At 48.5% G+C, this 60,948-nt stretch overlaps 1 protein-coding gene across 4 annotated transcripts; it reads right to left on the bottom strand.

Annotated features, from left to right (window-relative positions):
* Positions 1 to 1,755: 1,755 nt before the first annotated feature.
* Positions 1,756 to 39,858, bottom strand: CAMKK2 (calcium/calmodulin dependent protein kinase kinase 2; the record flags this gene model as incomplete). Of its 4 annotated transcripts, XM_079718210.1 has the most annotated exons (16): positions 1,756 to 2,101; positions 11,805 to 11,847; positions 12,386 to 12,486; positions 16,908 to 17,036; positions 18,169 to 18,256; positions 18,343 to 18,416; positions 20,666 to 20,719; positions 21,476 to 21,675; positions 22,745 to 22,833; positions 22,962 to 22,983; positions 28,884 to 28,920; positions 30,586 to 30,719; positions 33,485 to 33,536; positions 34,247 to 34,300; positions 34,945 to 34,992; positions 39,403 to 39,858. In XM_079718210.1, the coding sequence occupies 16 exons, from the start codon at positions 39,856 to 39,858 to the stop codon at positions 1,937 to 1,939; spliced, it is 1,746 nt and encodes a 581-aa protein (XP_079574336.1). In that variant the 3' UTR covers positions 1,756 to 1,936. The 4 variants fall into 4 exon arrangements, with proteins under 4 accessions (XP_079574336.1, XP_079574338.1, XP_079574337.1 ...); XM_079718212.1 differs by lacking the exon at positions 16,908 to 17,036; XM_079718211.1 differs by lacking the exon at positions 11,805 to 11,847 and having other exon boundaries at positions 1,971 to 2,101.
* Positions 39,859 to 60,948: the final 21,090 nt, after the last annotated feature.

Genomic DNA, 60,948 nt, shown 5'->3' with positions numbered 1-60,948 from the left:
GCTAGGACTAAGACTAAGGACCGGTTGACCTGAACCACTGCAAGGTGCTTACTGCAAACTAACCAGACCCTGTTTGCTCCCAGGAAGGCTGGAGCCTGTAAATTTAAACAAGCACAGGAGGTGAGAGGAAGTACCAGATTACAGAAAGAAAGCAAGCAGGCCAGAGGGCCCTCCAGCAGATGGGTGTCCTTTGCTCTTGGAAACCAGCATTCTCGAACTCGGTACTGCTTTTAAGGTAGCAAGAAAAGTCTGGCTAAACGACCGTCAAGAGCTTGTGAAGGCCGATGGAAGCCAAGAACACCCGGGCTCTGTGAACGCGCTGGACGGGGGGGAACAAGGCCTGCTTCTCTGTCTCTCTGCAAAAAGTCCTCGTACCAGCACTGATCAGCCAGAAACTACAGGAAGGCACGTCCTTCTGAGCCCAATTACTGACACTGTTTCCCCCAAGCCAGATTCCACAGAGCACTGGGAATTCCAAAGAAGGAAGGAAGACAAAGTCCTTCCAATTTTCCTCGCTCTTGAACTTCACACTCACCTATGTGTGGCTCTGGAAGAAGTCTGCTTGAACTGCAACCGAACTTCCCAAGATTGGTTGGAAGTCAAAAAGGTAAACTTTTTCTTTCTGGACTTCTGGCTACAAAAAGGAACTCCCTGTACCAAGCCCTGGTTCCCTTGGACCTGAGGACTGCTCTAGGTTTCAATAATCTTCTCTTAAAGGGTGCCCTAAAGTTATTGTATAGATCCAAACAGAGCATTGCCGGTAAGGATGATCGTTTGTGTCTCAGCTGAATGAAAGTATTTCTTAACTGGCCCTCCAGAAACTGGATAAGTGTTTCACTGACTACAACAATCAGCTTGTATTTAAGAAGAAAACAGAACCTTAGCAGCCTCTAGAATACACAGGTTATAAACAAGGTGAGCTGCTAATATACAGGCATAGATTTCATTGGCTCTAACTCCGATCACATCCCTGAAGCCATGGGAGAGATCCTGGAAGCTCGAAATGATTTCTGAACTGCTCTAGAGTTCAGACTGGTTAGAAAATTGAAAGTATTTTTTGTTGTTGTTTACTCTTAAGCCATGTAATGTACATGGAAGTGTAGGATTTCACCCTGAAGTTTTTGTAATTTAACAAGAGATTTACCAGAGCTCCCTCAACTACTGAAGAAAAGTTTCAGCTTTGAGCGGCTGTCATAAAGAAACACACTTGTTCAGTCCTTTAGGGGAGATGTCCCACCACAGCCACTGAATGCCCCTCTGAGGCTGGAAAATACCCCCTGTGAAGCTGTTAAGTGTCAAGCCCTTTCCGTTTTCCTGACTACAGCTCTACTCATAAAAAAAAATTTTAAGTCCTTCTCAGGAATAAGTTGCATCGAAGCTCCCTGCAGCTACTGAGGGCTAGCCCTGTCCTGACTCCTTGAGTCCACAGTTCTAGAAGGTGCCACGGTTCGGGGCTTGGGGTTTTGTGCGAAGTCACACCCACTCTTCCCCTCCCTTTCAAATGCAGCGAGTGTGGTCTCAGACCACACCACCAGAGTTTCCTGCCAGCTTTCCCCGATTTTCAAACTCCACACACGTTCACTTGGTATATCTGACATGATTCTGAGTTCACAAGGAAGGATTTTTGGCATAAAAACATTTTAAAAAGCAATTGTCCCCAAATGTATGTGGCTTTGGGTCTGCAACTCCTCACACCCTCCCATTCAGCCAGCCAGCGGCCAAGGTCGATGTCATGGAGTCGTCTTTTTTTTTTTGTCTCCTTTAAAACAATAAAGAAATCAAACAAACAAATGGGAAAAACAACAACAACAACAATAACCAGAGATGATGGTCATGGCTCTACACACGTGCTCGGTTTCCGTAGGACATGCTGCTATGGAAACGCAGGGCGCGGCCCGCGGAGGTGAGACGTGCATGCGAGGTCGAGGTCCGGCAGCTACTCCATCACCTCGTCCGGCCGCGGAGGATGCGTCCGCTTGCCGGAGCCGGGGGCCAGGGCCCCCCGACTCTCCACCCCTGGGCTGCCTTTCACAAGAGCGCTTCCTCCTCCCCTACGGGAGGCGGGTCGGGGCCCCGGAGGCTGTCTTCGCTGCCTTGCTTCCTGCTCACCAAACAGAAAACCCGTGTTAAGACCCAGCGCAATGCTGGCACGGCCCTGAACCAACGTTTCCCGCGGCCCTGCACCACCTGGGACGGACATTATTTACTGAACTTCTTTTAGATTCTCTCCCCCGTTTTTCTTGCTCACATGAAAGTTTCAAAGGAGACTTTGTATCCCCTCTGTAAATGGAAAACCAGCATCATGTGCAAAAATAGCAAGGAACTATAAAAATAGCTGTTAATCTAGGGGCCTAACGCCTAAAATCATGGCACATGTCACAAGTCATGTGTGGGCTCCACACTGGGGCCTGTTCACCGAGGGCTTTAGGCTCTAAGCCCTTGCAGGGTAGGAACCGTGACACTTGTCTTCAGCCCCCAGGTGCGTTTCCTGGGGGGCAACGAGCAGCATGCCTGACTTGGCCTGGCACATAGCCAGCCTTCAGGAAATGGTCGTCAACAGAACTGCCCTCACACACAGGCCCAGGGGACACCTCCAACGAAGAGAAGGGCCCTCAACTCGGCCATGTGTGATCAGAGCAGGAGACCAAGTTGGTGGGAAGAAGTGTCCTGGTGTCCCCAGTGAGAGCTGCCTGGGGTGACAGACATGGGCAGTGCGATGGGAAATGTGAGGGAAAGTCCCTAAGGAGAGGCCCAAACCCTTTGCCATCATCAAGCAAACAATGCCCCTCCTAAGGGGAGCTGTTGGGCTTGCTATGCAGGACTAATGTCTATTGTGTGCCCTAGGCCCGAGGGGCAACTGCCCTTGCACGAGGGAAGGGCAAGCGTTATGTCTGTACACTCCTAGGAAGAAACTCCTCTTTGTTTAAAACTCACGCTCACTGGCTTTTACGTTTCTGCCAAAGAATAGGGGGTCAAGTCTCCTGGGAGGAGAGTTGTAACTGGATAACCAATGAGGCCCTACAGCTGCCTGCTCACACCAGCTGGTCTCCCTGCAGACAGCTAGTGGGCCATGGGCCCAAGGCCTCTAATGACTGACTGAGCCCTAAGAGCTCCAGAGTGCTGGACCACTGGGACAACCAAAGCATCCCACCTGTGGGCTGAGGGCAAGGGCAGGTAATCCCCAGGTGCTGCTGGGACTGAGGTGAGGGAATAAAGAGGCAGTAAAGTCCTCTGGGCCAATATCAGTCTTTGGTGTCTTGCAACTTTGATCTCATTAAAAATAAAAGGTGAAATAAACAACAGACTTGCATGAAAAGGGAGGCAAACTCCAAAACTGAGGTTGAGAAGAGAAGGGCCCAGCAAAGGCCAGCCCATTAGGCTTCACCCTGTCACCCTGTGAGGCTCAAAGCATAGGCGGGGTCACCCCATTATCTGCTGCAGAGATGGCTGGGCACAATTTGGCAGGGACAAAGGCAGCCTTCGCAGGCTGTTGATGACCGGCTCTGATGGCTCACTGCCGATTTCCCTGCTCCTTTTTTAAGCATAAATGATCCCCAAATGGTCCTCCTATATTATCATATAAGCACCTGACTCATGGTGGCCAATAAATTTCATCTCAGAAGCCAACTCCTAACAAACAGAAACAGCTGCTGCTTCTACAAGAATGTTCACAGCAGCATTATTCATGCGTGATAGCCTCCAAAATGGAAACAATGTCCATCACCAGATGAATGGAGAAATAAAATGTGGGTATATCCATAAAATGGAATATGATCCAGCCATAAAAAGGAATGAAGTTGGGAGAGGAACCAAGATGGCAGAGTAGAAGGACGTGCTCTCACTCCCTCTTGCGAGAACACCAGAATCACAAATAGCTGCTGGACAATCATCGACAGGAAGACACTGGAACTCACCAAAAAAGATACCCCACATCCAAAGACAAAGGAGAAGCCACAATGAGACGGTAGGAGGGGCGCAATCACAGTAAAATTAAATCCCTTAACTGCTGGGTGGGTGACTCACAGACTGGAGAACACATATACCACAGAAGTCCACCCACTGGAGTGAAGGTTCTGAGCCCCACGTCAGGCTTCCCAACCTGGGGGTCCAGCAATGGGAGGAGGAATTCCTAGAGAATCAGACTTTGAAGCCTAGTGGGAATTGATTGCAGGACTTCAACAGGACTGGGGAAAACAGAGACTCCACTCTTGGAGGGCACACACAAAGTAGTGTGCGCATTGGGACCCAGGGAAAGGAGCAGTGACCCCAGGGGAGACTGAACCAGACCTACCTGCTAGTGTTGGAGGGTCTCCTGCGGAGGCAGGGGGTGGCTGTGGCTCACCGTGGGGTCAAGAACACTGGGAGCAGAAGTTCTGGGAAGTACTCCTTGGCATGAGCCCTCCCAGAGTCTGTCATTAGCCCCACCAAAGAGCCGGGGTAGGCTCCAGTGTTGGGTTGCCTCAGGCAAAACAACCAACAGGGAGGGAACCCAGCCCCACCCATCAATAGTCAAGCAGATTAAAGTTTTACTGAGCTCTACCCACCAGAGCAACAGTCAGCTCTACCCACCACCAGTCCCTCCCACTAGGAAACTTACACAAGCCTCTTAGATACCCTCAACCACCAGAGGGCAGACAGCAGAAGCAAGAAGAACTACAGTCCTGCAGCCTGTGGAACAAAAACCACATTCACAGAAAGAGAGACAAGATGAAAAGGAAGAGGGCTATGTACCAGATGAAGGAACAAGATAAAACCCCAGAAAAACAACTAAATGAAGTGGAGATAGGAAAACTTCCAGAAAAAGAATTCAGAATAATGATAGTGAAGATGATCCAGGACCTCGGAAAAAGAATGGAGGCAAAGATCGAGAAGATGCAAGAAATGCTTAAAAAAGACCTAGAAGAATTAAAGAACAAACAAACAGAGATGAACAATACAATAACCAAAATGAAAACTACACTAGAAGGAATCAATAGCAGAGTAACTGAGGCAGAAGAACGGATAAGTGACCTGGAAGACAGAATGGTGGAATTCACTGCTGTGGAACAGAATAAAGAGAAAAGAATGAAAAGAAATGAAGACAGCCTAAGAGACTTCTGGGACAACATTAAATGCAACAACATTCACATTATAGGGGTCCCAGAAGGAGAAGAAAGAGAGAAAGGACCAGAGAAAATATTTGAAGAGATTAGAGTCGAAAACTTCCCTAACATGGGAACGGAAATAGCCACCCAAGTCCGGGAAGCACAGAGTCCCATACAGGATAAACCCAAGGAGAAACACGCTGAGACACATAGTAATCAAATTGGCAAAAATTAATGACAAAGAATAATTATTGAAAGCAGCAAGGGAAAAATGACAAATAACATACAAGGGAACTCCCATAAGGTTAACAGCTGATTTCTCAGCAGAAACTCTACAAGCCAGAAGGGAGTGGCATGATATACTTAAAGTGATGAACGGGAAGGACCTACAACCAAGATTACTCTACCCGGCAAGGATCTCATTCAGATTCGATGGAGACATCAAAAGCTTTACAGACAAGCAAAAGCTAAGAGAATTCAGCACCACCAAACCAGCTCTACAACAAATGCTAAAGGAACTTCTCTAAGTGGGAAACACAAGACAAGAAAAGGACCTACAAAAACCCCAAAACAATTAAGAAAATGGTAATAAGAACATACATATTGGGGTTTCCCTGGTGGTGCAGTGGTTAAGAGTGTGCCTGCCAATGCAGGGGACACGAGTTCAATCCCTGTCCCGGGAGGATCCCATATGCCGCGGAGCAACTGAGCCCATGCGCCACAATGCTGAGCCTGAGCTCTGGAGCCCACAAGCCACAACTACTGAGCCCACGTGCCACAACTACAGAAGTCTGCGCGCCTAGAGCCTGTGCTCCACAACAAGAGACTCCACGACAATGAGAAGCCTTCACTCGCCACAACTAGAGAAGGCCCGCGCTCAGCAATGAAGACCCAACACAGCCATAAATAAATAAATAAATTTATTTATTTATTTTAAAAAATGAACATACATATCGATAACTACCTTAAACGTGACTGGATTAAATGCTCCAACCAAAAGACACAGGCTTGCTGAATGTACAAAAACAAGACCCATATATATGCTGTCTACAAGAGATCCACTTCAGACCTAGGGACACATACAGACTGAAAGTGAGGGAATGGAAAAACATATTCCATGCAAATGGAAATCAAAAGAAAGCTGGAGTAGCAATCCTCATATCAGATAAAATAGATTTTATTTTATTATTTTATTTTATTTTTTTTTTTTTTGCGGTACGCAGGCCTCTCACTGTTGTGGCCTCTCCCATTGTGGAGCACAGGCTCCGGATGCACAGGCTCAGCGGCCATGGCTCACGGGCCCAGCCGCTCTGCGGCATGTGGGATCTTCCCGGACCCGTGTCCCCTGCATCGGCAGGTGGACTCTCAACGACTGCGCCACCAGGGAAGCCCTAAAATAGACTTTAAAATAAAGGCTGTTACAAGAGACAAGGAAGGACACTACATAATGATAAAGGGATCAATCCAAGAGAAGATATAACAATTATAAATATAATATGCGCCCAACATAGGAGCACCTCAATACATAAGGCAACTGCTAACAGCTATAAAAGAGGAAATCGACAGTAACACAATAATAGTGGGGGACTTTAACACCTCACTTACACCAATGGAGAGATCATCCAAGCAGAAAATGAATAAGGAAGGACAAGTTTTAAATGACACAACAGACCAGATAGACTTAATTGATATTTATAGGACATTCCATCCAAAAACAGCAGATTACACTTTCTTCTCAAGTGCGCACGGAACATTCTCCAGGACAGATCACATCTTGGGTCACAAATCAAGCCTCAGTAAATTTAAGAAAACTGAAATCATATCAAGCATCTTTTCTTGACCACAACGCTATGAGATTAGAAATGAATTACAGGGGAAAAAATGTAAAAAACACAAACACATGGAGGCTAAACAATACGTTACTAAATAACCAAGAGATCACTGAAGAAATCAAAGAGAAAATTTAAAAATACCTAGAGACAAATGACAATGAAAACACAACCATCCAAAACCTATGAGATACAGCAAAAGCAGTTCTAAGAGAGAAGTTTATAGCTATACAAGCCTACCTCAAGAAACAAGAAAAATCTCAATCTAACCTTACACCTAAAGGAACTAGAGAAAGAAGAACAAACAAAACCCAAAGTTAGCAGAAGGAAAGAAATCATAAAGATCAGAGCAGAAATAAATGAAATAGAAACAAAGAAAACAATAGCAAAGATCAATAAAACTAAAAGCTGGTTCTTTGAGAAGATAAACAAAATTGATAAACCATTAGCCAGACTCATCAAGAAAAAGAGGGAGAGGACTCAAATCAATAAAATTAGAAATGAAAAAGGAGAAGTTACAACAGACACCACAGAAATACAAAACATCCTAAGAGACTACTACAAGCAACTCTATGCCAATAAAATGGGCAACCTGGAAGAAATGAGCAAATTCTTAGAAAGGGATAACCTTCCAAGACTGAACCAGGAAGAAATAGAAAATATGAACAGACCAGTCACAGGTAATGAAATTGAAACTGTGATTAAAAATCTTCCAACAAACAAAAGTCCAAGACCAGATGGCTTCACAGGTGAATTCTATCAAACATTTAGAGAAGAGCTAACATCCACCCTTCTCAAACTCTTCCAAAAAAATTGCAGAGGAAAGAACACTCCCAAACTCATTCTATGAGGCCACCATCACTCTGATACCAAAACCAGACAAAGATACTACAAAAAAAGAAAATTACACACCAATATCACTGATGAATATAGATGCAAAAATCCTCAACAAAATACTAGCAAACAGGGCTTCCCTGGTGGCGCAGTGGTTGAGAGTCCGCCTGCCGATGCAGGGGACGCGGGTTTGTGCCCCGGTCTGGGAGGATCCCACGTGCCGCGGAGCGGCTGGGCCCGTGAGCCATGGCAGCTGAGCCTGCGCGTCCGGAGCCTGTGCTCCGCAACGGGAGAGGCCACAACAGTGAGAGGCCCGCGTATCGCAAAAAAAAAAAAAAAAAAAAAAAAAAAAAAAAAAAATACTAGCAAACAGAATCCAACAACACATTAAAAGGATCATACACCATGATCAAGTGGGATTTATCCCAGGGATGCAAGGATTCTTCAATATACGCAAATCAATCCATGTGATACACCATATTAACAAATTGAAGAATAAAAACCATATGATCACCTCAATAGATGCAGAAAAAGCTTTTGACAAAATTCAACACCCATTTATGATAAAAACTCTCCAGAAAGTGGGCATAGAGGGAACCTACCTCAACATAATAAAGGCCATATATGACAAACCCACAGCAAACATCATTCTCAATGGTGAAAAACTGAAAGCATTTCCTCTAAGATCAGGAACAAGACAAGGATGTCCACTCTCACCACTATTATTCAACATAGTCTTGGAAGTCCTAGCCATGGCAATCAGAGACGAAAAAGAAATAAAAGGAATACAAACTGGAAAAGAAGAAGTAAAACTGTCACTGTTGGCAGATGACATGATACTATACATCCTAAAGATGCCACCAGAACACTACTAGAGCTAATCAATGAATTTGGTAAAGTTGCAGGATACAAAATTAATGCACAGAAATCTCTTGCATTCCTATACACTAATGATGAAAAATCTGAAAGAGAAATTAAGGAAACACTCCCATTTACCATTGCAACAAAAAGAATAAAATACCTAGGAATAAACCTACCTAGGGAGACAAAAGACCTGTATGCACAAAACTATAAGATACTGATGAAAGAAGTGAAAGATGATACCAATAGATGGAGAGATATACAATGTTCTTGGATTGAAAGAATCAATATTGTGAAAATGACTATACTACCCAAAGCAATCTACAGATTCAATGCAATCCCTATCAAATTACCAATGGCATTTTTTACAGAACTAGAACAAAAAATCTTAAAATTTGTATGGAGACACAAAAGACCCCGAATAGCCAAAGCAGTCTTGAAGGAAAAAAGCAGTCCTGGAGGAATCAGACTCCCTGACTTCAGACTATACTACAAAGCTACAGTAATCAAGACAATATGGTACTGGCACAAAAACAGAAATATAGATCAATGGAACAGGATAGAAAGCCCAGAGATAAACCCACGCACCTATGGTCAACTAAGCTATGACAAAGGAGGCAAGGACATACAATGGAGAAAAGACAGTCTCTTCAATAAGTGGTGCTGGGAAAACTGGACAGCTACATGTAAAAGAATGAAATTAGAACACTCCCTAACACCATACACAAAAATAAACTCAAAATGGATTCAAGACCTAAATGTTAAGACCGGACACTATAAAACTCTTAGAGGAAAACATAGGAAGAACACTCTTTGACATAAATCACAGCAAGATCTTTTTTGATCCACATCCTAGAGTAATGGAAATAAAAACAAAAATAAACAAATGGGACCTAATGAAACTTCAAAGCTTTTGCACAGCAAAGGAAACCATAAACAAGACGAAAAGACAACTCTCAGAATGGGAGAAAATATTTGCAAACGAATCAACCAACAAAGGATTAATCTCCAAAACATATAAACAGCTCATGCAGCTCAATATTAAAGAAACAAACAACCCAATCGAAAAATGGGCAGAAGACCTAAATAGACATTTCTCCAAAGAAGACATACAGATGGCCAAGAAGCACATGAAAAGCTGCTCAACATCACTCATTATTAGAGAAATGCAAATCAAAACTACAGTGAGGTGTCACCACACACCAGTTAGAATGGGCATCATCAGAAAATCTACAAACGACAAATGCTGGAGAGGGTGTGGAGAAAAGGGAACCCTCTTGCACTGTTGGTGGGAATGTAAATTGATACAGCCACTATGGAGAACAGTATGGAGGTTCTTTAAAAAACTAAAAATAGAATTACCACATGATCCAGCAATCCCACTACTGGGCATATACCCAGAGAAAACCATAATTCAAAAAGACACATGCATCCTAATGTTTATTGCAGCACTATTAACAATAGCCAGGTCATGGAAGCAACCTAAACGCCCATCGACAGATGAATGGATAAAGAAGTTGCGGTACATATATACAATGGAATATTACTCAGCCATAAACAGGAACGAAATTGAGTCATTTGTTGAGATGTGGATGGATCTAGAGACTGTCATAAAGAGTGAAGTCAGAAAGAGAAAAACAAATATCGTATATTAACGTATGTATGTGGAACCCAGAAAAATGGTATAGATGAACCGGTTTGCAGGGCAGAAGTTGAGACACAGATGTAGAGAACAAACGTATGGACACCAAGGGGGGAAAACCCCGGGGTGGGTGGGGATGGTGGTGTGCTGAATTGGGCGATTGGGATTGACATGTATACACTGATGTGTATAAAACTGATGACTAATAAGAACCTGCTCTATAAAAAATAATAATTAAAAAAAAAAGGAATGAAGTTCTGACACATGCTACATCATAGATGAACCTTGAAAACATTACGCTGAGTGAAAGAAGCCAGACACAAAGACCACATACTATATGATTCCATTTATATGAAATGTCCAGAATATGCAAATCTATAGAAACTGACAGTAGATTCGTGCTGGCTGGGGAACGGGGGAGCTGGGTGGTGAGAGCTAAGGGTACAGGGTTTCTTCTTGGGCTAATGGAAATGTTCTAAAACTGATTGTGGGGGGCTTCCCTGGTGGTGCAGTGGTTGAGAGTCCACCTGCCGATGCAGGGGACACAGGTTCATGCCCCGGTCCGGGAGGATCCCACATGCTGTAGAGCGGCTGGGCCCACGAGCCATGGCCGCTGAGCCTGCGCGTCCGGAGCCTGTGCTCCACGATGGGAGAGGCCACAACAGTGACAGGCCCGCGTACAGAAAAAATAAATAAATAAAACTGATTGTGGTGATGGTCGCACAACTTTGTGAATATATTAAAAACTATTGAATTATACACTCTAAATGGGTATGTGATTTATAGCTCAATAAAGCTGCTTTGAAAACTTAAAAATGGCTGCCTGGAGCTCCCAGCTGATAACGAGGTGGTGAGCTGGGCTCCGTGCACAGAGTACTGGGCCTGCTGTCCTGCCACAGGCACGGGGTGGGGGGCAAGTGGCAGCAGGGGTGCAAGTATTTGTCACCTCAGTCTTGCGGGGACAAAAATTCTCATCTGTCCTGGGAGGTGCTGGGAGTACTGAGGTGGGTATGTGTTTGGAAGAGGCTGGCTGACTGGTGAAAAGGTCCGGATGCTCCCCAGAGGAAGGGGACTCTCACACTCATTTGCAACAGGTTGGAAGGGGACTGATTTTCTAGGTCTTAACCCATCAGAGAAGAAAGGGTGGATGCTGGAGAGCCCCAGGGGGGAGCCCCCGAGCACAGCATGCCCGACCTAGGCTCTGACCGCTGACCCAGAGCAGGGGCTGCCTCAGCCGTGACACAGCTTCAATGCCATTGACGTGCACTGAGCACATGTGGGTGCCCGACTAGGTCTAAGACCTGGGTGAGTTCACAGGCATTCCAGGTGGAGCGCCATGCACCCGCAGCCCCAGCCCACATGCACAACCCACCGTCGGGTCCAAGCCCCTGGATGCCCCTCGTTTTCTTCCTGGGTCCGGAGGCCCAAGGCGAGCCTGGGCACAGCAGCCTGGGCTGGAAGGAACGTCCGCCTGGGTGGGAATGCCCCGTGCTCTGCAGCTGCCCCCGCCCCCAGGCCCTGGCAGAGGCTAAGGCGCAGGCAGGCAGGCGTTACCTTGGGCTCAGACAGGGGCTCACACTCCCTGGTTGGTTTTTTGCTGGAATCGCCAGAGGGGAGGGAAAAGGGAAGTGAGAAGGGACACTTGGGATCCATGGGATTCCTGTCCCCCACCCCAGAGACACTCAGACCCCGAACACCAGCTTCACGGAGCTGTTGCCAGGGCAGTTAGGAGCAGGTCACCTCTCCACCGTGAGACGTGGGGTCCTGTGAGCGAGACTGGCCTTGGTCACCCATCGCAGGGACAAAATCCCACCGTCAAGCATGCATGCTTTGGGGTCAAACAGCCTTTCTGATTGTCAACCACTCCCCCACGCTCGTTAAAGTGCAAGTCCCCCTGAGAAAGGTCAAACTTCCCTGTGGATTAGCTGTCAGCAAAGGAGGCGGGCTGAGTCCAGGGTGGGGCAAAACCAAAGCCAGCGGCTGCTCGGGTCTCCCCAGTGTGCCCAGTGGGGCTGGTCTGAGTCTTTCTGGACACGGCCGCTGCAGGGCTGGGCCCACACAGAGTTGGCTGGGCAGGGCTGCCCTGCGTTCAGCCTCCAGCTCCCCACCCCAGAGGAAGGCAGGTGGACACTCACAAGAGCAGGTTTCCAGGCGCTGACAGCGAGCGCTCCTCCCGCCGGCTGCCCTCAAACGGGTTCCCGAAGGAGCGTTTTCGTATCATGGTCTTCACCAGGATCTGGAGGAAAGAAGAGGAGGCTCAGCCACCTGGGGGAGATTCCAGGCAGCATCCTCCCTCGTGCCACTCCACCAGTCCCGTCTACCTCTTCCTTTCTCCCCACAGCCCACCCCCGCCGCCTGCCAGCTCCCAGGGCTTGTGGCTGATGGCAGGCCTTTGAGAGACACCCACCAGGGATCCAGCAGCCAAAGCCATCACCAAGTCTCACTGGCCTGCTCCTCAAATCTCCACGGCTCCCTGGCTGCCAACAAGATAAGGTCTAAACTCCTCAGTCTGACATTCAAGGCCTGGCATAAGCTAGTCTTGGCCTACTCAACTGCCAGGGGACCCTGTACTCCAGGAGAGCTGGCCTGTACTGTCCATCCAGTACCCCTGGTACCATCTGTCTCACCTGAGCCATCACTGGACATGCCCTCCTGGCCCATCAACCTGTCTCATCTTCAAGGCCAGGCCTTTATTTTTGGTGGAAGCCATCTACAACCAACCCAACAAGTAACCAACTATTGCTTCCCAGGTATAATCCTGGGAGGCGGATGGGAGTCACTGCACTTTTAACTGAAATGTAATTCACACAGCAAAAAATTCTCCATTTTAAAGTGTACAATTCAACGGTTTTTAGCATATTCACATCACCACTGTCTAATTTCAGAACATTTACATCACCCCGAAAAGAAACCCAGTACCCATTAGCAGTCAGTCCCCATCCCTCCTCCCCTCCAGCCCCTGGCAACCACCAATCCACTTTCTGTCTCTATGGGTTTGTCTATTCTCATTTCGTATAAATGGAATCATTCAGTACATGACCTTTGGGGTCTGGCTTCTTTCACTCGGAGTAATGTTTTCAAGGTCCATCCATGCTGCAGCACGAATCATTGCTTTATTCCTTTTTATGGCCTGGTAATAATGCTTTGTGTGTATATGCCACATTTTGTTTATTCATTCATCCTTTGGACTGTTTCCACTTCGGGGCTATTGTGACTAATGCTGCTATGAACAATTTGTGTACAAGTTTTTGTGTGGACACTTTCCACACAAAATGTTTTCGTTTCTCTTGGGTGTACACCTAGGAGTGGAATTCTTGGATCATTTGGTAACTCTATGTTTAACATTTTTAGGGGCTGCCAGACTGTTTTCTACAGTGGCTACACAGTTTTTAACAGTCCCACTAGCAATACAAAATGGTACCGGTTTCTCAGGGGGCTGCATTTTAGCTGCCAATGAGAAATATCTGTCCCAGTCTAAGGAACTGAGGAAACATCCCAGGACACTGAGGGTGGCCAGTCCACGGGCTGGTGTAGTGTGAGGGCAAGAGAGGTCAGAGGTCCCGAAAGTCCTTTTAAGTCTGAGAGGCACTGGGAGCTGGCATGTCCACTGTCGTGAGGGGGAACACTTTGGTGTCCCCCACCCCATCCACCCTAAGACAGACTGGGTCCGCAGCTTGGCTGGGGAACACCTGCCAGAGGAGGGGATCTTTGGGGAAAAGGTAATATCCCTCCATCACGTCCCTCAGCCACTGCTCAGCTTCCCTCCTTTGCCTTCCAGTCTTCCCTTCAGCCCATCCTTTCTGAAACCCAGATCTGATTCCCTTACTCCCTGACTTGGTATCTCTCACCCATACGAGTTTGGAACTTATCCTGTTACCAGCCAGGGAGTCATGGAAGGTTCATAGTGTTGCTTTTGGCTGCTGTATTTCATGAAGGAATTTTCAAGGAAGTGGCCTCAACACCCTGTAAGGGTCTGGCCTCCTTCCAAGCAGAGCATGATGCCTCAAGCTGTTTCATGTATTGACTGAGCCTGTGGATTTTATTTTTAAAGGGTTTGCTGCTAAAAGGGGAAAAAAAAGTGTTTAAAAAAACACTAAAAGGTGGAAACACCCAAATGTCCATCAGCTGATGAACGGATAAACAAAATGTGCTCTAGCCATACAATGGAATACTTTTCAGCCCTAAAAGGGAATGACTGGCTACAATGTGGATGAACCTTGAAAACATTATGCTGAGTGAAAGAAACCAAACACAAAAAATCACATACTGTATGACTCCATTTATATGAAATGTCCAGAACAGGCAAATCTATAGAGACAGAAAACAGACTAATGGATGCCAGGGGCTGGGGGGAGGGGAGAACAGAGAGTGAGTGCTAACAGGTACGGGGTTTCTTTCGGGATGATGAAAATGTTTCAGAACTACAGAGGTGATGGTTGCACAATATTGTAAATGTACTACATGCCACTGTATTGTTCACCTTAAGTGGTTAATTTTATGTTACATGAATTCTACCTCAATTTAAAAAAAAAAGAAAGAAAGAAAAGAGAAACGCTGAGCTAGAGAATGAAGGCTGTGCCCCTTGGCAAGCACTCAAGGTCCCTCCCTTGCCAAGGCCCGAGCTCTGTGGTTCCTGGAACACACGGGCCTGTTTCCTCTGAGCCTTTGCAGGCACCATCCCCCCGGTGAGACTGGCCTTCCCAGTCCTCAGGACCCAGCAAAATGGGCTCCTGCCCTGTGGCGCCTCCCACTCCTGCTCCTCTCCCCGCTGGCCTGTCACCGTGTGATGGCACAGGAGGGTGATTCTTTCTTTCCAGACCCATCTTCCTTATGAGGCCGGAAGCCCCATGAGAGCTGGCACTGTCCCTTGTTCACCTCTGTAACCCCGTGCCCAGCACACCCTGGGTGCCAGGAGGGGGCCTGGGCCTCCCCGCTCCAGCCCCTCCTTCTCAGACAGCTGCTGAAGCCCTCACTTCCTCCCTGCCCCCCACAGTCCATTCTCCACGTGGCACCTTCCCAAGGCCAAAGCTGATCGTGCGGCTCCCCTGAATCAAACCTCTTGGGACCAAGACTTAAACCTCTGCTGTGGCCTCAGGACTTGTGTGGTCTGGCCCCACCTCCCGTCCAGCTTCACGCCACCCTCCCTTCTTTGCCCCGCTTCAGCCACCCTGGCTTTCTTGAGGTTTCTCATGGACATGGTCCCACCAGAGGCTCACTGCGTTTGCTGTTCCCTGTTCCAGGAATGCCCTTGCCCTTCACCCTCTCTGGGCCTGATTAACACCCCGCCATCCTCTCAGCATGCATCTTCCAAGAGGCCTCCTCCAACCCATCACCTGGGCTGCATTCCCCTCTTAGGCGTCTCCCTCGCAGCCCCTCTGTTACTTGCATAATTTATTTGTTGGTTCTTTGCCCAGCGTCTGCAGGCGCCATGTTTGTTGTATTCATCTCTGTACCCCTGCTCCCAACACAGGCCTGGGGAAACCACTCAGTGTTCAAGAAGTGTTTCCTGAATAATCAATGCCTATTTCAGACCTCTAGGGTCAGACGCCTTCTCCCAAGAATACCCACAACCAGGAACAGAATAACCCAGGGCGGACGCTGGGAGCCCGACATCCGCTGCCTTCCCCACGGCAGGCTCGAGATGTGGGTGCAGCGAGTGGGTGGATGAGAAGGAGGGGGTGTGTGTGGGTGAGTGTTCAACAGCGAAGACCACGCAGAGGCCCCTGGCTGGGGAGGAGGAGGAAGATGTGAATGGATGCCCCACCCGGGGGCTCAGGTTTTGGAGGCAGAGAGAAAGTGTGTGGGGAAGCAGAGGGTGAGGTGCAAAGCTGGGAGCGAAGGAGCCGGCACTGGGGGCTCCTAAAGGGGTGGTCACTCGAGGCTGGACACGGCAGAGCCCCCGCTCCCAGAGCCCAGGGTCCTGCCTGCCTGCTGGGGCTGGCGCTGGCCAAACACACCCGGGACTCCCGAGGTGGCCACGGCGGGGCAGCCCACCGGACTCTGCCCCTAGGACTGCGGCCTGGGCCCCAGGGCCCTGAGGGTCCTGGTCTCCCTCCTGGAGCCACACACCCTCTGGGCAGAGGCTTAGCAAGTGGGTGATTCCCTGAGTCTTCGAGGTTAGGCCTGAGGACTCCAATTCTAGCTCCTTCTTCCTGGGTCAGGACCCTAACGTAAGGCCATAAACGGGGTCCCAGGCGTCGGGAAGAGCTTTCTGAGGCACGGGAAGTGGGGGCCCTGCCTCTAGCCCCGGCAGCTGCCCACAGGGCAGAGATGAGACGAGCTCAGTCGTCTGCTCTGGGGACTGAAGACCCAGCCAGTGGGGAGCCCGTCTTGGAGACCTCGGCTCCAGCTGCCACCCTGGGCACCTGCCCTGGTCCTTCCCCACCTGCTCCCCTGACACGCTCTGAAAGCAGGAGTTCCAGAGGGGGCAGTACAATCCTTAGAGAGGGGCTATGCCTGTCTACAGGGGCCACCTGGCCTGACGTGTGACCAAGGCCCAGAGGCTGGTCGCTGTAGGTGAGGGGCAGACCCAGCCGTCCCCTGACGTTCAGGCCCAACGTCTCCTTCTCAGTCGCCCGCCCACGTCCCAGCTCATCCTCGCCGGCCTGCCGCGGGCTCTCTGTCCCTGCTCTCAGGCAGTGGTTTGCCCCACCTTACCACGGTTGCCAGGCTGGGTATGTGTTTGACCGAATTCTCCACCTCCTCTTCTGTCACCTCGACCAGCGTGCAGTTCTCATCCTCCGACGGCAGCGGCTCCGCCCCGTGCCTCGTGACCCAGGGGTGCAGCTTCAACGAATGACAGGAGGGGTGAGGGGCGGGCACAACTGGCTCCCAGGAACCCTGCCTACGAGCGGAGCCGGGGAGGGGACGCGGGAGCGGAGAGGCAGTGGCCTGAGGTCAGGCATGCAAGAGAGCAGGCAAGCCAGGCAGAGGCTGGGCGGTGAGCGAGGTGGGAGGAAATGTGAAGCAGACAAAGGACAGAGAATGGGAGGAAGCTACGAGGCCAGAACGCGAGCCGGGCTGGATTCTCCATCTGGCCCCAGGCCTCGGCAGAAGTGCCTGCAATTCGCCGTCTGCGTCGCACGGCTGTCTGAGGAGCAGCCATCACTCCTCAGCAACTCTCCCTGATGCCTGGAAGGCTCAGCTCAGAGCAGGCAGAGTCCTCCCCATTTCACAGAAAGGGAAACAGAGGCATGGGGTGGCACAGGGAGGAGGATACAATCAGGAGAGGACCCAGGCAGAGGTCTGCCCCCCAACCACCTGCCCCTGGGGTCCAAGCCCTTATCTGTAACCTTCTGGGCTGCCCCCACTTCAACTGCTAGTTAGCTGAGGTGCCTAGGAGCTCCTGAAGCAAATCTCTAGATTTCTTAAAGATCCATGTGTGTGCACGTGGCATTGGCAGGGTTGTAGGGGGTGGATAGGGATCTCTTCTAACAGTGCTTTCTGCAACAGAGTGGAATTCAGCAGGCCGGGGTCAGAGGTGGGGGGTCAAATTGCTCACTAACTTCCTCCCACCCCAACTGTACTTTCTCAAAGGGACAGGCAGGGTCTAAGAAAAGACCCCAGGATTTCAGCAGCAGCCACACACTGGAGCACACAGAAACCTGGTCTGGTCCGGTCTAGGGAGGGTGGATGCCATCAGCCCAAGCCAGTTGGAGCCAGCGTCAGCTCCTCAGCTGGCAGCGGATCCCACTTCCACAAACACAGTGAACACGAGTCCCATATCCTCCCCCACAAGCCCCCAGCACCCTAGAGGCCCCAGGACATGGGAGGGCAGTGGTGCCAAGAAGGACGCAGTGCTGTAAACAGAGGCGCGTGGGGCCTGACTGAGGCAGGGTTGAGCCAGACAATTCGAAGCAGAGGACACAGACTGAGCCTCCAGCACACGCCCCAAGGGGCAGCAGCGGCCCCCAGGTACCTTGATCTCAGGTACCATGATCCTCGACTCAGGGTTCTTGTCCAACATGCGGGTGATCAGGTCCTTCAAGTCCTCGGCTATGTCAGGCCTGGGGATGGGAGATACATCAGGGGTGGAGGACGTCACCAAAGGCTCGGAGAGAAAGGCAACTTGGGGTAGACGGACAATACTCACTGATCTGGAAATTCCAGGGCCTGACTCTTGATCTTACTGTGTAAACACATGATCCGCTCATCCATGAATGGGCACTGCGAAGAAAGGTCAGGGACAGGGTGGCCATCAGTGGCTGGCACATCTGTCCTGCAAGGGCAGGCAGCATTCCACATGGGTTGCAGCAGAGAAAGAAACAGCCCAGTGGCCCAATCCAGGGACAAATCAGATCCCATTCCCCAAAGATCTAAAAGGACCGGGACTGTCTTTCCAGAAGGGCTGGAGCCTTCCTAACCACACTGGCTTTCCTCTGTAGCTGTGCTTTAACTTACCAACTTATACAAAAGCAAACACTCTTTTCACCCACCTGCCAGTTGAACAATAATAATAATACAAAGAACAATACAAAAGACAAAGCAGCAGCAGCTGTGATTTGTGAGGGCTTAGCCTGGACCAGGCCCTGTACTGAGGTTTCTCAGCACCAGCATTTCATTTGGCTGTTACCTCTGCCCGGAATGTTCTTCCCACCAACATCTGCGTGGCTTGTTTTCTCCCATCCTTCAGGTGTCTGATCAAAGCTCACCCGCTCAGGGGGGCCTTCCGGAGCTCCTGTCTAAAACAGACACCCCTTCCACCTCCATGTGATTTCTCATCATAGCACCTCCCCCTGACATTATATTACATATGTATTTGGGGACTTCCCTGGCGGTCCAGTGGTTAGGATTCTGCGCTTCCACTGCAGGGGACACAGGTTCAATCCCTGGTTGGGGAACTAAGATCCGCATATCACATGGTGCGGCCAAAAAAAAAGAAAGAGAGGGTGGGAGGGAGGGAGACGCAAGAAGAAAGAGATATGGGGATATAAGTATATGTATAGCTGACTCACTTTGTTATAAAGCAGAAACTAACACACCATTGTAAAGCAATTATACTCCAACAAAGATGTTAAAAAAAAAAAAAAAAGAAAAAGTATTTGTTCACTGTTTAACTCCTGCACTGGAACATCAGCTCCAGGAGAACAGAGATTTTTGTCTGTCTTGCTCACTGCAGACACCCAGTGCCCAGGAACATCCCTGGCACAAACTAGGGGCTTGATAAATACCTGCTGAATTAATGAATGCTTGTATTATTTCTGTTGATCCTCTCAGAAGCCATAAAAAATAGTAAATATTATTCTCATTTTACAGAAGAGAAAAAAACAGAAGCTCAGAGAGGTGCCGTGTCCTGGGAAGCACAAAGCCTAGACCGGGCTGACTTTGAAGCCTGTTCATGCACCACCCCGGGGTGACAAGTTGATGCTTTCACCTGGTGGAGGGCCTGACCCAGGAGGAGCTCAGGGATTGTGCTGGAAAAAGAAAGCTTTATGTGGGGTGCTCAGAAGGTTGGAAGAGGTCACAGAAAGTGACCCGGTCCACTCCTGTCCGAGGAAAATGATTTCATTAAGAGCAGTAACGAGATAAGGGTTTGGATTGCACAGGTGTATCAATTTGACAGAACATTAAATAGTACACTTAAGATCTGTATGTTCCATGATATGTAAATTTTACCCCCAAAGAAAAAAATGAAAACCACCAATAGTGAGCTCTAGCTAATGACTGCACTCTGAAGCATATGTAAGGAGGTACAATTCTTAACAACTTGGCTATATGATTGAAAATTTTCTCATCAAATGTTGGGTGGGGGGAGGAGATTATAAACTCCTTTACTTCCTCATGGGACTAGTGTCTTAAGCTTTCCTCAATAGGAGTACAAGCTCATGAAAAGGAATAATCCTCACTTTTATTGCTCACATAATCAATCTGAACTTCAGAGTTTAAAATAGAAGCCCCTAAATGTCAGTTATATAAAAACAACAAAAGAAAAACAACAGAAAGAAGACAAAACAGCACTCCCTAAATCAATAATGCCAAACGGGTTTTAACTTCCATTCCAATTCTATTCCTCCAACAACAGCTTCTAGGAACACTGTTGAGAACATCAAAGCAGTACCAGGCTCAGGAAGAAAGAGTGCAGTTATTGATTAGTGATGCCTATCTGCAGTTTAGGAGAGGGTAGAGGTGGCACATTTGCTGTCCTTGCCCTAAATTCATCAACTACTGTATTTACAACCTCTAGAGCCTCTGCCGATCCTTCTGTCTTAACAGCCCGTTTTTTTCACACATATCACTATCATATACAGCTATGTATATATGGGAAGGCATCTTTTTTCATATTCAGATCTAATTGTGCAAATAAAATGAAATAACATTTTAAGTGAATAAGTTCTATCTCCCTGCAAGGAGAGATAACTATTAATCCAAGGGGGCAACCCACAACACCCAGGATACAGGACACCCCACCCTGTTACCTGGCCAAACACAAAGCAGTACAGCGTCACACCCATGGCCCAAACATCCAGTGCCTGCAAGACAAAGAGCTCCATGTGAGGGGCCAAGGGGCAGTAAAGGGCGTCTAATGCTTTCACCTGTCCAGCATCCAATCCTTCAGCTTTTCTTTGGGGAACCACCTCTTCTTGACTGCTCAGTCCATGGGAGTTTGGGTGGGGCTATTCCTGCTCCCCAAACCCCATGCCTCTGGGTGGGCACATGACTCAGGCCTGGCCAATGAAAGCAACACTTCCCCCAGGCACAGTGATTGGTTCAAGGATGGGCACATGATCCATACTGGGCCAATCAGAGCCAATCCCAGGATTTTCACTGGAGCTCTTCATAAAAAAAAAAAAAAATGCTCTTTCTATTGAGGCTGGTAAACTGGTAGAAAGTAGTCTGGAGCTGCTGATGACCATCCACCCGGGGAGGAAACCAATTCAGGAAAACAGAGCTGAGGGGACTTCCCTGGTGGTCCAGTGGTTAAGACGCCACACTTCCACTGCAGGGGACACAGGTTCATCCCTGGCCGGGGAAGTAAGATCCCGTGTGCCACGTGGTGCAGACAAAATTTTTTTTAAAAAAAGGAAAACAGAGCTAGGAGATGGAGAGATGGATTCCTCTTTGAATCCCTGTATCTAGCCGAGCCTGAAAACAAACGCACCCCGCTCCTCATTCACATGGTCCAATGGATTCCCTGTTTAAGCCAGTGAGTTGGGTTTTTGTCACTTAACAGCTGAAAGGACCGTAACACAGGCAGAACTCCTCACTGCCGGCAGGGCCAAACCTACCTTCCCAGAGAAGATCTTCCGGGTCTCCGAGAGCGACTCGGGCGCCATGAAGGCGGGAGTGCCCACGGTGTTAGAGAGGAGGGCGTCGCTGCCCTTGAACTCGTTGCTCACGCCAAAGTCCGCAATCTTGACGTGCCCATCTTCTCCAACCAGCAGGTTGGAAGGTTTGATGTCCCGGTGGATGATCTTCTGGTAGTGTACTGGGGGCGGGATGGGAGAGAGGGACAGGAAAACCACGTGAGGAGCTCCATGTGGCCCACACAGCCCAGAGACACAGGCGGGAACCTCTCTGTTCTCCCAGGGTCCCAGGCCCTTCCCAGCCTTCCCCTCTCAAACCTGCTGAATACCCACAGCTCTGAAAGATAAGGGGAGGATCTCTAAGGAAGTTGTCCCATCCTCCAAAGTGAGGAGTGAAACACTGACTGCCGACAGCAATTGGTAACTGCCTGCTGCAGTCTAAGTCATGGGTGCATGGAGAGTTTTTGTTGAGCTTGGCTCCCAGCTAGAAGCCTCAAGACTCGTGGCGAACATCTTTTCATTTACTAATGCCACCACTCAACCTGAACACCAAACCAACAATGACTGGAGCGGGTCAATTTGAAGTGTGAAGCACAACAGGACTGAGGACTTGGCTAACTGTTCCTGCCTGGATGTCAGCTCACGGGAGAGGACAGTCCTATGGTTTGGAAGACCCAACTGCATTTCTGGGGTGATGATGATGAAGATGATGATGAATGCCCAGTCTGAGGCCTTGCCCTGTGTTAAGTGCTTCCCATTCACCCCATTTCAATCTCACAACAATCCTATGTAATAGGCAAAGGGTATGAGTCAACATGTTTAACAACCGGAAGCAGAAAGGACACCCTGCCAGTAAGAACTACTGATGTCCTGGCTGACTGCAGACCTGGCAAGAGATATTTTATTCCCATTTTACAGATGAGGAGCTAAGGTTCCAGGAGATTAACAGGATCCCAGGGTTGTTGGGAATAAGGGAAGACGCAAGGCACTTAACAGTGCCTGGGACGCATAGAAAGTGCTGGATGAACAGTCACTGACACTACTGCTCTTAATTTTTCTGTGTGGCAGGAAGAAGGGTTTCTGCTCGCAGGGGGCATGGCCCCAGCAGGTCTCTCTGCAGCTCAGACAGTTCTTTTTCCCACACACCTCCCTGTGCTCCGGGAGGGAAATAAGAAACCCTCCACCTTCCATCCACTACCTGGGAATGCTAAGCACCCCCTGGGTGAGAGTCCTCCCACAGGCCCCACTTACAGTACTCGATGCCTTTGATTAGATCCTGGAAATAGAAACGGGCCTGGTCTTCAGAGAGCGGTTTGAGGGTGGGCACTTCCATCACAGGCCTGAAAAGTCGATACATGCATGAAAAGCAAACCAGACACGCTGGCCTTTGCCCTCTCTCACCACCTCACTCAGCTCTGCAGCTCAAGAAGCTTCAAGCATCACACCTGCTGGGAATGGGGACACTCACCCTTGGTTGACCAGTTCAAACACTGTAGGATAGAGAAGGGGGTGAATGGTTACACTGGGAATTTAGAAATCCATCTTCCTCCCCCTCCTCCCCAACTCCCAACCACCCCTAGAAACACCAAGAAGCACTGAAACTAACATTGGGGCTGGGGCGAGGAACAGTCCACTGAACCAAAACCATGGAAGGTTCTGCTTTTCTAAGTTCCCATGAGGAGGCTAGGGGTCAGAGATTTCTGGTATCCCTGGGACCCCAGCCTGGCTGTACTTCTAGTCCTCAAACAGCTGAGGACCCTCTACCAGAGAAAACAAAGCAGGAAGACCCGAAACAGGTGGGGGCGGCTCCTGGACTCCTTTCATCTTCCTCTCATACCGGGGGGGTGGGGGCGACTCCCAGGGATCTAACTGATGCTAAACTATGTCCTCTCACTCACACCCAGGTCCTGGGCTACCTTATGTCACAGAAGAGGTCTAAGGAGACACAACCCAAACATCCATTTACTTAGGCACAAAGAAGTAGCCCTAGGGGACTTCTCAACCCTAGCAAAGTTTCAATTCAAGAAACAGCAAGAACAGGTTTCGATGACCCCTCTCACATTTTCCAAGCTGCCAGGCTACATCAAGAATTGTTGGGTAGGACTTCCCTGGTGGCACAGCGGTTAAGAATCCGCCTGCCAATGCAGGGGACACGGGTTCGATCCCTGGTCCGGGAAGATCTCATATGCCACGGAGCAACTAAGCCCGTGTGCCACAACTACTGAGCCCACATGTTGCAACTACTGATGTCCGCGTGCCTAGAGCTCATGCTCTGCAACAAGAGAAGCCACCACAATGAGAAGCCCGCGCACGACAACAAAGACCCAATGTAGCCATAAATAAATAAATAAATAAAAAGGAGAACATTGTTCCAACTCTTCAGCACTCTGTGGTCAGCTGGCCCTCAAACCCTTTCCTGTGACTCTCAATCTAAACCAAGACTGGGAGCTAGAGGTGGGGGATGGAGATCTCCCCACCACCTCAAAGGCCAACTCATCCTATTCCTCCTAAACGGGCCCTTCTTGACTCACAGTCATGTGCGACATACAAATGCCTCATTCCCTGCCAGCTTCCTCCCAGCCCTGTGTATGTGGGGACCGCCCCCCCAACCATCAAGTATTACATAAATCATATTCAGGGAATGCACAGTTTTTTTGTTGTTGGGGGTGGGTGGGTTATTTTTTGCATTTCTAAAAGTTGAGGTGAAATTTTCAGAACATTAAACTATTTTAAAATGCATGATTCAGGGCTTCCCTGGTGGCGCAGTGGTTGAGAGTCCTCCTGCCGATGCAGGGGACATGGGTTCATGCCCCGGTCCGGGAAGATCCCACATGCCACAGAGCAGCTGGGCCCGTGAGCCATGGCCGCTGAGCCTGCATGTCTAGAGCCTGTGCTCCGCAACGGGAGAGGCCACAACAGTGAGAGGCCCGCGTACCACAAAAAAAAAAAAAAAAAAGCATGATTCAGTGGCATTTAGTATTCCACTGCCTCCAATGAAAGCATCACCTCTATCTACTTCCAGAACATTTTCAGCCCCTAAAAAGAAACTCTGTGCCTCCCCCTAGCCCCCTGGCAACCACTAATCCGCTTTCTGTTTCCATAGATTTGCCTATTCTGTACATTTCATATACGTGGACTCATACAATATGCAACCTTTGGTAACTGGCTTTTTCACTTAGCTTGTTTTCAAGGTTCATCCATGTTGTAGCATGTATCAGTACTTTGTTCCTTTTATGGCTGTATAATATTCCATGGTGTGGATATGCCACATTTTGTTTATCCATTCATCAACTGATGGACATTTAGGTTATTTCCACATTTTGGCTATTATGAATAATGCTGCTATGAACTTTCATGTTAAGTATTTGTGTGGCTATCTGTTTTCAATTCTTTGGGGTATATATTTAGGAGTGGAATTGCTGGGTCACATGGTGTAGTTATTTTAATTTTGTTCTGCTTGTACAAATATAACTGGGAATATGAAGCTGTACCTTAGGAAATGAAAAAAACAGCACAGTGGATTTCAAAATCCAGTGGAGAATGACTTTGGAATTGTCTGTTTTCTAGAAACATCTACCCACACTGGAGCTTCTTATGGAAGAAGGGTTGTTTCAAAGGTTGTCCAAGGGCTGAGGTGGCCAAGGGGAAAGAGCCGGCTCCTCAGACAAAAAGAGGGCTTAAAGATTCTGACCTGAAAAGGAACTTCACTCCCCCAGGGCCCCACCCTGTTTTCACGTTCATCAACCAGTGTTGGCCAAACCCGTAGTTAGGGGAAATCTGTTGTGGCTTCAGGCTGTGGTTAGAAGCAAAAGTAATGGCGCTGAAGGTAAGGCTTCCACCAACAGGAGCGCTGGTCCCCTCAGCTCTCTCTTTCCCACCTTGGTTATGCAAACTTAACTTTCAAGAGCTGCTTCATGAATTTCTGTGCTTCCTCCCAAGCACTATAGCTCGGTTGGCATGAGGGAAGCTGGCCTGTTGAAACAGGTCTATTTTCAGGCACTTACAGTTTAACCGCTCCTGGAGCCGAGCAGTGGTGGCAAGTTTTTAACCCCAAGAAATACCAGTCGTATTCTCTACCCTTTGAGGGTCAGGCCTGCAGGTGCAGAACCCTTGCTGATACCTGCAGTCTGGCTTCACAGACTGCCCTGTCTGTCCTCACCACACACAGCTGTGGCTGGAAACTAAAAAATAACAGTGTTGGGATTTTTTTCAAAACCGCTGGAATCACATACCAAAATCGCATGGCTCCTTCCCACACTGCCACCTCAAGAAGTGAGAAACTCTGTCCATGAAGCTGCCTGGTCCAAATGGCTTAGGAGACTCTTCTTTGAGGCTTGGGTCACGTTCTTTACACGCTCATTCAACTCCTCGGCTCAAAACCCTCAAGGGGCTCCCTTCTCGCTCAGAGTAAAAGGCAAAGTTTTACAATGGTGTGAAATGTCCTCTGCCATCTGGTTTCCACTGTCCTGCACAAATGTCACCTCAGTGAGGCATCTCGAGGAGCCATTCTGTTTCTCAATTCCCCAACCTGGAACTCCTGACTCCCGTGTCCCTGCTCAGGTTAGCTTTTTCCCATGATATTGTCACCTTGGAAGCCTATGCCTAATACTTAGGTCTGAGTGTGTCTGTCCATCCTCACCAGAGCAATGAAGTGCCCTGAGGGAGTGAGGGGGGCAGTTAAGTTTCGTTCCTTGAAGAGCCTAGAACAGGGCCTGACAAACTGTAATGTTCGTTGAAAGAACAACCCATCTCCTCAGAAACAGCCCAAAGCCATTCGGTGTCAGGTCTGGGGCCCCAAGCGAGCAAATTATGCTGGCGATGCCATTCTGGGCCAAAAATTATCTTTTACATTTTATGATTTCTTCTATATTTCCCCAAACTTCACTCGTTTGCCTACCATTTTTATAATCTGGCCCTATCTATATACCATGTAAACTACTGTTTATTTCATACTTTTCTTTCAGTTGACTTAGTGTTAAAACTTTTAGCCTTATCCCGGGTAATAATATCCAGGAAATCATGAGTTTAGTGTGCTGGTTATAGCTTTTCCTATGCAATGATAAATTAAATCAAAAAAATTTTTTTAATGTTGGTCCATATACCACCTAAAATCGTCTCATATATTTAAAGTGGTGTTGGTACCACATTTTGAGAAACTATGATTCTGTGATGTTCATATTTTTATTATATGAATGTTTCACAATTTTTTAAAGTTATCAGATCTGATGTTGTTTATGCGTACCTTCTAAAATGTTTCTAAAGGAAGGTTTTTAAAGTTCTAAAATTGGAATCTGGCTGCACACTAGATGCTCTTAAGGAACTGGCATTAACTTTTCCAGGTGCAATAACGGTAGGATTATTGTGATCATGAAGGAGATGCAGGCCAAAATGTTTAGGGGCTGAAGGGTCAAGATGTCTGCTACTTTTACTCTTGGGTGGTTCAGCAAAAAAAATACAGAGAGGGCTTCCCTGATGGCGTGGTTGAGAATCCGCCTGCCAATGCAGGGGACACGGGTTCGAGCCCTGGTCTGGGAAGATCCCACATGCCACAGAGCAACTAGGCCTGTGAGCCACAACTACTGAACCTGCGCGTCTGGAGCTTGTGCTCTGCAACAAGGGAGGCCGCGACAGTGAGAGGCCCGTGCACCGCAATGAAGAGTGGCCCCTGCTCGCTGCAACTAGAGAAAGCCCACGCACAGAAACGAAGACCCAACACAGCCAAAACTAAATAAACAAATAAAATTTAAAAAAAAAAACAACAGAGAAATGGATGGGTGGGTGGCTAGACTGATAAAGCAAATATGACAAAAATTACTAACTGTTGAATCTGGGCGGTAGGCATACAAGTACTCATTGTACTCTTCTTTCAACTTTAACATTTTTCATAATAAAAACCTGGGTTGCAGGGGGTGATGAAAAATAAAATGTCCTAAGCAACAAGAGCATCCTTGGAATTGAACCATGGCAACTACTGTAGGGGAAATTGAGCTCTAGTTCCAGACCAGACCCATTATTTATGATTAACCACTCCCTGTGCAACAAAGGATCACCCTGTGCTCATCCAGGATACAGACTGGGCTTGGCCCTGCCCATACCACTCATCTCCTTAACACCCCTCCCGGCTGTCATCTGTACCCACGCGAAATGCATACGCTAGTCTGAACGCCTACCCAAGCCAGACAACAGCGGGACACGTGACCTGCTGATCACGCCTTCCTGGGCCTGAGAGTCTGCTGTCCAGCTTTGAATTAGTCCTGCACTTCCTTCCCTCATCAGCGCTTATGCTGGGAACTGACTGAGAATTGCCCCATGTCCTCATCATTTTTTAAAACCGAGGTCTCTGAGGACATACCTGAGTCCTTCCCTTTCAGTGTGCAGGGCCCAGACCCTTCAATGGCCCCTCAAGCCTCCAAATGCCCCATCATGGCCTCCCAGGCCCTCCATCTTCATCCCCACCCCCTCTCCCTGGTTTTCTCTGCTGCAGCCACATTTTTCTCAAACACGCTAAGCTCTCACCAGCCTTGGGGCCTTTGTACCTGCTGTTTCCTCTGCCTGGAATGCTCTTCCTCAGATGCAACAGGGCTGTGTCCTTGATACTCAGGTGCTAAATGGTCACCTCTTTTCTGCCGTGGCCCCTCCATCTCTCTCTCACATCACCCTGTTTAATCTTCTTCAGAGTATCTATCTGAAGTTGATTATCTGCTTTATTTACAGTCATCCCTCGGGATCCATGGGGAATTGGTTCCAGGAACCCCCGTGGATACCAAAATCCATGGATGCTCAAGTTCCTTATTTAAAATGGCACAGTATTTGCATATAACCTATGCACATCCTCCCCTATACTTTAAATCATCTCTAGATTACTTATAATATCTAATACAATATCAATGCTATGTAAATAGTTGCCAGTGCATTTTTACTCTTTGCAAATTCAAGTTTTACTTTTTGGAACACTCTGAAATTTTTTCTTTTTAATATTTTCGATCCACATTTGGTTGAATCTGCAGATGCAGAACCTGTGGACACGGAGGGCCGACTGTAGTTGTTGACTATCTGTTGTCTTCCCTGACTAGAATACCAGCTTCATGAGAGCAAGGGCCTCATCTTTCATACTCATCACTGCATCCTTAGTGCCTACAACGGTGTCCAACACACAGTAGGAACTCAATAAATAGCTGCAAATGGATGAACAGGACACCCAGCTAAAGTCCCAGCAAGAACTCCTTTCCACCTCCTGCTTTGAACCAGGGGTGCAGCCTTCTGTGTGGGGCCCAGTTGGAGCAGGAAAGGGGGGCAGACGCCAGGGGCAGAGGATGCCTGGAGAGCACCCCTGGGCTTTGGCAGGAGCAGCTGCCTGAGCAAGGGTGGCAGGAAGCAAGGGCTCTCTTACCCATGTACAGATGGTCCTCATTGGGGTCGTCCAGGACCTGTTGGCATAGCCACATGGAACAGGCCGGAGATGAGGAGCAGGAGAGAGGAAGAGGGAGAAAAGGTATGAGCAGGGAGGAAGCATCGTCCACATGACTGCATTTGCCAGTGGGAGGGCTGCGCTTTCCACTGTTTTTCCTAGTTAAGATGAAGGGCACAGGAAAAAACCCAGAGTGTGTGATCCAAATGGCCATCTGGAAAATAAGCGCGTTCTAGCCCAATCCTCAAGGGTCCTAAATACCCAGAAAGGAGGTTACGAAAAGGAGGGGGCAGATTCCTCCCCTGGAAAATGTCTCAGCTTGAATAAGAATCCCACCTGTCTCCTAGGAGACGACGGACTGGTCATCAGGGTGAAAATTCAAATCCTGTCCCCATTCCCCCTGCCCTGGCAGGAAATGATGTCTCCCTGCCTGGAACTGCCACAGCACTTTCTTTCTCTCTTTTACGGCCTTCCTGCTTTCATTTTATCACTATTTCTATCTTCCTCTCTCCAAAGGGCAGGCACCATGTTGTATCCACCTTGGTTGCCTCCTTGGTGCCCTCTAACAGGACTAGGCACCTAGTAGGTGCTCAGGAAATGTCTGATGAATGAATGAACAGGCAAGCTGGCAAAGAGTCTTGTTGGATGGGGAGCCCACACACCACAGGGCACAAGGGAGAAGGGAGATCCTGCCAGGACCCAGACACATGCGCTAACCAAGTGCCCTTGGGCTTCCTCTAAGATGGCCGACTCAAGCATCAGTGAGTTGAAATTGTGAAACTCAGTGTGACAGGTGGAGATAGCCTGCAGCCACCATCTCTCTTCTTTTGGGAAGAAACAAAGAGACTCCTTGGCTAGACTGGTCCTCCCACCTCTTCCCATACCACACTCGCCTTCCCTAGTCATCTAAGAGTCACAGGACAAGAGCCCTGAGAAAGGGATGCATCCTAGGCAGAGGCCTGGGACAGCCAACCTGGAACTCTAAGCCCTGCCCTTCGAGGAAAAGTCAGACCCAGGCACTTGCCTACCTAGAGTTCTGTTATTTTTCTTTGAAAAAATCACTTACGTTAATGTGTAGGATTATTGTTGTTTTTAAATGAATTAAAAATTTGTTTAGTTTCTCAGTTTTAAATTCTAATGTGATAAATATTAATAAACATAATCCCCATAAGCAAAAGTTTTCTGCATTCTTCAATTATTTTTAAGAGCATAAAAGGGTCTTGAGACCACAAAGTGTGAGATCTAGAGCAGGGGTCGGCAAATTACAGCATACAGGCCAAATCTGGCCCTCCCCTGTTTCTGAAAGTAAAGTTTTATCGAAACACAGCCAGGCCCATTTGTTTACATGCAAATGGCTGCTTTTGTGCTACAACTACACATATGTATAGTAGAAGGAGAACCAGCTCCAAAAAGAGAAACAGGTGAAGGGCAAGCCTCAGTATCCCTCTGAGCCTCAATTCCTTCATCTATAAAATGGAAGTAGTAGTCCGAGCGAGGGATGAGGATTACACAAAATAACAGGGTGAAGGAGCCTGGAGAAATAACTACCACTCAGCCCTGCAACAGGCTGTTTGATGTGATGTGGCTCTCCCTGGAAACCAGTGGTATGGCATTTTGATAATAACAGAGACAGGGCTGGACCATCACCATTCCTCCCTCTCTCCTCCATGTCTCCCCACCTCACCTCCACCAGCTTCACCACGTTGGGGTGGTCCAGCTTCTTGAGGATGGCAATTTCCTGGTACACCTGCTCAATGGGGCCCCTGGGCTGGATGCAGCCCCTGGGGGCTGGCCGGGTCCCTCGGGGAGGGGGGCGACCTGGAGGAGACATGAACCATCCAGAGTCAGGGCAAAGAGACTTTCCTTTGCAGAGGGGGACTGTAGGCAGGACAAATGAAGTGGGGGGGGCTCTCAGAAGGGCTGGAATGGCTGATGCCATACAGGGGGCTTTATTTACTTATTTATTTATTTTGGCTGTGTTGGGTCTTCGATGCTGCACGTGGGCTTTCTCTAGTTGCAGCGAGCGGGAGCTACTCTTCTTCGCGGTGTACAGGCTTCTCGCTGCAGTGACTTCTCTTGTTGCGGAGCATGGGCTCTAGGCGCACAGGTTTCAGCAGTTGCAGCACGTGGGCTCAGTAGTTGCGGCACGCAGGTCCTAGAGCACATGGGCTTCAGTAGGTGTGGCGCACTGGCTCAGTAGTTGTGGCTCACAGGCTCTAGAGCGCAGGCTCAGTAGTTGTAGGATCTTCCCGGAGCAGAGATCGAACCTGTGTCCCCTGTACTGGCAGGCAGATTCTTAATCACTGCACCACCAGGGAAGTCCCCCACCAGGGGGCTTTAAACAGCCTTCTCTTCATCTGACTCCTCTGCTTCTGGAAACGCTGGAGACCCAGTCCCCTTGCCCAGCCTTCTGTTAATTCTCTCCTTCCTGTCCCATTCCCCAGGCCACAGTGAGAATCAAGAGTCCACTGAGGTACAAGGAAAAGAAGTCTGAGGTCTAGTTCAGCGATCTCAATATTCCCCTCTCTGGGGCTCGGTTTTCCCACTCCATAAGATGGACAAAAACATTATCCTTCACCTCCATAACTCATGGAAGTAGCAGAGATATAAAATAAAGTCCAGGATAGGAAAAGAAGTAAGAGCTGATGAGAGAAAAAACCAAGGACTTGCTTGGCCCTGCAGTGACTGATAGTCAAAAGGTCACAGTGATGGAAAGGTCCACAGTCAAAACACTTACACTGCAAGTTATATGTAAGTAAGGATCTAAGTGTGACTAACAGAACAGAATGTGGATGTGTCAGCCTTGGAAAAGTAAAAGCAGAGGTGCAGGTGTCAGAGTGGGATGTGAACAGAAGCAAGGCAAGTTCAAAGGAAAGATACTTGCTGCATCTGCTGTAACAAGGAAGAAAGTGACAAGGGCAGTAACAACAAAGGAGCTGAACATCGTGGTATCACCTCATTGCCTGGTTAGGGAAAGGGAGGAAAGGAGTGGTTTAAGTCATCCTCAGAGGAAGTCAGAAGTAAATGTCAAAAATTAATAAATCAAGAAATAATGGCACAAGGATATTATCTGGCTCAGAGTTCAGATAAGCAGGATAAACCAGGGTCCTGGTGATAGGACAGGGTTTTGCGATTTATGTTTCCTCTTATCTACTTTCTCTTTTCAGCTCAAGCCAACATTTTGCTCAGCACTGCTGGCAGGGAGCTTATGCTGGAGCAGCATATGCTCACCTACACCTGATCACATGCAGTAACTACCAGCTCCTAAAAGAGCTAAAAGTGGGGGCTGCCTATAGGGAGAAGGAGGAGTACAGCAAGAAACTGTTGATCTCCATTATACACTCTTCTGTTCTTTTGCATTTTTGTAGATATAATTGAAATACCTTATGGTATTTCAATTTTTTTCATTCATCATTTTAAAATATATAATTTAATGGTTTTTAGTACATTCACAAGGTTGTGAAACCATCACCACTAGGTCTTTTTTTTTTTTTTTTTTTGGCTGCATTGGGTCTTGCTGCACGCAGGCTTTCTCTCTAGTTGTGGCGAGCAGGGGCTACCCTTCGTTGCAGTGCACGGGCTTCTCACTGCAGTGGCTTCTCTTGTGGAGCACGGACTCTAGGTGCACAGGCTTCAGTAGTTGCAGCACGTAGGCTCAGCAGTTGTGGCACACAGGCTCTAGGGTGCACGGGCTTCAGTATTTGTGGCGAGTGGGCTCCATACTTGTGGCAAGCGGGCTCTAGAGCACAGGCTCCGTAGTTGTGGCGCACGGGCTTAGTTGCTCTGTGGTATGTGGGATCTTCCCGGGCAAGGGATCAAACCCATGTCCCCTGCGTTGGCAGGCAGATTCTTAACCACTGCAGCACCAGGGAAGTCCCTCACCACTAAGTCTTGAACATTTTCAACTCCCCCACAAAAAAACTCATACCTATTAGCAGTCAGTCCTCACTCCCTTTTAACCCTAGCCCCTGGAAATCACTAATCTGCTGTCTCTGTGGATTTACCTATTCCGGACATTTCATATAAGTGGAATCATACAATATGTGGCCTTTTTTGTCTGGCTTTTCATTTAGCATCATGTTTTCAAGGTCATCTGCGTTGCAGCACGTATCAGAATTTCATTTCTTTTTATGGCTGAATAATATTCCATTGACTAGACAGACCACCTTTTGTTTATTCATTCATCCGTTGACAGACATTTAGGATTGTTTCTACATTTTGGCTATTATGAATAGTGCTACTATAAGCCTTCATGTACGAGCTTGTGTGAACATGTATTTTCAATTCTCTTGGGTATATATGCCTAGGAGTAGAATTGCTGGGTCATATGGTCACAGCATGTTTAACTTTTTGAGGAACAGTCAAACTGTTTTCCTCTGAGGGATTCTTTTTACTTGATACCTATATTACTTCAATAAATATTTTTAAAAGAAAATGAATTTTAAAACGTCAGCAGGAGGCCCAATGTTGTCTTAGGGGAATCCACCCAGGACACCTCTGCAGGGGACACCATTCAGTGGGTCTTCTCTGTATTGCCCCAGCCCCTGCACCTAAGAACAAAGGCCCTGGCCCAACAAACTCACGTGGAAAGCCCGCCTGTCGGATCAGTTTCTTTTTGGACAGCACCTTCATTGCCTGTGGGAGGAAAGACCCCACGTCCTGGTTAAAATGGGGAGGAGGGTGGAGGGAGAGTTCCTTCCACTCCTAGGCCTGCCCAAGCTGTCAGTGTCCCAGCAGCCACAGGACAATGTAGTGAGCACCTTGTCACTGGAATGGATCAACTCCACAGGTTGTGTGGAAGCTGGAGTCCTGGGGTCCCTCCAGGCCGGAGGGTACTTCCAAGGTTCCAGGTCAGCTCTCCCAGCTGGGAGGCCACAAACCTTGGGATTCGCTACCACTGAATCAAGACACAAGTGAGCTGGAGTGATGGGCAAGGGACATTTTACACGTGGGGAAACTGAGTTTCAGCATTTATGTCACTTGTCCAAGGACACATAATTGGCACACGGGAGAGCAAGGATTTGAACCCACATTGGACTGATTTCAAAGTCTCAGCCACAGGACAGTTTGTCTCACTACCACCCAGTTCTTACTGCTACGGAGGATGTAGAAAGGGTAGCCCAGAGTAAGGATATGAGACGTTTGCTGAATTTATTCACTCAATCTTCCTGAGCCAATCACTTCACCTCCCCATTTCCCCACTTCCTTCCTAATGCACAGAATAAACATGACGTAAGAATAAAATGAGTCAACAGCTAAGAAAACCTTCCAGGAAGGCAAGTGCTAGAAAGGAGTCTTTTTCTTTGGACAAGGATGGGGGCAGGGAGGGGGATGTGGATACTTACATAGTAGGTATTGTCATTTTCATTGTAGGCCAGCTTGACCACGCCATAGGAGCCCTGGATAAAGGGAAATGCCTGTGACATACTATCCAGAAGTTATGATCTGTAAAATGAGGACCCTAATACAGAGCTTGCAAACTGGCAGCCCATTGGCAAAATCCACCCTGTATGTTGTTGGATCTGCAGTTTTTAGAAAGTTTGAATTGGTGGCCAACATTTTAAAACAGGTCAGATATAAAAATCCAGATTCTGATATGGATATGGAGCCACAATCATTTCCATATGTTAACAGTTTGCCACAGTCCTCACCACTCCCTACTGTCTTATACCTAGCATGTTTTCCTCATTTATATTATTCACTTGCTCTCTGTTGGCATTTGAGTTTTTGACCCTTGCAATGATACTGCCCATTGGCTGATATAAAAGCAAAAACAGATGTGAGAGTACCTTAAGGAGAAAAAAAGCCAACACCAATGTTGGTGATATGGAATTTCCCTGGAAGCTTTGTGAGCTTTTGTAGAAACACAGTACGTTGTAAAAACAAAACAAAACAGATGGACCATAAGTGACAAAACCCTCCCCCTCCCAGCCTCATCTCCAAGGACTCCTCTCCCACTCCCAAATCTAGTGGAGTTCCCTCCACAGTATCTGAGACATCCTTGGTAGGTATGGAAAACCAGCCTGGCTCCTGGGATATTTACCTTTCCAATTTCGTCCTTCAGTGTGTACTGATTCAGCTGTACACAATCCTGGAAAATAAGTAGGAACACATAGAATATGACTTGTAAGTTTGCAGCTAGATACATTTTTCACAAACTTAACAAACACCTTAACCAGGACCCAAATCAAGAAAGGGAACATTCCCAGCTCCCCAGAAGCATCTCCTGTACACTGGCCCCTGTCCAGGGTGACCACTATCCTGACTTCTACCAGCACAGCTGTTGTTGGGTTTTTTTTTTTTTTTTTGGCTGTGCCACGCAGCATGTAGGCGCTTAGTTCCCAGACCAGGGATTGAACCCATGCCCCCTGCAGTGGAAGCCTGGAGTCTTAACCACTGGATCACCAGGGAAGCCCCGACCAGCACAGCTTTTGTACATTGTAAGAGCGTAATTATATAGTATGTATTCTTTTAATACCCATTTTAAAGGTTCTTCCCACTTTTAAAAAGTTCATTTATTTACTTTTTAAAAGTTAATTTAAAATTAAACAATAATCCATGACTGTGTTATCCTGTAAAAAATGTAAAGTGATGCAAGAGGAGAAAATCTGAGTGTCCTTAGCACAAACAAAAGTTTCTTAACAGTTTCTCAAAAGTTCTTTTTTGTATTAAAAAAGTGCAAAATATAAAAGGAAACAAATGATAAATTGGATTTCAATCAAAATTAAAATTTTTTCTCTTTGAAACACTACTGAGAAAAAAAAGGTAAGACACAGACTGAGAGAAACTATTTGTAACACTTACAGTGGACAAAAGACTGGTATCGAGAACATACAAAGAACTCTGGGCTTCGCTGGTGGCGTGGTGGTTAAGAATCCGCCTGCCAGTGCAGGGGACACAGGTTCGAGCCCTGGTCGGGGAAGATCCCACATGCCGCGGAGCAACTAAGCCCATGTGCCACAACTACTGAGCCTGCGCTCTAGAGCCCACAAGACACAACTACTGAGCCTGCGCACCTAGAGCCCGTGCTTCACAACAAGAGAAGCCACCGCAATGAGAAGCCTGCACACCACAACGAAGAGTAGCCCCCCTTCGCGACAACGAGAGAAAAGCCCAAGCATAGCAATGAAGATCCAACGCAACCAAAAAAAGGAAAAAAACTTTAAAAATAAAAAAGAACCCCTACAACTCATTAATAAAAAGAAAACACAATTAAAAATGGGCTAAAGATTTGATAAGCTATTTCTCCAAAGAAGGTACACAAATGATCAATAAGCACATGAAAAGATGCTCAACATCATTACTCATCAGGGAAATGCAAATTAAAGCCACACCCACTAAATTGGCTAAAATCAAAAAGACAGACCAAACCAAGTATTGTCAGAATGTAGGGCAAATGAAACTTTCATATGCTATTGGTAGGAATGTAAAATGGTGCAGCCTCTTTGGAAAACAGTTTGGCAGTTTCTTAACAAGCACTTCCCATATGACCCAGCCATTCTACACCTAGGTGTTCACTCAAAAGAAATGAAAACTTGTGTCCATGCAAAGACTTGTATACAAATGTTCCCAACAGCTTTATTAGTAATAGTCAAAAACTGGAAACAATCCAAATGTCCATCAATAGGTAAATGGATAAACAAACTATGGTATATAGCTGTACAATGGAATACTATTTAGCAATTAAAAGGAATGAACTACTAGTATGTGAAAAAATACGGATAAATCACAAAATCATTATGCTATGAAAGAAGCTAAGCTAAAAAAGAGTACATACTAAATGATTCCACTTATATAAAATTCCAGAACTTGTCAGCTAATCTATAATGAAAAAAGGCAGGTCAGCCGCTACCTGGGAAAGGAGAGGTGGGGGAGGGATGCACTGCTGGGTGTGCTGGAAATGTCTGCGGTCTTGATGGGGGTGACGGCTTTATGGACATACAGCACAACTGATCATACTGCACATCTGAAATATGTGCAGTTTATTTCACTTCAATTATACCTCAGTATAGTTAGGCTGAACACGTTAAGTGATACAAGAAGTCAAACTGGGAAAAGAAACACGATAGAAAGCAAAACTTCACGTGTTACAGAGAAGCCCAACATTTCCCTTGAAACCCCTCCCAGGCCCCAATTCTATCCCTCTCCCCGAACCTTGATATCAGTTTGGTGTATAAAGTTCTAGGCCTTTCTCTATGTAAATGCACACATACGTGCATCTGTAGAAAATAGAGTACTGTTTTGGGATGGGGTTGGGGAGGCATAGACGGTGTCACACTAAATCAGTTCTCAACCTCCTTTGACTGGAGTTAGTTCCACGTCAGACCTGCATCTTTGACTTGCTGTGTAACGGGCCCACAGGGCTCTCACCTCACTGGTGGACTTTTTAGTTTGTTTTGTGTTTCTCTCCAGTATTGTTTTCATTCCCCTGAGTCCTGAAGGGATGTGACAGGCAGAGGTGGGGCCCTGCAGAGCTGTCCTAAGGGGTCTCATTGCCTCATAATCTAGCCCCCACGGGCTGCTGAGTTCATGGTCCAAGAATCCACTCTGACCACATCAGCCCCATCTTGCTGCTGCTTTGAGTCAAGTCCTGACTTCACAGCCTGACCTTCAAACCCTCTAAAGCTCTGACCTTGGCAGAGTTGTCTAGTTGCCCACCAAACACCAGTCTCTCCTTTCTTCCTTATAAGTGGAACTCTGCGTGGCAACATTCCAGGCTAGAAAACTTCATTTCCCAGCTTCTCTTACAGCTAAGGTGGCCATGTGCTCTGGCTAGTGGGAGATAAGCAGAAGTTGCTGGGTAGAGCTTGCAGGAAAGAGGACTGACTTAGGAGGCAGACATCTTTTGCCTTTCTTCCCTGCTCCTTCTTCCTGCCTGGAATGGAGCTGTGAAGGCTAGAGCCACAGCAGCCATCTTGAGATCATGAGGTTTTAAGGGCAAAAGCAACAACACAACTACCACACCAATCCCCAATGCCTAGCTCTAGATTTATTTTACATGGTTAAGAAAACCCTATTGTGTTAAAGCCACTGTTGTTGGGAGATGTCTGTTTCTCTAAGCTGACTCATTTCTAACTGATACAAACTTGAACTTGCTCTCCAGCCCTGTTTCCACGGTGCCCCCCATTTGGGGCCCCACACTCCAGTTAACTGAATCCCTGACCTATCCTGAATTCTATGGAAAGGAATATGTTGGTATACATAGCTGGTACTTAGTTGGGTTATGGTAATCATACTTTTAAAACTAAAATACTAGAGGAATGAGACTACCTCTGTCACCTAGGTGGCCTGTGGCTAGTTAATAAAGTAGGAGATGAAACAACAATAACAATTTTTTTTTTAATGGGCTCATGCCTTCTACCTCGGGGCCCTTGCTCATGCCATGCTCACCCCCTGCAGTGAACTCTCAGTGTGTAGTTAAATATCAGCCCCTTTAGAAAGCCATTCCTGATTTCCAGGCGTCCCCCAATAAAATGTACTCCTTCCTTCAACAAATATTTTTGAGCGACTATGCGCCAGGCAGCGTGCTCAGTGCTGGGGACCTTGTGGTGGACAGGACTGTTCCTAACATCCTAGCTGAGGCGGGGGCAGTGGCGGGGAACAGGCAATAAACAACTTAACAAACACACAGATAATCAGATGGTGACAAGTGCTGTGAAGGAAAGTCAACAGGGCAACAGGACAGACAGGGACGGAAGGCTGCTTAGAGGGGTGGAATGCGAGGCCTTTCAGAGGAGGTGATATTTGAGTTGAGACTTGGAAGCCAGATGGAGATGTCCTTGCAAAGATGGTGGGGGGGCGGTGTGGTTCCAAGCAGAGGGAACGGCAAGGGTAAAGGCCTAACGGAGGGAATGAGGAAGACAAAGAAGTGGGTAAGGTTGGAGCTCTGTGAGTTGGCAGCACAAAGGTAGGAGATGGGGCAGGAGGTGGGGCAGGGGCGGACCAGGCCCTGTGAACCCTGCTGGGGATCTGAGTTCCAACCCACCTTCCAGAAGCTTATGGTAAAGATCAAGTGAGAAGTGCAGGTACAGTGCTGAGGGCAGTGCCTGGGAAGGCAAACAGTCAGCAACTGGGGCCGTGCTGTTTGTCAGGGTGTGAGGCCTCTCACTGACCCACCATCCCCATTTCAGAGTCCCCAGCACAACTTCCAACTGCCAGCACGTGCATCTCTTTGTGAGAGGCTCTGTCTGTCCCAGAGATGCTCTGCCCACACTCAGGGACTGCCAGCAGTTGGTGTAACAGGCCCAGCCCTGTTAACACCAGGTGGAATAACTGGCCCTCAGGTGGAATAACTCTGGGGCTCATGTCCTACACTGTCTCCCAGGGCTGCCCAGAGATGGAGGCCCGGTTGCCCACAGTGGTAACTGGCTCCAACATGCACCCTTTACTGGGGTCACCTCCCCAATCAACTGGCTGCGCTGGAATCCTTCTGGGGGAGCCCAACCTAACGCGGAGACATTCCAAGCGCGGGGCAGGGCACCAGGGGCCGCTGCTCACATACCTGCATCCCGGTGATGGAGACGTGGTGCGACTCCACCGTGGGCCTCCGGGGCAGCCGCGGCGAGGACTGCGGAGAGCCCAGGGGCGAAAGGGTCAGGGCCGGGTAGACGCAGCGCCCATTCGCATCCAGCAGGGACCGCTCCTGCAGAGAGAGCTTGCGACTGGAGAGGTGGGGCCGGGCCTGGGACCCGGAGACGTCGAGGGGGACCTCTCCGCCAGGGGCCTCCAGGGGCCGGTCCCGGGCCAGGCCGACGTCCGCAGCACAGGCCGGCTCGCACTCAGTGACCACGATGAAGGACTCCATGCCCAGATGGATGCTCAGGGACGAGAGGCCCCGCAGGGCTTCACAGGGCTTCTGGCCTTCGCTGCTGTTGCTGCTGCTGCCGCTCCCGCCCCCCAGCTCATCCTGGGGGGCGGCCCGGTCGCTACTGGGCTGGCTAGAGACGCATGATGACATGGTGCATGTGCCGACCTCATGCGACACACACGTGCCCGGGCACTCCCATCCGGCAGCGGCACCACCTGCAGAGAGAGGAAGGGTCACCTGCCCCCATCCTGTGCGGCAGGGAAGGGGGTCTCTCCTGCTGGGCCAGACTGGTGCCTCATTCCTGCTTTGAGTCGCCGTCCTTGAAAAAAATATCTTGCAAAACACATTGTGGGGCTTCCCTGGTGGCGCAGTGGTTGAGAGTCCGCCTGCCGATGCAGGGGAGGCGGGTTCGTGCCCCGGTCTGGGAGGATCCCACGTGCCGCGGAGCGGCTGGGCCCGTGGGCCGTGGCCGCTGGGCCTGTGCGTCCGGAGCCTGTGCTCCGCAACGGGAGAGGCCACAACAGTGAGAGGCCCACATACCACAAAAAAAAAAAAAAAAAAAAAAAAAAAACCACATTGTGATCTGAAATCTTTTGCGTCTATATAGAAGAGCTTACTCCACATTTCCTCACTGTATCCTATTTTTTTAATTGATGTATAGTTGATTTACAACGCTGTGTTAGTTTCTGCTGTATAGCAAAGTGATTCAGTTATACATATGTATACATTGTTTTATATTCTTTTCCATTATGATTTATCACAGGATATTGAATATAGTTCCCTGTGCTATACAGTAGGACCCTGTTGTTTCACATTTCCTCATCTTAAAAGCCCCTCCTCACATAAACAAGAATCCCAAATTCAATTCCTGTAGAAACCAAGTATGAGAAAACCCCAAAATAGAGCACCCATGCCTCCTACAAAGGTGGCAGCTGGGGCTGCCCTGGTGGCGCAGTGGTTGGGAGTCCGCCTGCCGATGCAGGGGACACGGGTTCGTGCCCCGGTCCGGGAGGATCCCACATGCCGCGGAGCGGCTGGGCCCATGAGCCATGGCCGCTGAGCCTGTGCGTCTGGAGCCTGTGCTCCACAATGGGAGAGGCCACAACAGTGAGAGGCCTGCGTACCACAAAAAAAAAAAAAAAAAAAAAAAAAGGTGGCAGCTACTTCCAGCTCAAGCCAATTATTGTTAAACAGGGATTGGGGCATAGAATTGTCTGGTTATCTCCCCCAACCCCCCCTTTTTTTTTTTTTTTTCAAGAGAAGCCCTAAAGCCAGGATGTTAAGTGAGATCTCTTGATTTTTTTTTTAATTAGCAATTATTTTAAATATTTTTAAATGCTGGGCAGGCCAAATGAAACACTTCCACATGGTGACCTCTAGGCTGCATCCCTTCACAATAGCAATGATTCAGACAGCTCTTTACAGTTTATAAAATATCTTCCACACCTCAGAATAATTTCACAAGCACCCTAGCTTGTTGGTTTGCCATTATACCCTCATTTTTAAATAGTTAATTTTATGTTATGTGAATTAAAAGAAAAAAAGATTGACACACTCCCTTAGACTGTCAATTCCTTCTGTCTCTGGGACAGAATATTAACCTTCGGTTTGTATGTTTGACAAATTCTGCTGGACAAATGTCACAGGTACCCCTGGAATTCAGGGAGTATATCCACAGATGCAGACAGTGGCAGCTCTGTGCTGATCACTCATGTCACAAAGGTGCCAGGAAAACAGTGAGGGCTGGGTAGAGAGGTTTTATGAATGAATAAAATGATATCTCTTTAAGACACTGGGTGGCAGTGGGGGGATACAGAGGAAAGTAAAGATGGGAGCAGAAAGCCAGTGCTTCCTGGAGGGCTTGGTTGAGGGGCAGAGAAATGCTACCCGCCTGCTTGGGACAGTCCTGCAATAAGTATTTATGGAATAGCTTCTATGTATGCAATCTGGACCATGACGTGGGCAGATGGGGTCCCTTGTGGAGCAGGGAAAGATCAATGGGAAAGGCACTAAGGAACTAACAACAGCATGCCAGCCCAGACATGGCACAATTTTTGAACACAGAGTACAGTGTAAAGGAATAACAAAGTACCCAGTCATGTGACAAGATGCTCAGCCTCAGTTATAGTAAGAGAAGTGCAACTTCAAACTACAACGAGGGCTTCCCTGGTGGCGCAGTGGTTGAGAGTCCACCTGCCGATGCAGGGGACACGGGTTCGTGCCCCAGTCCGGGAAGATCCCACATGCCGTGGAGCGGCTGGGCCCGTGAGCCATGGCCGCTGAGCCTGCGCATCCGGAGCCTGTGCTCTGCAACGGGAGAGGCCACAACAGTGAGAGGCCCGCGTACCGCAAAAAAAAAAAAACCAAAAACAAACTACAACGAAATGGTTTGGTGGATCCTCAAAAGGTTAAATGTAGAATTATCATTTGACTCAGCAATTCCTCTTCTAGGTATATATATCCCCAAAAGAATTGAAAGCAGGGATTCAAACAGATACTTATACACCCATGTTCACAGCAGCATTATTCACAATAGCCAAAAGGTAGAAATGTCCCAAGTTTCCATCAATGGAAGAATAGATAAACAGAATGTGGTCTATTTATACAACAGAACACTATTCAGCTATAGAAAGGAATAAAGTTCTGACACATGCTACAACATGGATGAGCCTTGAAAACATGCTAAGTGAAACACGCCAAATATTAAAGGACAAATACTGTATGACTTCACTTATAGAATAGGCAAATTCATAGAGACAGAAATTTTAGAATAGAGGTTACCAGAGACCGGGGGAGAGGGAAGCAGGGAGTCATTGCTTAAGAGTTTCTATTTGGGGTGACGAAAAAGTTCTGGAAATGGATAGTGGTGATGGCTGCACAACATTCTGAATGGAAACAGTGCCATTGAATTGTACATCTAAAAGTGGTTAAAATGGTAAATTTTATGTGATATATATTTTACCAAAATTAAAATAATAATAATAAAGCTACAATGAAATATCTTTTTTCCAACTATCGGATTGGCAAAGACAAAAAATATAATAACGGCACTATTTTGATGAGGCTATGGGCAGTATGAATTAGTATCACCTTTATGAAGGGAAATTCACCAATATCTAACAAAATTCCAAATGCACATACCTTTGACTTAACAATTCTGCACCTGGGAGTAATTTACCTTAAAGACAATCTCACAGATAAAAAAAAATGATACACGTACAAAATTATTTTGGTAGTGTGGTTTGAAATGACTATCCACAGGGGACTGAGTAAATAAAATGAGGTACATGTAGCCCAGGAGAAAATCATGCATTTATTTTAAAAGAGGTGACTCTGTACATCCTAATGTGAATTATCTCCAAGACACACTGTTACATGGAAAAAACCAAGGCATTCGGATGCTGATGTTGGCATAGGGGGAAAAGGGCCATACGTGCATACATAATCATATGCAGAGCATATTTCTGGAAAGATACACAAGAAAATGATAAGAGTGGCCTCAAGAGAAGATAACCGGTTTGCAGAAGTGGGGGGGGCAGGGTGGGAGGGACCTTTCACTGATTTACTTTTACTTTTGTAAAAGTAAGTGTGCAAAGAGTAACTATTCAGAAATGAATTTTTAAAAGAAAGCAACTGTAACCACAATAGGAGTTAGGATGATCAGGCCCGAGTGCTACCTCTGGGGCACGAGGCAGAGGGAGAGAGCAGTTGGCTCTATCTCCTAACCCTTTATCCCACTCTGACTGTATCTGAGAAAGAAATCATTAAATGTGTCCCTGTCTTGGCTTCCTCATCCGTGAAAGAATATAACCCAAGTTCAATGTTCTCCATGGTCTCAGCTGCTGTTCCTTTACATATCCTTTTTATAATCCTTATTTCCCAGGAGAGGAAAAGCAGGGTCCCTGAAGTTCGACTGCCTGGGGCCACAGCCTCAGTTTTCTCTTCTATAAAAGGGGCACTCACCCGAGAGTCATGAGGACTAACTGAACTAAGAACTCAGTATTCATGTCTGGTGCATGGTTAAGTGCTCAAAAAGCTCTTCTTTCAACAAATACTTCCTGAATGCCTACTACCTGCCAGGCTATGCTCCAGAATGATCCTCCTCCTGGGTGTGCTCTGTAGCCCTGGCAGCGTGGGCCTGCCTCCTCTCCACTGGCCCGTTCTCCCTCCCAGAGCCACCTCTGACATGGCTGCAGAGTTCCTGAAAAGAAAACTAGTCTGGCAGCACCTGAGACAGTTAATGGAGAATTTTTCTTCTTGCCAGCAGAAAAACAATTGCTTATCGATCGCCACTCCAGGCCAAGGACACCAAGCCATCCACCCCCGGCAAAGCTGCATTTAATCAGTCTCCTTGACGAGTTGGCATCTGGCTCCGTGCCTTGGCCCTTGAGGCCTGGAGGAGAAAGGAGAGAAAAAATGCACTGGCTGGCTCTGAGGCAGAGGTGCGGGCCCCTGTGCTGGAGGGATAGGTGTGTTCAGGTCTCAGGAAAGAGCCTCAAGGGACACAGACCTCAGTGCCTCGAGGCCACCTGGAGGCCCCTCACTGGTCTGCAGCAGGCTTGGCAGACTTAGCCATTCAGCACCACTGACCCCACAGACTCCAAGCCAGAATCTGACCGTTTTTGAGGGCACAGATCCTATGAGGTCACACACCTTTTAAGGATCTGTTGAAAGCTACCAACACTCCCAGGAGAAGAAAAATCATACAAAAAGACAATGGTTTGCATTATAACAGCTACCATCCAACTGAGCATTTCTTCACCAAACATTGAAACAGCTCGGCCTGGGTCATTTAATCCTCACAGGCCCTCTGCGAGGGAGGGACAGCTAAGCATTCAGTTTTGGGGGGACCGAGGTTTGACGAAATTCCAAAAGCTCCCTCCCCGAGCCTCCTGCCCCAACCCATGGGTCCTTCCCCAGGCCCTGAAGCCTCCCCACCGCCCTTGGCTGGCAGCCCCGAGCTCCCCTCCCTCCCCTCTCACAGGCAGCTCCGTGGAGGACCAGACCCTTCCTGGAGCAGAAAAACCCGGCTCCAGGCCAGAACGAAGGGAGCGCTCATTCCTCTGCCAGGAAGCCAAGTGCGAGAGCGGCCTCCAGGAAACACAGTCCCGTATCCTGGGGGCATTTTCCAACTTGTGCCTGCTTACCAAATGCCGAGCCACCACCACGGGAGCTGCAGCACAGCAAGTAGCCAGTGAGTGGGCCCGTGACATGCCCTGACCCATGATACACCCTTTGCATGGTCCCCTGAGGTACCGGGCAACACAGGACAACAAAGAGGCCCAAAATAGCTGTGAGGATCCTGCCAAGGCCAGGGACAATGTCCTCCCTGGGATAACAAGCTTGGCCAGCCACATCTTCTCTCACCTGGGGAAACTGAGGCCCGGGGAGGCCCTAAAGGAAACTCACTCACCCATTTGTTCCTTCCACGAGTAATTACTGGGGACCTACTATGTGCCAGATAAACAAAACTGATGTGATTTCTGAAAAGTAGGGGCACAAGTGACTCTATAAGCACAAACGGGAGGAGAAAACCAGGATGAGATAAAAAAGAACAACGCAGGGACCCAGGGGAGATCTGAATGGGAGGGGGTGAGTCAAGGAAGGCCTCACTTGGGGAAATTATATTTAGGCTGAGACCTACAGGGTGAGTAGGTGCTAAGGGGGCGGGAACTTGCTCCAGGAGGAGGAAACACATTCTGAGAAGGCCTCGCAGCAGGAAAGAGGTGGGAGAGCGGAGAGAACAGAAAGAAGACTCCTGGGATCGAACGAGGCTGGGAAGCGGGTGAGGGTGGGTGGGCATGCTGGAGGGGCCAGAGCACAAGAGCTTTGCAGGAAGCTGATGAGAGCAGGAGGGGGGTCCCAGGCAAAGCCATAGGGACCCCACTCGGTACCTGTTATGGGTTGTGGAATTGTGACCCCAAAAAAGATATGCTGGAGTCCTAATGCAATATGACTGGTGTCCTTATAAAAAGAGGGAAATCTGGGCTTCCCTGGTGGCGCAGTGGTTGAGAGCCCGCCTGCCGATGCAGGGGACACGGGTTCGTGCCCCGGTCTGGGAAGGTCCCACATGCCGCGGAGCGGCTGGGCCCGTGAGCCATGGCCGCTGAGCCTGCGCGTCCGGAGCCTGTGCTCCGCAACGGGAGAGGCCACAACAGTGAGAGGCCCGCATACCACAAAAAAAAAAAAAAAAAAAAAAAGAGGGAAATCTGGACAGATCCGCACACAGGGAGAACACCATGAGAACGTGAAGGCAGAGGTTGGGGTCCTGCACCTACAAGCCAAGGAACGCCAGATTGCCAGCAGCCATCAGACGCCAGGAGACAGACATGGACCAGATTCTCCTTCATGACCCTTGGAAGGAACCAACCCTACCAACACCTTGGTCTCGGACTTCTGGCCTCCAGAACTGTGAGATAATACATTTCTGTGGTTTAAGCTGCCCAGTTAGCGGTACTTTGTCAAGGCAATCCCAGCAAACTAACACAGCTCCCCTCCCAACCACAGAAGCCTGCCGCCCCAGGGGCCACGGATTCAGAGGGTGTTTCCCAATACTTAAGTGGGAGACCTGGGAGGCTCAGTTGTACAGCCGATGCAGCGCTGAGGCTTGACACCAGCTGGAATATTCCAGATTTGGGGCCTTGGCCCAAACAAGCAGTCGTATCAGATTCAGGGACACAGACTCTTACAACTGTCTTGCCTTGCATATTCTTTAGTTTAGAGGCACTGAAACTGATTGTCTCCCCAGAGACAAGGGCCCTTCCTTGGCAGAGGGCACGAGGGATAGTGCTTGCTTTATTTTATCTATCTATCTATCTATCTATCTATCTGTCTATGCCACACCACAAGGCTTGCAGGATCTTAGTTCCCTAACCAGGGATTGAACCCAGGCCCTCGGCAGTGAAAGCACCAAGTCCTAACCACTGGACAACCAGGGAACTCTGATAGTGCTGGCTTTAGTGGGCACAGACCCCATCCCATCACAGTCCCTGGAGCAAACAGTCCCTATCGTGTGACATCTGGCCACTGATGTATTTTGCTTGGCCTACACTGTATTTAAAACTATTTGAATGAGATGCCAACATTTTAGAGCCAGGAAGAGTTCAGATAAAAATCAAAATTTCTAGAGTCTCTTGAAGAACTGGACACTGATAGCACTGGACCTGTATTCACTCCTGGCAACAACTCCCTGAAGCTTTGGACAGGAGATATGCTCGCCGGCATGCCACAGTCCTCACTGCTTCCCCTCATCTCCCCAGCGCCAAGGACAGGCTGAGTGCCCTATTACATGTCCTTCCCTTTTCTACCTCTCATGACCTATCTCACCCCTACAGGCCCTACTTTGAGATGCACTGGATATTAGTGCTATAATATCAGTGGTCACCTGTTCCAACAATTTCATTTCACCAATAAGAAAATGAAGGCTCAGAAAGGTTTACTAATTTGTCCAAAGTTATGCAGTGGTTCCAGGTAGAGCTACAATTGGTCTGAGTTTTTCAGAAAGGGGCTAAAAATTAACAGGTACAGCCTTGCAATGTCCACATGTTGTATCCGGAATGAAGTCCAGGCTGAGCCAAAATCTCTAACAAAGGGAAATATCTAGCCCATTCCTCTGGCTCCAACCTGTGTGAGAGGGGAGAGTGTGAAGGCTCAGTGTCTTACAGCATTCAGGAGAGACGTGCATGGGCACAGAGACATCGATTTGACTTAACTTGTGAGAGCCGTGCCTTTGCCTTTTTGTTTGCTGCTGGACTCCAGGACCTAGAACTTTCTAGAACACTGCCGGCACTCAATAGATATTGGCTAGAGGTCATTATTTATTTCATTCATCCCAAGGCCACTCACAAGGTCAGACGCTTTCTTTAGCTGGCCTAGAGTCTATGTTCCTTTCGTCTGATAACAGCAGCCTGATTTATGTCCGGAACCCATCCTTCTGTGTGAAAGGTGACTCCACGGAGCTGTCCGTGCCATCAGCTTCAGGGGTTCCACTACGACTCAAGTCTGGTTAACTGGGCATTGATTGCTCTGGTCAAGTGATTGTTTCAAGAGTAGATGTGTGGGGCTTCCCTGGTGGCGCAGTGGTTAAGAATCTGCCTGCCAGTGCAGGGGACACGGGCTCGAGCCCTGGTCTGGGAAGATCCTACATGCCGCGGAGCAACTAAGCCTGTGCACCACAACTACTGAGTCTACACTCTAGAGCCCGCGAGCCACAACTACTGAGCCCGTGTGCCACAACTACTGAAGCCCACACGCCGAGAGCCGGTGCTCTGCAACAAGAGAAGCCACCGCAACGAGAAGCTTGCGCATGGCAACGAAGAGTAACCCTCCCTCGCCACAACCAGAGAAAAGCCCGCATGCAGCAACAAAGACCCAACGCAGCCAAAAATAAAATAAATACATTTACTTAAAAAAAGAAGAGTAAATGTGTGACCCAAGTCAGTCTACTAAGTTTTATTCTAGGATTCTGTGGAAGTATTAAGGATGCCTCTTTCTGTGGAACATAGAGCAATGAAGTTGTACTTCTAGAGTTACCAGGGGCTTGGGAGAACCCTGCCTTAGAATGAAGTTGACAGAGAGAGAAGAGAGCCAACAGATAGAAAAGAACTAAAACTGGAGACATTGCATGGGCACCTGGATCCAGCCATGCCTGAAGCCTACCTACCTCAGGAGTTTTTAAACTACATGAGCCAATAAACTACCATTTTTGCTTAAGTTAGTTTGCAGTTGGTTTTCTGTCATTTACAATCAAAGGTCCTAACGGACAGATGACACAGAGCTGATTGACAGAAAAGCTTTTCCACTAAGCTCCCTGCCAGATGATAAGTTCCCTACACCTTAAGGCTCCCAACTAGGCCAAACTGGTGGGCAGCTGCAACTCCCCTGACAGCCTTCACCTTGATGGTCTGGCAGAAACAGGAACTTCCAAACTCCTTTTTAATTTCTTTCTTTTTTTTAAATTTTAAAGGAAAAAAAATCAAAAACAGGGAAGGAAAGAGCTTAAGAATAGGATGAAATGAAGGGAAGAAACTGACTAGTACTTTTCACACAAGAATCACATCACTACAGTGGCAGCCATAGTAGTTGTAGATACAGTAACAGTGATGACTAGTCTTCTTTATTGCTGGCCAAGTGCCAGGTGCTATTCTAAGCACCTTGCATGTATCACCTCATTTAACCATCACAATAAACTTATGAGTTAGTTACTATTATCATGATCTCACCAATGAGGAAACTGAGGCACAGAGAGTCTGAGTGACTTGCCCCAAATCACATAGCAGTTTGGGAGGGCATAGGTGTGAAATCAAAGGCTCCTAGAAAGGGGGGCACATCGTGATCAGGGGTACAGCCCTTCTCCTTAGCTGGTGACCTTGAGGATAACAATACCTACCTCACCTACCACACAGGCCCCTGCACACAGCAAATGCTCCCTAAACAGAAGCTGTTGCCAAGAAAGCACTTCAACGGCTATCAAGTTCAAGCCCCTCAATTGGCTTTAATTTATATTAAAATAAAATTTTTGTTTCTAATCACAACCTGCCAACTTAACTCTTTTCATCTTCCCTTCTAATTCGTATCCATATGCATCACTTTCTACAAAATTAAAAGCAAAGTGTGGGGGCTTCCCTGGTGGCGCAGTGGTTGAGAGTCCGCCTGCCGATGCAGGGGACACGGGTTCGTGCCCCGGTCCGGGAGGATCCCACATGGCGCGGAGCGGCTGGGCCCGTGAGCCATGGCCGCTGAGCCTGTGCGTCCGGAGCCTGTGCTCCACAGCGGGAGAGGCCACAACAGTGAGAGGCCCGCGTACCGCAAAAAAAAAAAAAAAAAAAAAAAAAAAAACCCAAAAGCAAAGTGTGCATATAATTTCGCATCCTTGCTTATTTGTGTCACAAGAATTTTGCACGCACTCTCACAGCTTTCATAATCAACACACTAGGGCTCCAGAAGGAGTGGCTGAGACCCAGGGAGGTGAGATGACCTCTCCCAGGCAGCCCAGCAGGTTCTAGGCTAGGCCAGGGCATGACCTCTGACCCCTGCAGTGTCCCCTTCAGCCCTGGATGCTGGCGGAGGAGCAAGAAGCTCCACTGCCTTAAGAGTTCCTAGGCAGCTACTGTTGGGTCAATAATGAAGTATCACGAAGAAGCGGCCCCCATCACACACCCGGTACCTAAAGCCAGGTGTGCACAGGAGGCCCCTGACTTGAAGAGCCAGTAAGTGTGAATGGGTGAGTGTGGATGTGGATGTTGGGGGTATTTAGAAAAGGGAGGTGGGGACCATGATACTTCCTTCCTCTTCTCCTACTGAATCCTTCCCAGTCTTTCACTGAACCTAAGGAAGAGGCTGGGAAACAACTGAAATTTCAATTTTTAATGAAAAGAAAAAGACTTTGACTCCAACATTCTGTAGCTTGACAAATCAGAGAGGGAGGGGGCTGGCTGGGAATCCACAGGCATCCGGGCCTCGCCTACTCACAGCCCTTCTCCTCCGTCTTCCCTGCTGTTCGGAGGTGATGCTAAATCTAGCTGCTCCCTCCCCGGCCTCCAGCACAAAGCAACCCCAGGCAGGGCCAAAGAGGGGCCGGGAGCTGGCTCTCGGGGTCCAACCCTGTCCCCGACACCTGTACCCAGAGGGCAGGAGAACTGTCTGGGAAGAATCTAAATAAAATCTCTTTCTGCCAGAGGCCTTAACGGCAAAATCCCAAAGTAGCTTTAGAAACCCATAAGGGAGGTGTCCTTTCCTCCACACCCTGCCCACCACCCAAACCACTGGTTCCCCATTTAAACTTCTCCAGCAGAGGCTTATCTCAGCCACCTCCCACAACGTCCCTTCCCCACCCACTCCCACGCACTTCCTACCTCATGCCCAAGCAGAGGGGCAAGACCTTGGCCTCTCCCCCCATTTCCTTGGGGGACCATCAGTCACTCCTCTCCAGGTTGGAATTAGCATTTTTATCTCTGCAACCGCCATCTCTCAACTATTTACAGAAGCCAACGGGATAAAAAGGGACAACATAAAAATAGTTGCTCAGCAGCTTTCTGGATGGGGTGAGGGTAAGGGCACAACAGACTCTTCCAATTTTCTTTCTCTCCTTTTCAAAAGGGAAAAATGCTAGAATTGTTCATCTTTTCCAAAGCGATCCCCAACAGCTCCAGACCCCTCACCCGGGAGCTCCTTAGGGACAAGGACCAAGTCCCAGTGTTCCTCGGTTCCCAGGGCAGGGCTTGTCACCAGCCCCTCCCAAAAGTGTGGGTTCAGTGAAAGATCATCAGGGTTCCAGAGCCAGCGGCCTGCTGTGTCCCATTTCCATCACCTCCTGGTTCTCCTTCCAGCTGTCCAAACCCATGAGCCAGTCAAAAACAAAACAAGGGGCTTCCCTGGTGGCGCAGTGGTTGGGAGTCCGCCTGCCGATGCAGGCGACGCGGGTTCGTGCCCCGGTCCGGGAGGATCCCACATGCCACGGAGCGGCTGGGCCCGTGAGCCATGGCCTCTGAGCCTGCGCGTCCAGAGCCTGTGCTCCGCAACGGGAGAGGCCACAACAGTGAGAGGCCCGCGTACCGCAAAACAAAACAAAACTTTGGGTTTTTTCTCTATCCTTAAAATGGTTCATAACTGAGGGGGAAAATTCAGCAGCAACAGTACGCACATGACTGAAACTGAAAATACTGGCAGCTAAAATAATTCCTTCACCATTTTGGTCACTAGCATGCCCCAGCAGGGAATGCCAGAGCCAGAAGTCTTCCCTATGAAGTCTAACAGCGCTCACCTCCTTTTAAATATGCCCCTCTTTTTGGTTTTATCAGGGAAGGGATCCAATCAGGGAAGAAAGAAAAAATAATCATTCAAAATCTTATTTTCCTGAGAGCACAAGCATTTGGAAATTATTTCCACACCATAACCTCCTGGAGAATGCGGATTCCACCCCATGAGAGAATGGGCTTCATTTGGCATCATAAGGAGGCCGAGGGAGACCTGAGAGCTCAGGATTAGAAGGTAAGTCAGGAAACTATACAGATCTCAGCGGACTTGGGCCTTGATTTTCTCAGCTGTAAAATGAAGCTGCAGCAACCTACCTAAAGGGCAGCTGTAGAGTCAATCTTCTATAACAGTGCCCAGCACACAACATGGCTCATAGGCGACGCTCTCTCTAAAAAGACCATGTTCTCCCTTCCTCTCTGCCCTCCACTTTTCCCAGCCGTCAAATGGGAGGGGTTGAGGGGCTGGAATTTTCTAGACTTCCTCCTAGTTCAGTTTTCACGCTGCTCCATTTCCACGTCCTTGGTGGGCATTCCTGGCAAAGCTATCAGGAGACTGAGTTTTGACTCCATGCCTGGCCACAGGGTTCAAGCACCAACTGTCTGGTGAGGGCTTCTCTACTTTATGCATTTACTTCCCTGGAAAAAGGTCTCACAAAACATATACCAATAAAATCACATGGGACCTATATTTAACAAATCATGACCGAAAAGAATGAAACTGAATGAAATCCAGGCTCTCCCTGAAAATCACACTTGTAATACCTGTGAGGTGATCTGGGAGGCGATGGGCTAAGACGGAAGCTAGGATTCTCGTGGAGGAGCAGGTGCGAGCGGCGTTAAGGGAGTCTCGAAAACCTTGTTCCAGGAAGCTCGTCTCCAACTGATGTTGGAGAACCCTCCTTCCATCACCCTCTCCCTGCAAATTCAGTGACAACACAGTGTTTTGTGCCAGGAGGTTTATTAGTTGGGGGCTGTGGAGACAAAGGAACGGTCAAAGTGGCCTTAAGAAGCTCTTATGGCAGAAACAACCCAATGTCCATCAAAAGATGAATGGATAAGCAAAATGTGGTATATCCATACATGGGAATATTATTCGGTCATAGAAAGGAAGCACTGATATATTTTACAACATGGGTGAACCTTGAAATTATGCTCAATGAAAGCCAGACACAAAAGGTCACATATTGCTAACAGGTCAGTAAAGTTGTAACAAGCACAGCCTGAAAGAAGAAAAGTCAATTCCAAAAGGGAAATGCAATGTCCTCAATCTTCCAGGTAAGAAGGCACAGAAGTGAGGCTGAAGGCCACTGCAGCACCGTGGAGCCAGTGAACCCCACATCTGGGCTCTCTAACCCAGTCCAAAGAGGAGGAGCTACTGGGAAAGCAAAACACCTGCGAAAAATAGCAAAACAAGGCCCTCTGACCAGAAGGAAAATCTGAAATAGCATTTGCCCGAAATCCCCGGGATCAGGAAAGGAAATGGGAACCACATGCTTCCCACAACCACCAGAAGAAGGCACGTTGTGGAGGTCACAAGTGATCCTGAACGAGCTATTTAGCTTCTCCAAGCCCTTCCATAAAATGGGTTCATGATGGGGTAAGGGTGATTCTGAGGCCCACGTTAAAATCTGAGCCCCAAAGCCTTGAAAACAGGCTTGGCCTGGCCCTCCCGCCCATCCCTTCCTCCTGAGAGAGGTGCTTTCCCACCCACCAGCCCATCTTGGATGCAGTTCTCGAGGAGGGCATTCCGGGTCACTCCAGAAAGTTCCCTCTGCTAGGTCATCCCGTCCTAGTCCCTTCCCCTCCTACTCCCATCCAATCTCCACTTTTCAGCCCATCCTTCAGAATTCAGTACAAACGACACCTCCTTCAGGAAGCCTCCTGGATTCACACCTGCCAGAAGGGATTTCTCCAGAACCCTCACTGCCCTTTGCTTCCTTACTCCCACAGCACTTATTCCTCCTGGTATTTCTCAACAGGAGCACTGCTGGCATTTAGGGCAGGGCAATTCTTCACACCTGTTGTGAATCTGGCCTGCTTGCAGGATATGTGGCATCCCCGGCTCCTGCCTACCAAAAGTCAGGCGTGCTCAGCATCATTTTGACAACCGAAATTCGCCCCACACTTCTCCAAACGCTCACCAGGAAGGTGGAACCACCCCTGATGAGAACTACTGCATAGTTATTAGTGAATATATTTGTCTACCAGCCCACTAACAACCTGGAAACAAACACAAGCCCAAGTCGATCAGCCGCACCACCATGGCTCCTTAGGTTGTCTTAGCAAACATTTGTGGGCTCCCCAAGAACCTGAGGGCAGCCTTGCAAAGGCCTCTGCTCTAAAACAGGTGGTAAAGTGCAAAGGCTTTAAGACCTGACATGCCTGGTTTGGCTGTGTGACCCTGGACAAGTAACTTAACCTCTCTGAGTCTTTCTATAAAATGGGCTAACTCCTAGCAATACGGCAGGATTGTTTTTAGCCTCCATTTCCTCATTTCTCCGATGGAGATAAAAATCTCTGTGTCACAGGACTTTGGTAGGCAGTAAGTGGGATAATGCCTGCAACACAGCACAATATCTAACACACAATTAGAACTCAATAAATGTTAGTTATGAACATTGTTATTATTATCCAAGTTAGGGGCCCATCAAATGATGGCTATTACTTTTTATTACAAAAACACATTGTGTGCTTTCCCCACAAATGGCTGCTTTCTATAGAGTCTTTCCGGACAGAGCTCTCTTACTCTCTCTCCTGGGGGCAGAGCCAGGGGAGGGGGAGTGGTAAATGACAGCAAAGCTCTAAGGCACAAGAAGTTTCTATCTCTAGGACTGTGGGACTTCCAGACTGAGGAAGGTAAAAGTTGCCCCACCCCAGGCCAGCGCGCCCCTCTTACTGGTGGCACTGAGATCCCCGCCCCCCAAGCACCATCCCTCCGCCCTAACCTTCGCGGGGAGATAGGAGGGGCTTCGGTGCAACCTCTTCAGCGCCAAGTGAGAGCGGCAGGGCCGCTGGCAGAGCCGTGAAAACACCCCGCTTCCCAAACTGGTCAGTGCAGGGGGTGGGGAAGCCAGGAAAAGCTCAAGGCTGGAACGGGTGGCACCCCAGGCACCAAGACCCAACGCTGAGCGGGGCCGGGCCCAGCCTCCCCGCGAGCCCAAGAGTCAGGCGGAGGGTGCCGGTGAAGGCAGCTCTCCGCGTTCACAGTAGGCAGCGGCCCCGAGGTGGATTTAGGTCAAAAGGACCAAGCCTGTGAGGTTCCGGCTGAGAGAAGGGGGCGGGGGCAGAGGGCCGACCGAGGCGAGGCTAAGGGACCCCGGTCCCACAGCTGCTGGTCTAGGGTCCTGCCGCCAGGTGTCCAACCCCCACGGCCCAGGTGTGCCCCCAAGACAAGAGGGGAGCGGGGGCGGGGGTGCGCAAAGTCCGTTGGCCCTCTCCTCGCCTGCGCGCCCTAGCTTTCCCCACCTGTCAAACGCGAGGGGGTGGGCCTAGGCCGCCTCCAAGATCCTTGACTGCCCCGGCCCCCGGTGACAATGGTTCCAAACTCCGGGACCGCCCCTGCCACCCCGGGCCGGGCGCGGCCCGGCCGAGGGGGCCACCCCCAGCTCCCCGGTGCCCCGAGGACGCGGGGGAAGGGGCGCCGGGGGCCGCGTCCCCACGTGGCAGGGCGTGGGGCGGCGCACGTGGGGTCCCCTAGGTGTTGGGAACCTGGAGCCGGCCTCAGGGCTTTGTCTGAAATCCTGGCCGTGGTTCCGCACCCTGAGAAGGCGAGGGCGCCGGGGCTGCAGCGGCTGCGTCCCCCGCCCGCGGCCCAGCTCCCGCCAGCTCACCTGGGCTCCACGCCGCCGCCGCCGCCTCCCGCGCTCTGCGCCCCCGGCTCGGCTCCGCTGGGCTCGGCGCGGCCGCGCGCTCCTCTCCGCGGCCCCGGCGGGCGCGCGGGGGGCGGGGGCGGGAGGAGCCGCGGGGTCCGGACTCGGGTGCGACGCTGCCGCGGGCTGCGCAAAGATTGGCTGCTGCCGCTGGGAACCCCGGCACTGAGCCGCCCGCGCCCGCCGCGCGCCCCCGAGGGCTCGGCCCCGCGCCGGGGAGGGGAGGGAGGCGGGAGCGGCGGAGACGAAAGTAGTGGCTCAGCGGAGGGAAGGGAGAAGAAAGGGGAGGAGGCGGAGGGGAGGGAAGTGAGGCCGGAACGGGAGCGGGGTCGGAAGAGGTCGCCGACCCGCGAGGAGGACAGAGACCTTGCCAGGGCGCAGGAGCGCGGGAGGCTGCGCTGTAACTTTGCCCCCGCCCGCGGCGTCACCTGCCCCGGTTCTCCCCGCAGCGGCCGGGGCACCCTCGGGCAGGCCGGACGCACCGGCTGCGCTCGCTTTGTTTAGTCAAATACAGGGACTGCAGGGCGGCGTCTGAGCTGCGGGAAGTTCCCCAAGCCTGCGAGTCACCCGTAGCCCCGCCTCGAGGCCCGGCTCCCGGCTCCCGGCTGCTGCCCCTCCCAAGCCTGCGAGTCACCCGGGGCCCCGCCTCGAGGCTCAGCTCCCGTCTCCCGGCTGCTGCCCCTGCACCAGGCGCCCGGAGGTGGATGCGGCCTGGATTTTTGGGTCACCACCCATTCGCGGAAACCCCCTTCCGCACCTGCCTCCCCATAGACCGCTGTTCGGGGCTCGCCCTAAAGGCTGGGAACTGTGTTCCTTTCCCACCCCCCCTCCACCCGGATGTACCAAACTACAGGAAACCCAGTGAAGTTCTGGCTTTCCTGAAGACTACTTAGATGCTTTTTGTGACATACATCATATTCTTCCCAAACATTCTACCCCTTTGCCGCCCTACTTTGCTGGGGCCCTTAGAGTGTGTTTAGTGTCCCAGCTGGGTAACAGCACTCGGAGGAGGGGCGAAAGAAGACCTCACAAGGGCTGCCCGACGCCGCAGTCCTTGGGTGGTTGCAAAGCTCAGTCCCGAGTCAAGGGCCAAATTAATTAAAGGTTCAAAGTCCCTTTCATGCTGCAGGGGCGCTCACAAGCAATTCAGAGTGTTCCGCTAAGATGACCGCCCCTTCTGATGTTTTTCAACGTGCAAGCATGTGTTGGTAATAGTAAAAACCTGGGAACAACTGTCTTCAATGTTCATCAGGAGAATGGATCAATGAAACGTGTTATAGCCATTTGATGGGATATGATGCAATAGTTTAAGTGAATGCATCGTATCTGTTTGTACAGACATGGGGAGAGCCCAAAACAAAATACTGAGTAAAAGAGTAAGTTGCAGAATACAGTCTATACTGTTCACAGACCAAAGCTAACGTACAAGGGTTTTAAAAGTCAAAGGGGATGAGTGCAAATGACAGTCTGCCACAAAGAGAAGGAAGAATAGAGATGGGGAGCAGAAGGAATGTTGTAAAGTTTTATGCCTTTTACTGGTAAATGGATTTGAAGCAAATGGCACAAGGTTAATTAACAACAGTCAATTCTGACTAGCAGATGCATAGTTCTGTGTTTTTCTATATTTTTCTATTTTCTCCAAAAAATATATTTATTGGGGCTGATGGGGAGCATTTTGAACAGGTCTGACTCTGTGACAGGGGTCGGCTAACTTTTTCTGTAAAGGGCCACATAGTAAAAATTTTAGGCTTTGCAAGCCATACTGTCTCTGTTGCAACTACTCAACTCTGCCATTCTAGCAGCCATGGACAAAAATAAGTGAATGGGGCTTCCCTGGTGGCGCAGTGGTTAAGAATCCGCCTGCCAATGCAGGGGACACGGGTTCAAGCCCTGGTCTGGGAAGATCCCACATACCGCAGAGCAACTAAGCCCATGCACCACAACTACTGAGCCTGCGCTCTAAAGCCCGTGAGCCACAACTACTGAGCCCACGTGCCACAACTAGTGAAGCCCACGTGCCTAGAGCCTGTGCTCTGCAACAAGAGAAGCCACCACAATGAGAAGCCTGCACACCGCAACGAAGAGTAGCCCCCGTTCGCCACAACTAGAGAAAGCCCGTGTGCAGCAACGAAGACCCAATGCAGCCAAAAATAAATAAAATAAATTAAAAAAAAATAAGTGAATGGGCATGGCTGTGTTCCAATAAATATTTACAGACACTGAAAGTTGAATTTCATGTAATTCTCACATGTCACAAAATATTATTATTTTGATTTTTCTTCAACCATTTAAAAATGTATAAACCATTCTTAGCTAGTGGGCCATATAAAAATAGGTGGCATGCCAGACTCAGCCCCTGGGCAAATGTCTGGCAACCCCTGCTTTAAAGAAACCAAAATAGATACTGATCTTTTCCTGTTGCTTATTAAAATGTGCAATTCTATATGTTTACATTGTTACTAAATTGCCTGTTTTATTAGAACACTGTAGCTAACACAGGCAAACACTTAGATATATTGATACATACAGCTATGTAAAGAAGCCAGTTATGTGAGAAAGGTAAAAAAGTGTCCATTCAAATCCAAACTCAAGCCCAAGACCCACTTCTGTCTGGAAGAATTTCCTAGAATGCTGTGACTAGGCCCTCCTTGACCTCTCCCCTCTCTGAGCTCCTACAGCAAGGACTCTTCCACTTATTTGATGCTCAGCCAGTGTCTTCTTTAGTCTTTACTTTTCACTCCTGCATTGACTTGCCAATAGAGTTATTCATTCCTGGAATACAGATAGATACCACACTGAAACATTTGTTTACCTTCAACACTGCGGTAGAAAGCAGTGACTTTGGAGTCAGACCTAACTGAAATCCCAGCTTCGCTAGTTACCAGGTCTGTAAGCCTTGGATGAGTGACTTTGGGTTTATCAGCTGTCAAATGGGGATAAAAACCTAGCTCATAGGCTCGGCTTGAGGTTAAATACAATATTGTGTGTAGGGTCCATTGATGGATAAATGGATAAAGAAGATGTACTTATACACAATGGAATACTAGTTGGCCATAAAAAGAATGAAATCTTGCATTTGCAAAATGTGGTTGGAAGGTATTATGTTAAGTGAAATAAATCAGAGGGTGAAAGACAGAAACTATATGATTTCACTCGTATATAACTAAAAAACAGAAAAACAAAACAAAACTCATAGACACAGAGAACACACTGGTGGTTACCAGAGGGGAAGGGGACTGGCAGTGGAGGAAATGAGTAAAGGGGACCAAGTGTATGGTGATGTACGGTGACTAGACTTTTGGTGACGATTACCATGGGATGCACACAGACGTCAAAACATAATGCTGTACACCCGAAACATATAATGTTACATAACAATTTTACTTCAAAAAAAAAAGATAATACTTCAGTGCTGGCACTTAAACACTCAAAGGTGCTAACTATTAATATACTTAGCACAGAGCTAAAAGCCCCATCAATTATGTGCCTTTCTTATTAAAGTGAATTGGAACAAAGCAGAGAAACCACAATTGCCTTTCACTGACATTCAGCCCCTCTTCAGATAGGAGTCGTCCCACTCAAGGGAACCGTTTTCTTCTTAGAGACATGAAAATAAAAATTGGCTTTGCTTTTTCTCCTCCAAGAACACCAGAAAAACCTATTCTAGGCTAACAGCTCTTGTTCTCTTGACAACACAGATTGCCAAGAAAATAAGTAAACAAAGCATCTGAATCTTCTTTTTAAGAAAAGTTGGATAGCACGGGGGTGGGGGGATGTGAAAAGCAAGACTTTCAAATTATCTCGCCCACTAGCACGGCATCATAAACTCCTGCCAAGACTTTGTCTTTTCCTTTCTGAACTGTTCTGTGTTCTACTCACGTTGTCCACTGGAATGTTCCACCTCCCAAATCTTGAACACCCGGATAGAGACACCAGGATTAGTCACACCAATGTAACTTATTCGTTGAATGCTTTCCCACTCAACAGGACAGTAGAAAAATGCTGGGATAAAAAAAGAGAAAGAGAGAAAAGAAGAAAGAAAGAAGAAAGAAAGAAAGAGAAAGGAAGAAAGAAAGAAAGAAAAGAAAGAGAGAGGGAGGGAGGAAGGAAGGAAAGAAAGAAAGGGGGGAGGGAGGGAAGGAAAGGAAGGAAGGAAGGAAGGAAGGAAGAAAGAAGACCCTGAGAATTTTCTTGTTTCTCCTCAACAGGCAGTGAGATTAATGTTTGTTAGTCCCAAACATAAACAGCAGCATAAAAGAAGTCAGCAGGAGCACAGATGAAGTTCTTCATTTGCCTTCGCTGTATTATGAGGAAGAAAAAAATCAGTGTGGCCACCCCAAAACAACAAAATTTAAAACACTCTAAACAAGTAGAAGTGTTCAAGATACATAGGTGAACACAAAGGCAGCCTGGTGATGAGAGAAAGAATGTAGGTTGAGGAAGTGGTCACACCTGCACTGAATCCTGACTGGTCCTCCCTGCTGAGGGGGCTGGGTCAAGCCATGTCTCTGGGCCTAAGTTTCCTCAACTGTAAAATGGTATTTGGCTTACAAGCATTAGAAATAGTATTGATATGTGTGAAAGTACCTGGCACAGTGTTTGGCCTATCCTGGGCACTAGATAAATGACAACTGATTTCATCAATTATATATTCAACAAACGAAAAGAATGTTCCCCCAAACAGTAAAGTACTTTTGAAAACTCTGGGAGCAGACAGCTCTAGGGTAATGCACCAGCAAGGTTGGATTTCCAGCCCTGCAACCTACTAACAGTGTGAGCTTGGGTTGTGAGTGACTTAACCTCCTTATGCCTCAGTTTCTCTCTGTTAAATGGGATTATTGCTATTGCCTACCTCTTAGGACTGTTATGAAGATTAAATGTGTTAATATTTAATGAAAATAATTTAACACTCTGTAAGTGTTAAGCTGTTTGTTCCCACCTGCCCCAGGACTGGAAACACTCAACACCAAACCTGCTGGGGAGAGTTTCCATCATGCCAAGACACTGGCGTGGGTCATGACCCCACTCCTCTCTTCCCCTTTGAGGATCTATCCTCAGGTCTCTGGTATAGACCCAAATGCCCATTGGTTATTTACTTTTACTTCCCTCCTCACCAAACCCCTTCTCCATTTAACCAAATCATTGACTCTTATACCCCTACATTAAACCACCCATAATTACACTGTTCTGATTCTTCCTTCTCCCACCAAATGCTCCATCAGGAAAAAAGCTAATTAGCTGTAATCCAGACAGTTATGAGTTTCTGGGTCACTCTGATGTTTCCAACTTTCCATTTAACCCACTATTCCTTCCTGAAGAAGCCAGGCTCCAGCCAAGAAATCTAAGTCACAGATGGCAGGGAGCCTCAGACTCTTTATATTAGCTTTGGATGCAGGCCTGGCAGGGTGAATGTGCAGCAAGCTGAGAGCAGGGTCGGGCAGGAGACTTCACGGGCATGCCAACTGTGCAGTCAAACAGGGCTGTGTGTTTAGAAGGGCCCCGTACCTGGTTTAACGCTCCACTTAATATAGGCCTCGGGACTTCCCTGGTGGAGCAGCGGTTAAGAATCTGCCTGCCAATGCAGGGGACACAGGTTCGATCCCTGGTCTGGGAAGATC

Source organism: Hyperoodon ampullatus (genome assembly GCF_949752795.1).
Source record: "Hyperoodon ampullatus genome assembly, chromosome: 13".
Lineage (NCBI taxonomy): Eukaryota > Metazoa > Chordata > Mammalia > Artiodactyla > Ziphiidae > Hyperoodon > Hyperoodon ampullatus.
This window is presented reverse-complemented; position numbering and strand designations above follow the sequence as displayed.